The sequence below is a fragment of the Neolamprologus brichardi genome, chromosome 12, assembly GCF_056152115.1.
Source record: "Neolamprologus brichardi isolate AB-2024 chromosome 12, ASM5615211v1, whole genome shotgun sequence".
In the NCBI taxonomy this organism is placed as follows: domain Eukaryota; kingdom Metazoa; phylum Chordata; class Actinopteri; order Cichliformes; family Cichlidae; genus Neolamprologus; species Neolamprologus brichardi.
In genome coordinates, this window is record NC_142115.1 from 3,764,536 (window position 1) to 3,835,853 (window position 71,318).

General features: G+C 40.1%; 3 protein-coding genes, 1 long non-coding RNA gene and 2 pseudogenes across 5 annotated transcripts in view; 4 read left to right on the forward strand and 2 right to left on the reverse strand.

Annotated features, from left to right (window-relative positions):
* Positions 1–372: 372 nt before the first annotated feature.
* Positions 373–35,535, forward strand: piwil2 (piwi-like RNA-mediated gene silencing 2). Its single transcript, XM_087848894.1, has 24 exons — positions 373–436; positions 6,693–7,139; positions 7,220–7,325; positions 7,510–7,624; positions 10,076–10,251; positions 10,554–10,644; positions 10,985–11,095; positions 13,205–13,322; positions 13,428–13,552; positions 13,723–13,803; positions 14,599–14,712; positions 14,961–15,149; positions 15,326–15,410; positions 18,754–18,846; positions 20,474–20,614; positions 20,939–21,052; positions 22,704–22,892; positions 25,813–25,914; positions 26,057–26,173; positions 29,476–29,564; positions 30,889–30,994; positions 31,187–31,440; positions 31,862–31,969; positions 35,029–35,535. Exons 2-24 carry the CDS (start codon positions 6,717–6,719, stop codon positions 35,183–35,185), a joined length of 3,204 nt encoding a protein of 1,067 aa, XP_087705020.1. The 5' UTR covers positions 373–436; positions 6,693–6,716; the 3' UTR covers positions 35,186–35,535.
* Positions 35,536–48,436: 12,901 nt separating this feature from the next.
* On the reverse strand, positions 48,437–49,072 carry LOC148100131 (uncharacterized; annotated as a pseudogene).
* A 1,276-nt stretch (positions 49,073–50,348) lies between these two features.
* LOC148100132 (uncharacterized) lies at positions 50,349–51,478 on the reverse strand (annotated as a pseudogene).
* A 572-nt stretch (positions 51,479–52,050) lies between these two features.
* Positions 52,051–53,038, forward strand: LOC102786616 (uncharacterized). The gene is made up of 3 exons (XR_437484.3): positions 52,051–52,691; positions 52,803–52,863; positions 52,965–53,038. It is a non-coding gene; the product is annotated as an uncharacterized LOC102786616 (long non-coding RNA).
* Positions 53,039–55,689: 2,651 nt separating this feature from the next.
* LOC102796317 (poly [ADP-ribose] polymerase tankyrase-1-like) lies at positions 55,690–69,596 on the forward strand. Of its 2 annotated transcripts, XM_087848895.1 has the most exons (28): positions 55,690–56,181; positions 56,733–56,957; positions 59,062–59,157; positions 59,288–59,324; positions 59,566–59,641; positions 61,020–61,040; positions 62,578–62,672; positions 62,754–62,820; positions 63,027–63,213; positions 63,347–63,468; positions 63,602–63,693; positions 63,982–64,060; positions 64,144–64,315; positions 64,434–64,513; positions 64,697–64,842; positions 65,010–65,175; positions 65,278–65,497; positions 65,764–65,873; positions 66,078–66,266; positions 66,404–66,650; positions 66,762–66,844; positions 66,966–67,086; positions 67,183–67,280; positions 67,423–67,497; positions 67,687–67,792; positions 67,899–68,085; positions 68,179–68,335; positions 68,421–69,596. In XM_087848895.1, exons 1-28 carry the CDS (start codon positions 55,731–55,733, stop codon positions 68,505–68,507), a joined length of 3,792 nt encoding a protein of 1,263 aa, XP_087705021.1. In that variant the 5' UTR covers positions 55,690–55,730; the 3' UTR covers positions 68,508–69,596. The 2 variants fall into 2 exon arrangements, with proteins under 2 accessions (XP_087705021.1, XP_087705022.1); XM_087848896.1 differs by lacking the exon at positions 61,020–61,040.
* Positions 69,597–69,852: 256 nt separating this feature from the next.
* The window catches only part of idua (alpha-L-iduronidase), a 10,307-nt gene continuing 8,841 nt past the window's right edge, over positions 69,853–71,318 (forward strand). The window contains exon 1 of the mRNA XM_087848651.1: positions 69,853–70,228. Within this exon, the coding sequence (XP_087704777.1) occupies positions 70,089–70,228 (140 nt within the window). The 5' untranslated portion in view covers positions 69,853–70,088. The remainder of the gene's footprint in view (positions 70,229–71,318) is intronic.

Consider the following 71,318-nt stretch of genomic DNA (forward strand, 5'->3'; position numbering starts at 1 on the left):
GCCTTTCAATAAAAGATCGACAGGATCTGTCTGTGAAGGTTCTCAGTCATCCAGGTAATCCTAGTCAAAGGAGCTTGTAAAGAAAAGATTTAAACCCAGTGGGGTTTAAATCCCCAAAGGGGGTCCTTTTGTCCCCTCTTTGGGGGGGATACCCCCACTGGGTTTAAATCTGGGACTCTCTGCCATTTGACCTTAGAACTGAAGAAGCTTCTCGGATGAGAGGTGAAACGTCTTCGAGTAACTTAAAGAAGTCCAGACGCTTTTCTTTACAAGCTTTGATCGACAGGATCAATAAACCAATACCCTGCCCCGGACAGCACTGACTATCCAATCAGGATGCTGCAGGGCGGACACCATTTGTCACTTGTTGGATTCCGTCGGACGGGTAATTAGACTGATACCTGAGGGAGGACAGGAGTATTTTCGTCAATTAAATGTAAGTTTTCCTGCTGTAAATTTAAGAGCTAACACCATATTTGCGTTTATTACGAAACTGAAATACAGCGGGGGGTTTCTGGGATAATTTTTTAAATCTTATTTAGTTTGTAGTGGTTGACAGCTGTGCACTTGTTTTAAACACGTGTTTAAGCTAGCTAGCAGTTTTTGATTTTGCTAGCTAGCAGCTGTTAGCTTATTTTTTTTATTACAATAATATTGTTGGAGCGCGTAGGAAAATGTTTATATTATGACTCTTCAAAAAAAATTATACGGTTCAAGCCACTGGCAGCTAAATTCGGTAGCAAATGAGTAGGCAGATGATATAACATATGCACCTGTGCTGCTTAAAAAACCTAGCGAGTGAAATGAGGCGCCATTATTTTTGGCTCGATAAAAGTAGCACACACCCAAAATAAATGATATTAAAGTGTTGTTACAAGTTGTCAGTCGAACATGGTCAGTAAAGACGATGTTCACGGGCAGAACAAGTACACAAATATCGCGCCTATAGTTTCTGTTAGTGTGGCGATTTCTAAATAAATCTATGGTGGACAATTGGTGTTAAAACTAACTATTTGCAACAGCCTTGCACCTTGAAAAGCGTATGAAGTACAGTATTGTATGAAGGTGTTTGCGCCATTAAGCATTATTCATCACTGAAATCTAGTGGTGTGCGGATCGATATTGAAATATCGATTCTTCCGATCCCAGTAATTTATGTTCTAGAATCGATTCTCATATTAAGATATCAATATTTTAGTACTTTGGGGTAAATTTGTAGTTTTTCATTAACAGGAACGCAGTGGAAAGAAACTATATCATTCGGATCGTCTAAATTGGAAGAAACTACTTCCTCTTACGCCTTTCATAGTCATACGCGAAATACGGCTGTCACAGCCAGTGTTGCCAACTCCTCAGTAAGGAAAATCGCTATTGGCTATGCTAAAAGTCTCTAGAAGTCGCTAAACAACGTCATCGCCTAATTTGCATAATTGGTCATGCTAATATCATTGAAACCCACCTTGTAGGAGAGAAAAAAAGAAGAGACATAAAATGAGTAAAAAAAGTCCTAAATGCATTTAGAATTTATTTAGAATTACAAATTAAATTTTTTTTAGCGATTATTGTTTTTGTTTTTATGTCACAATTCCAACCTTATTCCTTTATCTGCGCTTGGACCGGCAAAAGTGACCCGAAATAGGCACTCTGGTGGAGTTACTTTGTGTGTGTGTGTAAGTAGTTTTAAACCTTGTGATCCACAAAACAACATAACAGTAAAAGAACAACTGATTGCGTTACAGTCAGTGCGGGAGCAGAGGCTTCACTCATACGCAATTCATTTGCAGTTTGGACGCATAGGTGGGAACATCTCCTGCCCTGATAGCAGCTGGGGGAGGACTATCCTCTGCCCGTGAGCGCTTTGGCACGGGCGAGGTGCCCACAGCAGCACCCACTGCTTGTTGAGAAGAGAGATACAAAAAGTTGTCATAAATAAGTCTCCAATAACACCAGAAAAAGTCACCAGATTTGTCACTAGTCGTTTTTTTAGAATAAAAGTTGCTAAGGGGCTCTGAAAACTCGCTAAATATAGTGACAAAGCCACTAAGTTTGCAACACTGCACCTGGCATGCGCACTCACAACAATGGCTGAGCGTAAACAGAGTCATGCGTGGACATTATTTTACCTCCACAAACAGCCAAGACGCGGTTTGCGATACATGTGGCAAGACAGTGAGGTGTTGTGGCAACACCACTAACCTCGTCAAACACCTCAGAGTAAATCGTATCTAGGGATGGGTATCGTTTAGGTTTTATCCGATACCAGTACCAAACCGGTACTTTTGAAACGGTGCCGGTGCTTAAACAGTGCTCAAACCGGTGCTTAAAGAATGGAGAACACAAAATTGGTCCAAAAACCTCTCATGTTCAGCTGTTTTTTTGTAAAAAGATAACAATGTTAGCCTTTCCTGCAGCTATGGGGCATATATGGTATCATTCTTGGCTGGAAGCAGTGCTTAAACAATGGAAAAAACACAAACTTTGTCCAAAAACCTCTCATGTTTAACTGTTTTCCACTTTTTCTTTGGTCATTTTAGCCTTTTTGGCCAGGGTGAAGGGAGCATCTGCCATCAAACAAGAAGACAGCTGCATGTAGCTATGATGGTGTTTGCTAGTTCACCTTACATGCATTAATGTAATAACGTGGTTAGCCTACTCAACGTAAATTACACACGAACAACATTAAGCTACTCACGCAGAGAAGAACGGCTGCTGCTGCATCATCATCCTCATCATTTCTGCTACACTGGCAGGGCTAGGGGCCAGGACTCTCCTCTTCGGTTTTTGGGGGATGTTGCTAAGTCCGGGTCCGATAACAGGCACCACACCCGCTGTAGGTACGGTGCATTTCTCAGCTTTAAAAAACCCCCGCTATGCGTCGCAGTGTTTCATCAGATTCGAGGTGTTACCTCCTTTGCACAGTATCATCTTAAAGCACTTGTTGCAGCTGCTGAGTTTGCATCTCTTGCTGTGAAGTACAGCCAAATTTTGACCGCTTCGCCTTGGGCATTTTTAATCTGTAGCTCTGCTCTAAAAGAACGTACGTACCTGGGCCTGCCTACTATCCTTGGAAATGTAAAATGATTGGCTAGAATCTGAAGTGTACAGATTTCAGATCACATCTCAGGAAAAATAAAGCACCGAAATGTGCGCTGCTTTTTGGTCTGGTTACTACCGTTTATGTCAGAACCGGTGCCGGATACCGGTACCCATCCCTAATTATATCACAGAATATGATGAGCTTATGTTGAGGCGAACTGAAGAGGAGGAGAGGACAGGGACAGGTGCTGCTAGGGCGAGACAGACGTCTCGAAATACAATGAAACATTAAGTTTTTGAGTATCGGTATCGCATCAGTATCGTCGATACTACCCTGGATTTTACTTGGTATCGGATTGGAAAGGAAATCAGTGGTATCGCACATCACTACTGAAATCCTTCTGCAGTACAGGTGGCGGGAAATCCGATAGATCATTGTATTTTCTATGGTGACACCAATTACCTATTTTTCATAAAATAAATTAAAATACTTTGAACAAGAGTGCTGCGAGGTTCCCTGACTCTCAGAGAGATTGCCAAAGGTTTCCAAATAATTGTCAGTGTGAAGAGTCTTTGTCAATGAGATGCAAACTGTGAGAGGACGCTGCTTAACTGCCTGCCTCTTGTATTCCGGTCCTTTTGAGCAGGTTTGCTAACTGCAAATGTAACAGCTAAATGTAAATTTCAGGGTTCGTACGGGTGCTTGAAATCATTGAAAATTCTTGAATTTTAATATTGTCTTTTCAAGGTTTGAAAAGTGCTTGAATTTCAGATGTGGTGCTTAAAAGTGCTTGAAAGTGTAACTGTATTTCATTCACCACAAATAACTATCTAATTGAATAGTTTTCTTATCAGATAGAAAAATAAAATGAGTCGCAAAATTTCCCCGCCTGGGCTGCCTTGCGTCTGTTTCAACGTGTGACCCCGCCCCTCCCTCGGCCAGTCGGTGATGAGTGCACTAACATACCTGTAGGTTGCTGTTTAAATGAGTGTTTGATGGAAAACGACAGTCCTAGCAAATAATTTTCCAGTACGTGTACGTTACACATGCTATTTTTTAAAATTATGATTATTATCTTGCTATCAAACTCGCTGGAGTGTGATGCAGTGTGGCAGCGCTATTATGGAATATGCTGTGAACTTAGCTAACATTGCTTAGCAGTAATATGAGTTAATTTACTCAAGTGAAAGCTTTAAACATTAGCCCGATACATAACTAGCTAACTTAAGGCTTTCTGGTTAACCCTCTGGGGTCGACGGACCCAGAGTCTCCATTTCAATTTGGGTCGAACGTGCGGACTTCAAACTATATACCAGTTAAACTGTGTTGATAGGCCACATAAAACCGATGTTTTGTTTTCTGAATAAAACAGTGGCGTTTACTCCGGGAAGAAACGGTAAAAACAGTGTTTTCTAAGGAGAGCGCTAGCAAACACGCTTTGCTTGTGAGTGAAAAAAGAAAAAACACTCCTTCCCTATTGGTGGAAAAATTTACCATGTCGACCAATCAAAAAATGATATGGCAACATGTGGCATTTGGTTGTTTGGGAAGAGGGGGAAGTTTTAGGAGTGACCGGCGAGAGAGAGACAGTTTTGATACGTGAGAGATTTGTGACGTTTACTGTGTTTGGAGTCTCAAGTTAGTGTGTTGTCTTGTGTAGTTAGTGTGTAGTGTAGTCGTTGTTTTGTTTTGTGTGTCAGTTCTACTAGTGAATGTCACAGTTGCTGCAAAAAAGCCACCAAAGGCAGATTGCAGTGTAAACGCTGTCTCCACATGGGAAAACAGGAGTGGCACACCTGCTGTCAGACCTCCATGTTTATCCCTGTGCTGTTCTCATCCATGTTATTGTGAGCACAAACTATTTTTTGGAGTTGCATAAATAATTTGTGTGTCTTCTTCTTTGATGCAGAACACCTGATTGTTCTGTAAATAGTTTAAAATGGTTATATAAAAAACGTCTAAGCCTTGGCTGCATTTTTAGGTAAATAGTACCAAATAACTTTGTTGTTTGCAAAACTTGTGCATATTTTTTAAAAATGTAAAATTTCTATTTGCATTTCAAGTTACGAAAATGATTCGTTAAACATGCTTGTGGTTTTTACAGTCAAAATATCACTTTCTACTCGTATTTTAAATTTTGTCTGAATTTAGATAATTGTGCTGATACAGTTTGTCAAAATGAGAAAATAACAGATTGGCAAGATAAACAGTTTTTAAAGGTGAAATATAGAGGCCAAATCAAAAGTAGTCAAAAATGGCCAATTGTACCCTGGACCCCAGAGGGTTAGAGGCTAAAAGCAAAGCTGTCACCAAGTACTGTTTATATTTGTGTGTATTGCTTTGGTGCCTTTGGGTGAAATAATGGTAATATGAGTGATCCACATGGTCACAAAGAATAGCCACTTGTTTCTGTGCTACCAAAGTTCCTCGGCTTTCATTCAAAATGTGTTTATCGTCAGCACCGACACATTAAACTACTTAAACATCATAAATGTCTTCAAGCTCCCACTGAGTCCTGTGGGGCACAATCAGCCACTCAGACAGTACACACATTTATGTGTATTTGTATATGAATATTTCATATTTTAAGGCTGCTGTTTATTTAAGGGAGATGAACAAAATACATTGGAATTGTACATAATAATATCACAGATGATAAATTAAATAGATTTTAAGTAGATGCTTGTGCATCCTTAAAGTCTTATATGTTGAATTGAACTATGTGATCTGTTTAAAGCCAGTCAGTGCTGTTCTTCATGCCTGTCTCCATGATGTTATTAGCACAAACACTTTAAAGGTGATCGTTTAGGACTTCAGCAATAATACAGACAGCAATGTAGTTAGCAAAAAGCAGTTTTATTGGGAATTAACTTAAAAAACAAACAAACATCTGCCTCCTATTTTTTTGTTTCAACTGGGGGGGGGGGGGGGGGGGGGGGGGGGGTTCAACAGGAGAAGAATATCTCTAACAAGTTGATTTGTTCACATTTTCACATCTTAATTTTTAAGTGAAATGTGCATTTTGAGTTTATACACTCTGTATATAAGGCGACAGTTTCCTTTTGCAGTATTTTTGTGTGGTGCATTTTTCTATGTCTTAACAAAAGGGGAGCAAAGGTGTTTAAGTTCACCTAGGATGATTTGTTTTAATTTTCACATGGTCTTACTGAGGTGATGCGAATTAAAACATGCATTCTTTTTGGGGAGGCAGGGGTGGGGATGTGTTGGAAAAGCTTGAAAAGGGACCTTGAAAGTGCTTAAAAAGTGCTTGAATTTGACCCTGAAAAAGGCGAATGAACCCTGAAATTTCTGTGTATGCAGTAACAGATATGTGATTTTCAACAGTTGTCACAGTTCATTGCTGTATTGTCAAAAATGGATTGCATGTTATTGCCAACTTGACCCCATTCAGTCGTAGTCTGATAGAAGACTGATAACAGGGACGGTATTAATTTGCATAATAATCTAATTTTGCACCGGAAGAAAAAACCCTCCTTTGAATTAAACAGACATCACAGAGTTTAACTGAAATGCTTTTTCAGCATTCAGGAAAGTTGAAGTGTATTTGAACCTGGTCATGCATTTCCTTTATTATTGTATGATTGAAATGTGCTACAAACTTTATTATTTGTTTTTTTTCCTCTGCTCTTAACAGCTGATAGTGGTAAAAGTTGATCAGATGGATCCAGGCAAGCCTCCTGATCTCACTGAGAAGATGGGAGCCCATTGGCTGGGACGAGGAAGAGGATTACAGCTTGGGGAGTCTGCTGTAGGACGTGGTAGAGGGCTGTTGCTCTCTACAGAAGAACCTGCTGTAGGACGAGGCAGGGCTTTCCCTACTTTTAGTGACAACTCACTGGGACTAAGTGGAGCTGTCCCCATTACTGAACCTGTGGTAGGAAGAGGTAGAGCGCTGTTGGCGCAACAGGATATAGTAGTTGGCCGAGCCAGAGGGCTGCTCGTCCCAGCAGTTGAATCAAAGGTAGGAGTGGCGAGAAGTGCAGGCGTACTTAGACTGGAGCCACAGGAAGGACCCACACCTCCAAGTGAGACAACGATGCCAGCTCCAATGGGAGAAAGCCCTACTTTGACAAAAGAAGAGGTGCGAACCAGAAAATTATGTTTTAATTTTAATGGTGAAATTGCCACACAGAGTTGCACAGGTTTGCTTTCTTCTGACAGATTGGCAAGCCACCACATGTTAAAGGATCAACACTGGTCTCAATGTTTAGAGGGATGGGCATTGAACCATCAGCGACTTCACTGGGAAGAGGAGCAGCACCACTGGGTCTGTATTTATTCTGAGAAATCCAGAGATACTGAAAACAAACAGTCTCTGTGCCCCTAAGCACAACACATTGTGTGCTCATCTGCTCAAAGCTTTGTAAGCCACAGAGTGGCGTGATGTTGGTTCATTTTGGTGTTTATGTATATGAAGAAGAATCATATGGATTCATGTTATTTTGTTGCAGGTAGGGGAGCAGCTGGGGATGAGGGAGAGGTGAAGCTGCGAGATGCCCCACCAGGTGTCATCAGCACACCACAGAGTATCGGCCCATCTGGAGAAATGATGGGCAGAGGCAGCAGGTAAGCAGCACAGGAGTGACACTGTGTTGTGTTTCGACTAACAGGGTTTCTGACATATTTCCATTCAGCCTGATGTAGTTTATGAAACCTGCATAGACTAAATGAGAGCCTACTTTCTGTGCTCACTGCTGAATGCTGCTCGCTTGAATCAACTGACTTTTGACTGCTTGAAGAGGGGTCCTAATGTGATTGGTCACTTTTGATGGACAGTTTCTTTTACTTAAATTGAGTTACACCGAGGCAGCAACATAAGCGCTGTTTTTAGCCCTCTGGGGTCCAGGGTATAATTGGCCATTTTTGACTACTTTTGATTTTACCTCTATATTTCACCTTTAAAATATGTTTTTCTTGCCTTGTTTGGTATCATTATTTTCAGCACAACCTCAAATATCTAAAATTTGAGTTATTATTTCAATTTGGTATACTATATTAGCACAGTTGATCTAAATTCAGACAAAAAAATTCAAAATCCGAGTAGAAAAAGGTTATATTTCATAACTTGAAATGCAAACAGAAATTGTACATTTCTAAAAATTCTGCACAAGTTTTGCAAACAACAAAGTTATATGGTACTATTTACCTAAAAATGCAGCCAAGGCCTCAGGCATTTTTTATATAACCATTTAAATCTATTTACAGAACAATCAGGTGTTCTGCATCAAATAGGAAGGCACACCAATGATTTGTGCCAGTCCAAAAAAATGTAGTTTGTGTTCAGTATAAGACAGAGGAGAACACCACAGGCCTAAACCCTGCAGATCTGACAGCAGGAGGTGCATCAGTCCAGTTTTCCATGTGGGAACAGCGTTTACACTGGAATCTGCCTTTGACGGCTTTTTTTGGAGAAAAAAAAGCTTCCCCTTCTCCCTAAACAACCAAATGTCACATGTTGCCTTATCATTTTTTTGATTGGCTGACATGGTAAACTGTAACACCAATAGGGAAGGGGTGTTTTTTCTTTTTTCACTCGCAAGCGGAGAGTGTTTGCTAGCGCTGTCTGTAGAAAACGCCGTTTTACCGTCCTTCCCGCTGTAAACGCCACTGTTTTGTTCAGAAAAAAAACATTGAGTGTATTTTTTATCATAACTCTGGTTTTACGTGGCCCATCGACACAATTCAAAAACTGGTATGTAGTTTGAAGTCCGCACTTTCAACCCAAGTTGAAATGGAGACTGTGACGCGCTGCATCTTGTAGCTGTGTTGTCTTAATTTGGTCATGTGATTTTGACGCGCCGGCGCGTCCAGCGACCCCAGAGGGTTAAACCATATTTGTAAATTAATTCTGCAGAGTTAATTATCAGCAGCTGCTGTTTCCTGTGTAGCAGTGGAAATACTGACAGCTGTCACTAAATAACCCTACTGATGAAGAAATCTTTAAAACCAGAGCGTTCTGAAGCATCTTCACTGCTGTCCCATATTGTTGTACAATATTCCATACATTTAATAAAAAAATAAAAACAAAAAACTAACTCATGAGAATCAGGAAGTGTACGTTTATAACCAAAATACAGACGTTTAAATCTGCCAATAAAAAGTTGCTTAGTCTGCAGCAAACATGTAACTGCACATACCCTCCATTTAAAGCTGTAATCATATTTAGCAGAATTAGATTTATATGAAATATAAGTTAACTAATAAATTGTGGTGTGATTTAGCTACAGTGAATTAGTAGCTTTAATGACTTTGTGAAGCGTACACTTTAATAACTCATCAGTTCTATAGAGTTTGAAATATACCTTAATGGATAACATTTGTACTTTTATGTCAGTAAAAGTTCATTTTTACAGAATGTATATGTACAGTAGTATTATTACTTCTATATATGTATAGTATTTAGGATAGGTACTTCTTCCACAACTGTAAAAAGCTGATAATCAGATTTGTTCACTGAAACAGTAAAAACATTTTTTACTAACAATCAAAGATCAAAGTACCCCCCAGAAACAGCTCTTTAATATTGTTCTTGCTTTATGAACACTATTAAATCCTTCGTCAAAGGTCAGTTGATTGGAGCAGGTAGGATTCAGCTGTGAGCACAGAGAGCCACCTGCAACAGTGTGAAACTGCAGCAATGCCTGCAAATCAGACTCTCACACGTGTGTGGCTGCAGTTTTACACACGTAGGTTGTTGAATTTGCACGCATGGAATTTAATTCCACATGTAGCAATGAATATCTGCAGGCAGGAAATTAAATTATTTGCTGGATTATGTTTTTTGTCACACCTAACTTTTGACAATTAAAAAAAATCCATATATAAAACCTAACGGCCATGAAGTTAAATCATTGTACAGGTTAAGCACAAAGTACATGTTCTAACCTTTATGAAGGTATGACTTGATCCAGGTTGGGATGGAAAAAGTAGTGCCAGTGCCAAATTACACTTACTTACTTTATCTGCATTGAACAACCATTATATGACTTTTCCTTCTGTGGATTTTGCCTTTTTCAGTTTCCTCGGCCGAGGTTTGTCCCCTCAGAAAATGGTGGGCCTCGGAAGAGCAGCTTTGCCTCAGCTTGGAGTTGGCAGAGGCCGTGCTTTGCTTCCTTCATTTCCTGCAGGTCAAGACGTGTTTGTTTCTCCAGTGTCTGAGCCCCAAACAGAATACTCTCAACCCTCTCTGACGGGTAATTATATACAATTATTTTAAAGAGATTGAAAACTGAGAGTTTACCACCTTAATTTGTTTTTAATCCTCTTTTTAAAAGAAAAAACAAGAATTCCTGTGCAGGAATTCTAGATTTTAGATTTGGAAACTGTCTGAAAACTTGAAAGGGAAAGAAAGGTGTAGGAACCCCAAGTAAACTATTATGTGCATCCTCTTTTGCATGTGTCTAATACAATCTTAATTGTGTTTTTTATTTTAATTTGATTCATTTGTGGGGGGGAAACATGCATTTTGGGTAATGACATGCATAATACTGTACAGGAACTGTGTCGCCTGTGCACACCGTTCAAGAAGCCACAGACCTTTCCACTGGTCCGGCTGCAAAGACGGAGCTGACAATGGAGGCAGTTCGGTGAGTGCTTTTCCCTATTTCCTTTACCTTAGCGAGTCCTAACAAACCAACATGAGGTGTGTTGTGGTTTGGGGGCTTTTAACGGTCAGAGCGAGTGTTCTGGTGTTAGCTGTTCATTCTGAAACATCATTACCTCTGACTTATCCACGTCTTCTGACATTCTCATTGTCTCTTATGAGCACATAATGGTGTATTTTTATTAAAGGTCATCTAGTGGTATTGGTTCTGTATTGATCAAATCTAACGTTTTGCAAGACAGAGCTTTTATCTGGGTCAGTAACTGATCATTCGTTTTACTTTAAACTGATCTTTTTGTCCATGCATGTTCTCCACTCGTCAGTGAGCCACTGAATAAGGCTGGAACCAAAGGAGCTCCTATAAATATTGGGTCAAACCACATCCAAATTCAATGCAAGAACGACGCGGTGTATCAGTACCATGTTACATTTACGTAAGTATCATATAACATTCAAGACCACTTGTTGCGTACAAGGAAACAAAGTTTATGTCTAAAAACTGGAGGAAATGTTGGACAGCTTTAATCATAGTTTCAGGTAGGGCTGCACGATTAATCGTTAGAAAATCGCGATCTCGATTCATACTTATGTGCGATCTCATTTCCAAATGACAACGATTTAAAAAAAAAAAAAAAAAAAGACGACGATTGTACCGCATTTTGATCCGGGAGGTAATCTGCATGAAAACAAGCGCTCACTCTTCCTGCTCAACAAATGACAAGGGCGGAGCCTTATACCACGTGATACAGAAGCTGGCTGCTAAAATTAGCAGGGAAAAAACAACGGAGAGCACGTCAGGGATGACGAGAAAGTGACAGGAGAAAATCCGTCCCGGTCAACCACCCAAACATCAATAACGGGACCCTTATACAGCGCTTCCCTATACCCGTCGAACTCCTGCAGGCACAAAGAAATTACGGAGGCTATTACTTATCACCTGACCAAAGATATGGCTCCATCAACACTGTGCAAAACGAGGGATTTAGGAAAATGATCAACACCCTAGACAAACGCTACACAGTGCCGTCCCGCAACTATTTTTCTATTGTTGCACTACCTGCTCTATACACGCAGTGTCGAGCAACGGTGGAGACGGAATTACAAGCAGTACAACATTTTGCAGCAACGACAAAACGTGAGACATTTGTTGTTTTTATGTTTATTTATTGTTTTTATGTTCAGTCTCAACTGTTACGAAGTTGATGTGCAGTTAATAAGTGCAATAAATATTTATACTGGAAAAGAAAATCGTGAGAGAATCGTGATCTCAATTCTAAGCCAAAAAATCGTGATTCTCATTTTATGCAAAATCGTGCAGCCCTAGCTTCAGGTAATACAGGGACTGGTTCTAATACAAGGTAGGAACTGGTAGCTGGGTCACTGCCTACACAGATGGGCAGTAGACAGTTTTTCACAATAAATGCTCTGTTTTGTTCACCATAAAGATGGTTTACCTGCATACAAATCTGCCTCACACATACAGTAGAATTAAAATTACAGGAGCAAAAGATCATAAATACTTGATTTTCAGTTTATTGTTATTCTTGACATACAAAAAGTGCGTTGTTTCCAGTTCAACATCCAGCCTGAAAATTACACTAAAGTGATATTTGGACTAATTCTCTGTCTATGATCCTTAACAGATTTTAGTCTACTTTCAGCTCTTATTAGTCCGTTGATTATAGGGGTGGGGGAAAAATCGATACTGTGTAGTATCGTGATATTTTGTTTGCTAATAATGTATCGATACAGGGACAGCAGAAATCAATATTTTGTTACAAAAAAGGTTTTTGTGCTCTGACTTCAGAGCATGTTGATCCTTTTTCTGAGCAAGAATCCTGACATTCCTTCACTGTCCAAATGTGACAGTTTACTTATTTTAATTTAAGACATGTTTTATTTTAATTAAGTTTAAAACTTTTTTTATTTAATGTAAAATTATATTTTGTTTTAATTTACTTTCAAATTCTTCAGTTGCTGAAGGGGCTGCATAGTTTTCATAAACTGCATAGTTCAGAATAGCTATAATTGTACCAGATGGTTGATTCAGTTAAGTTGGACTAGACTGTAATACAAACCGTTCAGTTTGTCAACAATAAAACTGAAATGAGAGAAAGACTGAGTGTGAGACTTTGATATTAGAGAAAATGAATATTGATAAAGTTTACCTTTATGTACAGAATCTGAATATCGCAAAATATTTTAAAAAATTGCAATAATATCGTATCGTGCGTTAAGTATTGTGATAATATCGTATCGTGAGATGTATGGTGATTCCCACCTCTAGTTGATTATAAGTGAGCAATTAACGAAACCCAGAGAGCTCCTGTTACCAACACTATTTCCCATGTCTATAAAATTATGCAGGTATTTTGGGAAAATCTTAATGTTTACTAGGATTTAACATTTTGCCAGACAATGAAAATGTAGAATCAGCTTAAATTACACTGAAGAACCTCAGAGAAACTTGAAATTTGTTCATTCAGTATCGTTACCCGTGTTAATATCTAATCTGTATTTTGTGATGTGAATTTCTTACCCAGTCCTAATGTCGAATCAGTGGCGATGCGTTTTGGCATGATGAAAGACCACCGTCCAACCACAGGGGGAGTTGTGGCATTTGACGGTTCGATACTGTACCTTCCTGTTAAACTGAAAGACGTGAGTATCACAGTTGTTACAGTCACCATGCTAAATTTAAAACTTAATACACTCTTTTTAAAATAAATATATATATACATATATATATATACTATTTTTGCACAGGTGGTTGTTCTCAAGAGTTTGAGACGGACCGATAATCAGGAAATACAAATCAAAATTCAAATGACGAAGATTTTACCACCAAGCTCAGATTTGTGCATTCCCTTCTACAATGTGGTGCTCAGGAGGTATTTCTTATGTCAGAGACACATTATATCCTTTCTATTTTACTGCTGTTAAGAGTTCTTTGTTCATTTAGTCCTAAACAGCAATGATTGTTTTCCACCTTGTGCCTTCTCCGTTATAAAGGAAGTTCAAATTACAGGATATGACACAGTGTTCCTCTCGTTTTTTCAAGGGTGATGAAAATCATTGGACTAAAGCTGGTAGGCAGAAACCATTATGATCCAGAAAGCGCAGTCATTCTTGGAAAACACCGGTAAGTCGTGAGATTTGTTGTAGCATCAAAGGATACCTGCTAAATAGGGCTGTTCGATATAACGATATATATCGGATGACGATGTAAAAACGTCTGTTTCATTTTACGCTATCGTTTGTTTCGTGGTGTCGCAAAATAAACTGTTTACGGCAATATTTTCTCATGGTTTTGATGGTCACTGTAGTGGCTATATTAATGTATTAAAGTTCTCTCTTCCTCTTATATTTAATATAACCACACTACAGACGGACAAACGCCTGTTTTTATGCGTTGTCGTTAGCAACAACGACAGTAACAGCATCGCGTGTCCGCTTGTTTATGTTCCACATAAACCTTTCACAATAAAGCTCAAGATCCTGTTGAGACTTTTCAAAATAAACTGAATCACGTGAAAGAGCAGATTATTTATGGATGAGAAGTAAAAAAGACGCCAGGTGCTTAAAAAATAAACCTTAGACTCAAACGTTAGAACAGGCTTTTCCCCGCAGCACGCCGTGTAATAAATACTCACAAAGAAAACGGCGGCCGTTACAACTTATGTCTAAAAATGTATCGTTTCATGCATCAGTTAAAACACTCGACTCCAGCTACATGACGCGCAGCTGGAAACACTTCACGCAAGACGAGCTGCCCGAGATTCACAGAATTTACAGAAAAAGTTACATTTTTGTGATTTATATCGTTATCGGACGATAGAATTCTTATATCGGGATATGAGATTTTGGTCATATCGCACAGCCCTACTGCTAAAATCAGGCAGCGCAGTTTCATTCACTAGTCTACTGGTTTTTCTAGACTCCAGATTTGGCCAGGCTACTCAACTGGTATCAAGCGCACAGATGGAGGCCTGTACCTGTGTATTGATGTCTCTCACAAAGTCTTGCGGAATGACTCTGTGCTGGATGTCATGTGAGTTTACACAACAAAAAGCATCAGCATACAAACATGCTCGAGCTGCTGCAGATAGATTTATGTCTGTGACTGTATCTCCAGCTGCAGATGATTTTGCAACATTTCTAATGGCCTTTAGTGATTATCGAGCATTATTAACTTTGACCAAGCTTTCCCTGTTAGGCTTGAGCAGAACAGTCTAATAAAGGTGCCGTTCCATAGTGTGAAAAAAGAAAAACACGTGCTTGTGTTGGGCTGTCTGCCAGGAACACGTTGTACCAACAGAGCAAGGAAAACTTTCAAGATGAATGCACCAAAGAACTCGTCGGCAGCATTGTCATCACCCGCTACAACAACCGCACCTACCGCATTGATGCCATTGAGTGGAACAAATCACCCAAAGACACCTTCACTTTGATGGATGGCACTGTAACTACCTTTGTGGACTATTACAGGTTAGACTGCTTTTTCCTGCGCAACAAAACTACAGCAAACTGTTTTTGTGTGTGTTTGTGTAGTGAAATATCAGCAGTTCGGTGTTCATACCAACCCAACAATGAAAAGATCAGTTGGATCTGTTTTTTTTGTTTGTGATTGCGTTACATGTTTGTTTGTTTTTTTTGTTTAACAGCAAAAACTATGGCATTACAATCAAAGAGATGGACCAGCCTTTACTCCTGCATCGGCCAAAGGAGAGGTCCAGACAAGGCGGGAAGGTAAAAACGCTTCAGCATCAGTTGGCTCATATCATTTTTTAATTACATTTTCTTCTGTTATTTTAATTATCACAGCATATGTATATGTCTGTATGAACTTTGCACAAACAGTTCAGTGCAACAACACAATCTGTGTCTCCGGGAGATATTGTTAAAGTCAGTACTAAATATGGAATGATGATTTCCACATGCCTAATGCTGGTATTAATAAAAGCTCAAGACACAGACAGATTTTTATGCAGGCTCGATGAAGTAGATCAGTCATCTGACATGTTTTTCTAAGAATGCCACTTCACATTCACATTCACGTTCATTTAATTTATGTTTGTCCAAATAGTTACCAGAGGGTTAGTAGGGTTGGGTGATTGGATAAATATATTGACTATCGATGATAGGCTGAGCCCATCGGCGATCGTTTTTACAAGGGCGATTTATTTATTTATTTATTTATTTATTTGCCTATGAGTAAGTTTGCTAATAATGATGGAGATAACATAAGCAGTCAACAGGAAAAAAATAATAGTGCCTCTTTCATCTGCGAGCAAATGCACCCTCCTCAGAGTGCGCCCTAATGCTTGTTTTTTTTGTTTTGTTTTGTTTGGTTTTTGTTGTTGTTTTTTGCCTGTCCCGTTTGGTTCTTTTGCCATCAGAATTATTGTCTAAAGGCAAAGAAAGATGCCCAACGGATCTACTTTACCAAATTGACCATCCCAGACTTGTCGTAATGGTCTATTTGATTCACCTTTTATTGTTTATTTTATTTATTTTTTTATTTTCACTTGCTAGATACGGGACAGACTTGAATGAGGAAAAGAAAAGGGAGAAAGGAATACGGGGAAAAACAGCGGAGAAGAGGGACGGGGATAAAGGGCAAAATAATAAAAACCAACTAAATAAGCAGACAAAAAAAAATACATATATCAATCACCTGGATCACCTGTTGAGAAAGAAAAAAGAAAACAAGCAGAAGAAAACGAGAGCAATGCAATAAACAACATCATGATGATATATGGGAATATAACAGTAAATACTAAATATTAAACATTATTGTGCAGCACGTAAGATCAACAGCGCACAGTGTGCTTTGAGGTAGGAGCCAAAAAGGGTGTAGTTTGTGTGTGATCACCCGTGTGTACACCTGTGAGCGTGGACGCGCTTGTTTTTAGCCAAAATGCTTGTTGATGGAGCTGCAGAAGCTGGTGGTAGCCTAGCATACTCAGCCGGATGGTGGACACATACATGCTCATGCAAGTTGATCGTGTTTGAGTACTTTGCTTGCACTAGACGTCTGCACAACTGGCTTTGGTTACATCTGTAGGTTTACCTCTTTCATCTCAAATTGGCGACTATATTTTTTTTTAGTGCTGTCAGCATTAACGCGCCGTCATCATGACTAATGCAATTAATAATTAACCCATCTGGAGCGCAGACTGAGTCAAAAAACCCTGAAATGTCTCTTTCAACACATTTCGGGCAGTTTGTCCAAAGTTTGTTCAGTCTGCGCTCCAGATGGGTTGAGCACGTTAAAAAATTTTAATCGCGTTAATCGTGATGACCGCGTTAACGCTGACAGCCATAATGTTTTTTTGGAAATTACTTCGTCCATGTTTGGACTTCTTCTGTGTTGTAAACGGACAAATCAGTCCATGCATGATTACGTTGCTCCAACCATCAAAAAGCCTGCGCATGCGTGAATATTTCGCCCATCGGCGATTATTTGGCTGACGATTGTTTGTTGGAAGATTCTTGCATATTGCCCAACCCTAGAGGTTAGTCAGCCTGGATGATTAGTTATCATGTAAGACTCAACATCTGTGTGAGATGGGATGAAGCTAACTAAGTGAAAACCAATAAAAATATGAATAAAAACTAGAGATGGACCGATCCGATATTACGTATCGGTATCGGTCCGATACTGACCTAAATCACTGGATCGGATATCGGAGAGAAATAAAAAATGTAATCCGATCCATTAAATATCAGAAAAGCACCTCACAAAACTTGTGACACGGCGTAAGTCGGCTCATAACCGTAGCACGTTGGAGCAGTATGCCTCACATGATAGAGCGGGTGTGTGTATTTGTAGCGTCGCTACCAAACCAGCATTTCATCTCCGAGAAAGTTTTCCCAGAGAGAAGCAAAGCAAGTGTGTAAGTTCATCTCTGAATGTTTGTAAAGCATTCCCACGTTAAGCTTAACAAACGATATATGGAGCGACTGCCTCTTCTTGCTGCTACTTCAATCATGAAACTGATCAATGATCAGCTGATCGGCTTTTCTGTCGCGAGTCCGTCTCTCTTCTTTGTTTTTGGCCCACTTTGCACCAGAAAGAGGAAACCAGCGGCTGAACAACAGCAGCTGGTTTAAACTTGATCAGCTGTTGTTAGAATTTATTTAATATTACTTTCTACACCAGGATCTTTTTCTACGCAGCTGACGGCTGTAACTGTGCAGGGGCGGATCTAGCAAAGTTTAGCCAGGGGGGCCGATAGGGCATGAACAGGGAAAAGGGGGCACAAAGACATACTTTTCTTTCTTATTCTCATTTAAAATGTCGAGCTTTTAATAAATAATTATCTGACTCTTACACCCAAAGTTTTAATCTGATGTAAAATGTATAGAAGTCCATTACTGTATATAGCAACTGTTAAGTCTAATATACCCTAGTAAGCTATAGTACTTTTTCCTTTGGGAAGGAACCATCTGTGCAGTTCTGTTGAAGAAAGATGTTGAATCTATTTAATATTTCTTGAAAAATAATTGATTTCTGTGCATTTTTTCCCTTGCATCAAATTAAAGTTGATTAAGTCGATTAAGCATCATGAGGTGGGGGGTGGTTCCCCATTTTTTTTTTTTTTTTTTGCTGGGAGTTTGCAACCCTATTAGTTAGGTTGCTTAATATTTCTGCTAAATACTCTTTAAAACACCAGAATAGGGAGGATGGAGCAGGTTTAAGTTTATTAGATTGATCAGTATTCATGAACTATGACATATTTTGTTGTATTTTTTGCATACAGGTATAACAGAATAGCTTTAGTGTTGTTGTTTATTTAAACTTGAGTATGAACTTATACAAAATGCAGCAAGATATTAAAAAAAACAGTTTTATTGATTAAAAAACACTATATCGGATTCATATCGGTATCGGCAGATATCCAAATTTATGATATCGGTATCGGACATAAAAAAGTGGTATCGTGCCATCTTTAATAAAAACTTTATCTTAATACATGTATGTCAAGCAGAGCTGTACACAGCTGTATGCACTCTTGTGCTTTGTTGTACCGAAGATGTAAAAAAAGTTCAAAAGATTTTACAACAACTAATTGTTCATTTGTTGCAGCAAATCATCACCGGTGAGATCCTTTTAGTCCCAGAGCTTTCCTTCATGACAGGAATTCCTGAGAAAATGAGGAAGGACTTCAGAGCTATGAAAGTAAGCTTAATGTGTCAGTAAACTTTCCTTACTCGTAGGAGCTGCCCATCTAATTTAATGTTAGTGTTAATACACACTGGGTGTGTTGGTTGAAAACAGAACATAGAGCATTTTAAAAATCAGTTGTCTTAAGAGTGTTCAATATTAAAATGTTCAAATGTAGCTAGTTTAAACTTTGAGTGTAAACACTTGATTTCTACACAGCAGAGAAAGAGCCTGACCATTGTAAACATTGACAACGACACAGTAGTGCAATGCTTTGCTACTGTCAGAACAAAGATGTTTTATGATTATTGTCAGTAATGGAAATTTCCAAGAAGAAATTCTGGTCTGAAAACCTTCATGAAAGTAATTGTAATGAATAGAGCTGGGCGATAGAACGATAACGATATGTATTGCGAAATAACTTTTTCTCGATAGAAAAATGAAACTATTGCGATAGGCCTTATCTCTCTCTCTCTTCCTCTCTTATAAAAAAAAAGAATAGCCAATACAAATTAAGTAGCACAGAGCCGAACCAATCACAGCCGCAGCGTCACGTCACGTAACTTGTTACGTACAGCTCAAGTGCCAAGCCGCACATGTGTATTTGTTTGGGAAGCAGCCAGCCGCCGTGCTGCCCGGGTAATGGAGGAAATGAGTGTGCCAACTAGAGAAAAATCAACCAAGAGCGTGACCGAAGAGAAAACAGATGACTGTTGCAATGCCGGAGAGATTGTCGAACAGAAAGGCCAGAGAAGTTCCGTAGTGTGAAGGTATTTCAGCTATTTCAAGTCTGACAAAAAACAGAGTAATGCGCACTGTAAATTGTGCCGAAAGCAAGTCTGGAAATACAATAAACCTTTTTTATCACCTGAAGCAGTGCCACCCACTAGCGCTAATTCGTCATCGAAAACAACCAGGGGAATCCCTGTGAAGCAGCAACAGTCAATTGAGTCGGCTTTCTCCAGCGTCTTACCATATGACAAAAAAGCTAAGAGACATAGCAACATAACGAATGCCATAGCTTACTGTCTTGCTAAAGACGCGCTACCAATAAACACGGTCGAAAATGAAGGATTCAAGCAGCTAATTAAGGTAATGGATCCTCGTTACCAACTCCCTGGACATAAACGTTTCTCTCAGACAGCGCTTCCAAAGCAATATTAAATAAGTTAGTCAATTTTGTCTCTTCTTCTGTAAAATAAACTAAGATTTATTTTTAGAATTAATATTTTGTTTCTAAGTGGAACTGACAATTTAGTAGCCTGTTTTCTTTGTTCTATTTTGAAACTTAAACACTTTAGCGGCTACCTTTTGTGTAGTTTGTAATATTTGCCTTTATTTTGCCTAAACTGAAGCCTCATTTTAAGTACATCTGCCCTATTGAACTTATTATGGGAAATAAATATTTAAATCAAAACAAGCTGCTGATTATTTCACATTTTACTTGTGAGCAACGGCACATTTAAATCTTACATATATAGTTATTTGGTTTATATCGTGATATATATCGTTATCGCCTGAAATGAAAAAAACATATCGTGATATGAAAAATTCTCATATCGCCCAGCTCTAGTAATGAATAAAATAACTTGTGGAAACCTGACTGCTCAAAGAGAATATTGCTCCTTTTAACATGTTCTAGGACTTGACAATGCACATCAACGTGAGTGGTGAGCAGCATACTCACTCAATAAAGCAACTTCTGAAGAACATCAATACCAATCCTGAAAGTCTGAAGGAGCTTGGTGGTTGGGGACTGGAGGTTGGCACAGAAATCTTGATGGTAGGAATTTCTCTTTAGAAAACTCCTTCATTCAAAGCAGTGATGCAGAGTTCCCGTGGGCTATTTTCTCCTCAAGAGTTGTCTGAGAAATGCAGTTAAACCAGTGCCATGCCTTTCAGTATGTCGGTACTAAATTCTGACTGACTTGAGGCCATGTTTAATTTCTTTGGTTAGTAAACATAATGCGTACAAAAACAGTTCTTTTTGAAGTGGATGTAAGAGCGTGTCCTTTTGTTTTCTTTCCTTGTTTGCCCCTTTATCCTTGTGGACGTTTCTTTTTCTCTATTTTTCCCAATATAGTATGAATATTTTTCTCTTTTGCAGATCAAAGGTAGAACTCTTCCCTTTGAAACCATCTGCCTGCAGTCTTCATCCTTTGCCACTGGTGCTGATGTGTCTTGGTCCAGAGAGGTTGTGAGGGATGCTTCAATCAGCTCTGTAAGTGTTGTGAATGCTTATCTGTAGAGCTCTATATGAATGTTTCATATCCCAGATCTTGTCTGGTGGTTACCAGAGATGTGTTCAGTCAGCTAAACAACTAAACAACTGTAAACCATTAATGTTTAAGCATAATGACATGTAACTGTTTGGTTAGTTCTTGAAAATAAAAAAAGAAGCTACAATCAGTTGGGAACTGAATTTGAAACATTGGAAATCATTTTGTTATGTTTTTAAAATATGACATGAATGTCCCTCAGAATGTAAACTAAAAAAATACATTTTATCTGTAGTTCTGCCAGCTTGTTTTATGTGTGCTTGCTAAGAGTTGCGTACCCACATAATGTGTTAAGGCTAAGGGTGCCTTATAAACAATGCAATATTCTTTTTACAGTTAAACAGCGACAGTAGTTTGCTAAAGTTGATGAAGTCCTACTTCTGATTGTCCTTTGTCACTGAATGCACAACAGACAAGAGAAAGATGGGACTGTTTATACACAAACAGCTGATTGGGGGGAAATGAAGACGCTTGGGGAATAAGAAATAGATGAAAAAAATTTAAAGAGACGAAACCTCAACAACTGAAAGTAGTTAAAGAACAAAACGACATACACAAGCTGCGTCCCAAAACGTCAGCTGCATCCTTCGGAGGACCGGGTCCTTCAAAGACCGAGAAGGCCGGAAGTGCAAGGCTGTGAAATGGGACGGTCTAGCCTTCAGATTAGCGTCACCGCTGTGTCGGTGGAGTTTAATAAACTCGGCCGTCTGCTCCTTGCTATCTAAAATATAACAGGACACTGGCGTAAATTCTCGACGGTCTCACACTTCTGTTTAATCAGTTTTCTGTTTAACGTTTATTCAGCTGTGTGAAAACCCCGGAGGAACCCACCCAGGGAATTAATAATGTTTTATTTAATCTAATAATTGTATAACTTTGATCTCAGCCAAACCGATTTACTCCGGAACAAATAAAACACAGAAAAAAGGCAAACAATTACATTTTTAAGTTATCCGAGCGACTTATATCATGTTTAACCTGTCTAGCGAACGAGCGGGGGTCTGAAAACGATGAAGCCGGGAGTCCGCTGCTCTCGCCGGCTGGAGTGACCATTGAACCCCCCGGCTTGCTATTGAGCTGGTGTGTAACAGACGTCTCCGAAAACGTCGGCAAAGTTTTGCAAATATGCGATGTCTTGATAAACCGAGCAGATATTTGAAGTTTACACAGCTACTTTCTCGCCTGAAAATATGTTAAAAGTTTATTTTGTGGCCCAGAAAGATTAATAAGAGTAATTTTAAAACTTAGTAGCGGCCGCCATTGTTGGCAGCTGAAATTTGGCTGGGCCGCGCTATGAATTCTGGGGTATGGTGGGCCACGAAAGATACACCCGACCCATCCTTCAAATTCGGGGAAATGAAGGACGCATTTGAAGGAGTCGACGAATTGGGACAGCCTTCGTCGCCTGGCTGTGACGTAATCGGCCTTCAAATGCGGATCTCCGGAGGCTGCAGCCGACGTTTTGGGACACAGCTACAGTTAATAGACTGCTTCCTAAAGTGTCAGTGTGTGAACAAGTTACTTTACCATAATACAAATATGGCTGATTTACACCACTGGTTTCTTTCATTAAACAATCCATGTTACTCTTAGATTCCCTTGAAAACCTGGGCCGTCTTCTACCCTCGACGCTGTACAGCACAGGCTGAAGAGCTTGTTTCCACCTTTAACAAGGTGGCCACACCTATTGGGGTCCAGATGGGTCGACCCATTTGTGTGGAGCTGAGGGATGATCGGACCGAGACTTATGTCAAGACCATCCACTCGCACCTCACGAGTCAGGTATGACGTAGAAAATATTTAGTTTGACGAAATCTTCATAAATCTCATTTCACTGGTTTTTAGTTCACTACAGAAATATTCATTAGAATATATATGAATGACATCACAGTAATGTGAAGATTGTTTGAATGTATTTATTTAAAAGGGACAGTGCAGTTTAACATAGTTCAAGTGCAAGACATGAAACTGATGTACCGCACAGGATTATAGCTACTGCTAATTTTCAACTATTGTCCCTTGTTGGGCTTACAATCTAAATAGATACATTTTACAATAAAACATACATTTTCATAAAACCAAATTACATCATAAATACAATTACAGTTAATAAACAATAATTTAAAATAAAATTAAAATCATTAGTTAAAATGACTACAACTTTGATTTCCCTTTAACCACACTTTAACCTTCAATGTAAAGAATCTAATGTCTGTAATCAATTTGATATCGGTTGGAAGTGTGTTCCACAGATGGCAAGCCTTTATTTATTTTTTATATTTATATATATATATATATATATATATATAGATAGATATATGGATATAGATATATAGAAATAGAGATATAGATAGATATATATATATATATATATATATATATATATATATATATATATATATATAGATATATAGATATATATATATATATAGATATATATATAGATATATATATATATATATAGATATATATATAGATATATATAGATATTAGGGGTGCAACGATACACAAAATTCACGGTTCGGTTCGATACTTTGGTGTCAGGTTCGATATTTTTTCGATACAAAAAAAATGTTCATGCCTTTTTAATTTGTCATTTATTAAAATTATAAATATATATTTTAACTCAAAAGTACAGTTTTTAAATTTAATGTTGCTGAAACAACAAAGTAATAAAAAAATAAATCTATCTGATGGAGAAATCACTCATCTTTGGAAAAGAGAGTTTATTACAGAGAAATGTCTCTTTCCAAAATAAAAGCTATACTATACGCTTCTTCTGGGCTATATTCTCAGCAGCATATTAAACATATCAGGTCCCCATAAGGAGAATCATGTGCTAACGGCCGTCTAAATGACTCGGGTAAAGTTTGTAGCATGCGTGCTTGTTGTTTTTGTCTGCTTCCACTTGTCTTTGCACTAGGATGATGTCAGAGTAAATGTGCAGTCATATTCTTTGTGTTCCCACTAGTGCTGTCAGCGTTAATCTGAAATGAAGTTAACGGCACAACACGGCAAATCTCCGTTAACGAGCTACCACGGATCGCCCCGTGCGTGGGGCTGGACCGCGTCAACACGTTAACGAGCTAACTGCGCTAACGCACTAGTTCCCACCCATGTAATTGAGCATTGCGTGGCACATCCAACATACTGTTTTACTTTTGTCCATGACACGCTTACCTTCAGGGTCATACGTCACATGAAAACCAAAATAGTTCCAAACGCCAGATCTGAATGAGGGTGGGGGAGGTTCAATTTGCCATGTTGCAACGAGAGCTTAGCTTCTGTCTGCTAGCTTGCCCTGCGCTCAGTGGATCTGTGCTGGACAGTGCAGCCTAGGCGGAGTAGTCGAACGCAGAACCACTGAGCTCTCAACACAGACAGCATCGTCAGAAGAAAAGTTGATAAAATAAATTAAAAACTTTGTATTGTTCGATACATATGCGTACCGAACCGAAAGCACTGTATCAAACGGTTCAATATCAATACGAGTATCGTTGCACCCCTAAAATAAATATATACACACACACACACATACTAATGTTGGATATATTTTCATTTATAAACATATCACATTTTGTCAATAGAATAACTGACAACCCCTTATAGTTTATTCCAGTTCAAAGAAAAGGTTTGTGTATCCTTTGGCGTTACCAGAACTTGTGAAGTTATTACATATGATGGACAAATGGAGTGTAACAGACAAGCAGTTGTACTTTTCGTGTCTTTATCAAATACATCAAACACCAACTTTTTCTTGCCTAGTGCACACACTCACCAGCCACTTTGTGAAGTACCCCTGTTCAGCCTTTTGCCTTATTAATTATTTACTTTAACAATCGCATGGCAGCACCTGAGTCCATGGTCATTTCGATCATCTCTGCATACTTAAATGGCCTACTGAAGTTCACTGAGCACTAGAATGCGGAAGAAAGGTAACTTAAGGGACTTTGACCATGGTAGAGTTGTTGTTGTTGGCGCAAGACAGGCTTGTCTGAATATTTGTGAAACTGTTGATCTGTCGGGATTTTCCCACACAACCGTCTCATGTGTTTATAGAGAATAGTCTGAAGGAGAGAAAATATCTGGTGAGCAGCAGTTCTCTGGGTGAATGCCATAGTAGAATTGTCTGATAAAAATGCAGGAGTCACTTAAATAAACATTTGTTACAACCAAGCTGTGCAGAAGAGCATCTTTGAATGCACAACATTTTGAACTCTGTAGTAGATGGGCTGCATCAACCGAAGACCACATTGGGTCCCACTCCTGTCTGCTAAGAACTTGAGCTACAGTTTGCACAGCTTTGGAAAACAGAAGATTGGAAAAATGTTGCTGTTATCAGTTTCTGCTGCAACATTGAGATGGTACGGTCCAAATTTGGCAAAAGCACAGCATCCCTCATGTCTGGTGTCAGCTGTTAATAGCCATGGTGGTGTAACAGTGTGGTGGATATTTTCTTTGCACCGTTCGGACTGCTTTCCAACTGAGAATAATTTCATTCCCATCCCTTCATGACCATCCTGCACCCATCTTTTGATGACTGCTTCCACCTTAAAACATTCAAATTTATCAAAGAGAACAGTGCCTCGTCTGATGTATCTTTCCTGTATTTTTACCTCTTTGTCATTACCAGTGAATGCTGAGATGTTTGGTGGATGTTGTTTAAGATCACTATACTCAAGCTTTTCACTTCTGTGTGCAGCCCAATTTGCAGCTTGTAGTTTGCATCATTTTTGGCAACAGAGATGATCTCTACAGTGCCATCAAGAAGCTGTGCTGTGTTAAAAATCCCATCCCATCCCAGGTTTGTGCTGTTTGTGCTCTTCGTTCAGCATTAGAGGAAAGGAATGAAATGTTTAGAACTTAACAAATGCATAAATAGTAATTTTGAAAATATTTTCTTCCAAAAAAGAAAGTTTGTTTCACTCTCACCTATTTGTCATTAGGCCATCAATGTCCGCACAATTTCCCAGCAACAGAAGTTGAAGAGTGTGGCACAGAAGATACTTCTGCAGATGAACAGCAAGTTAGGAGGAGAGCTGTGGACTGTCAATGTTCCTCTGGTAAGTGTCATGACACACAAGATGACAGCTGAACAGTTTAATATCAGAAGTGGAGTCATTTGGATTGTTAGAATATTTCCTCAGATCAATTTAAAAATTATTTATAACAGAGATATAGTCCTTTACCGTGAATCACTACATCAGCGTTGTGGTGTGGCTTGGAGGCGATCAGCTCACGGGCCTGCTGAGGTGTTATTGAGGCCCAGGTTACTTTGACAGTGGTTTTCAGCTCCTCTCTATTTCTGGATTGGGTGTTTCTCATCTTCTTCTTGACAATACCCAATAGATTCCCTGTGAGGTTTCAGCCGTGTCAGCACAAAATTGAGCCTTTTTAGCAGTGACCTCCTGTGGCCTAATCTCCTTGTACAGCATGTCAGTAACATCTGAATATCAATCAGGCTTTAGGAAAAATCACAGCTGCAGTGAGTGTAGTAAATGATAAATGATATTACTGTTGCACTTGATACGAAACAACACTATGCATCCCTTTTTATTGATTTGTCAAAAGCATTTGACACTGTTTATCATTGATTTTAAAACTTAGACTCCTCCAGTCAGGACTCTCTGAGAGAGCAGTGGCATGGTTCTCAAATAGGGCTGGGTATCGTCACGATTCAATTCGATTTGATTCTGGGAAAGTCAGATATATTATAATTCAGATCAGTACATTTAGATATTTTTGTATCTATAAAAAGGAAGCTGACACACGCAAGACTTTATCAAAGGTGTGAGCGTCACAGCAGATGCCTTTGTTTCAAAGTAGCTGAAGATAAAACACAGAAAAACATGAAGGCGATTTTCCTGGCCTGGGATTTTATAAAAATATTCTGCAGTAGATCAAAAACGAAAGAAAACCATTAATCAACATATGAACATCACCTCTGAAGTTACAGCGGTTTTATTAGAGACACACCTAAGCATTTTGCATTTTGCATAATTTTAAAAAGTTTAAATTTGTTCAGTATTGAACGGCAAAAATTAGGTTGTCTTTTCGGAAGTATGTAATAGGAAAAGAAAACAGAGGCCGACAGCGCTGTAAATAACGGCAGACTTATGCGTAACAAGCAAGCAAATAATGCAAAAAACAGATTTTTAGACGAGAAACTTCTTGAAGTACAGAGAGAGAGAGAGAGAGCTGTGCATGAAGTGTGATTTCATCCTGGTGGAAGCAAAACAGTAAACGTCAGAGGGAATTCATGACTATGTTTATGTGAAGAGTAGTTTGGATCTTCTATTTATCATTTACATAAACAATCTTGGTCTAAATGTGCCAGATGCAAACATGCACTTCTATGCTGATGACACAGTTATTTACAGCTGTGGTTCAACTCTTGTCCAAGCCATTGACTCCTTGCAGAAAACCTTTTTTGCTGTCCAGCACTCATTACTTCAGCTTAAACTTGTTCTCAATGCAGACAAAGTAAAGCTCATGTTGTTTTCTAAATATGGGCCCAAACAATCCCATCAGTAACAACTCTTGAAGGTAATAAAATCTAGTTGGTTCACATGTATAAATATCTGGGTATCTTGATTGATGACTCGCTCACCTTCAAACCACATGTAGAGAATCTTGTGAAAAATCTGAAGTTAAAACTGAGATTTTATTTTCGAAGTAAGTTGTTTCTCTTTTAATACAAAGAAGCAGCTTGTTGCTGCAACATTTTTGCCTGTGCTGGATTATGGAGATATTCTATATATGTATGCCTCTGCTCAATGTCTTTGAATGGTTGATTCTGTGTATCGTGCTTCTCTGAGGTTCATCACTAACCGTAAATCTCAGACTCACCACTGTGAGTTATACTCTCAGGTAGGATGGCCTGCTTTGGAAAGTCAGAGGAACTCTCATTTATACAGTTTTGCTACCTTCTTATCTATGTTCCCTGCTTGCAATGAAGCATGCTGGTCCGCATGGTTACTTGTTGCTTTCTGTTCCATTTGCCCAAGCTGAATTTGGTAAAAGAGCTTTTGTCCATTTAGCACCCTTGGCTTGGAACAAACAACTAGAAAAAGACTAAATTCATTTCATTAAGTGCTTTCAAATCTAAACTAAGAATCCTTGAGGCCAAGTCCATAACATGTAACTGTTTCAATTATATTGATCGTCATTTTAACTGATTTTTTTTTTTTTATTATTTGAATTTTACTGAGTTTTATTTATTTATTTTTCATTTATTTTTTACTGAATTTTATTTATTTATTTTTCATTTAGTTTTTACTGAATTTTATTTATTTATTTTGCTGAATTTTATTTATTTATTTTTCATTTATTTTTGCATGTGTGTTGTTGCTGCCTGTGTTTAATTGAGTAATTGCTGCTGCCTATCTTGGCCTTGAAAAGGAGGTTTTTAATCTCAATGGGATCTTCCTGGTTAAATAAAGGTTAAAGAAAGAAAAGAACATCTGTCACATCAGCAGTCTTTCCCATGATTACTGTTGCGCGTACTCTATTAGACCAAGATATACATGCCATTTATACTGTTTGAATTCTCAGTGGGCTTAAAGTTTGGACTCTGGTGAAGTATCCATGTGTGAAATGATGTCTCGTTCAGGTGACCTCAGTTTTCAGGCAAAGAATGTTGCTAATTTGTATTTGCTGAAGTAACACCAGGTCATAATGTTTTTCTCACAGGGTTGTATGGTGGGCTTTAGTCATAATAATGGCAATATCTTAGATTCATACAATACCTGTTCAAGGGATTCAAGGTGGCTTTACCCAAAAAAGAATCAAAGGCTTCAGTGAAGCGGAGTGATGGGATCCCTTCATCTAACGTTCTTCTCACCCTGATGGGCCTATCACTATGAGCAGGTTAAATCTGAGACATGACTTTGAAAAAATTGTTCCAGAGTCCAGTTTTTATGATCCCTACAAATTGAAACTGAATGAGAACACTGATTTTTAACTGAGGCGATTGAGGCTTGCAGTTCTCTAGATGATATTCTGGGGGTTTTTGTGATCCACTGGACAGGTTGTTGATGTGCTTATGGAGTAATTTTGGGAGGCTGGCCTCTCCTGTGAAGGTTCATCACTCTTCCAATTTTTATGTATTTGTATATTGACCTATTTACACTCAGCATGTTTAATTAGAGTCCTGAAATATTAGAAATGTCCTTGTAACCCAGTCTGATCAATCTCAATGTCTATGTTTCTCACTTGTTCACTTGAGCTCCTTTAGATTGAGGCATCATGTGTTGTCTGTGGTTGCCCTGCCATATGTATTTTAACATCATTGCAGAGCTGTTTTGGTGTGTGAAAATCAGAACTTTTAACATGGGAACATGATAAACCTGTCTCCCCTGAACAGAAAAACCTGATGGTAGTTGGAGTTGATGTCCACCACGACCCCAGCAAGTCTCATCAGTCAGTTATGGGGTTTGTCGCGAGCGTGAACAGGTAAACTTCCCTTCCCATAGGGGCGATCGTGGCTCAAGAGTTGGCAGTTGGTCTTGTAATCGGAAGGTTGCCGGTTCGAGCACCAGCTCCGACAGTCTCGGTCGTTGTGTCCTTGGGCAAGACACTTCACCCGTTGCCTACTGGTGGTGGTCAGAGGGCCCGGTGGCGCCAGTGTCCGGCAGCCTCGCCTCTGTCAGTGCGCCCCAGGGCAGCTGTGGCTACAGTGTAGCTGCCATCACCAGTGTGTGAATGTGTGGATGACTGGATGTAGTGTGAAGCGCTTTGGGGTCCATAGAGACTAAGTAAAGCACTATAAATACAGGCCATTACCATTTTTCCCTCTTTTTGTCTAGTCGTTCTTTAGATTTCATATTTTCTCCATAGTTGAATTATTACATACATTTAATGTGACGCACACAAAAAGGTGTCAGTGTGCACAAAACACTGACTAAACCAGCGGTCCCCAACCCCCGGGCCTCGGACCGGTACCGGTCCGTGAGTCGTTTGGTACCGGGCCGCGAGAGTTGAGGCTCAGGTGTGAAATGTATAGTTTTCAGGGTTTTTATCGGTTTTCAGCGTTATTTTGTTATCGTTTTTATTGTTTACTCGGTTTTCCCTTCACTGTTATTCTCTTTAGGACATTTCTGGTACCGAGCGAGCTCTCTAAGTTTCTTAGACAACTCAACTGTCTTATTTTGAAGTTTAACAGTTTGTTTTCTCTGTTTTAACGCTGTACTAAGCTCACTATCAAAAGGAGGATTCTTGGACCTTTGGCTCAGTTTCTCTACTTGCTTTGCAAGCTTATCCACTCTCCTTTCAAGCTTAGATGCCTCGCTCTGTTTTTGTAGTCTGGTACTGGTCTGTGAGTCGTTTGGTACCGGGCCGCGAGAGTTGAGGCTCAGGTGTGAAATGTATAGTTTTCAGGGTTTTTATCGGTTTTCAGCGTTATTTTGTTATCGTTTTTATCGTTAACTCGGTTTTTCTGGGTCTTTTCACGTGTGTTATGAATAAATCTTCTTTTTTTCAGTACCGGTACTAGCTTTATTTTGTTGTATTTATCCGCGACACCTTAAAGGCCGGTCCATGAAAATATTGTCGGGCATAAACCGGTCCGTGGCGCAAAAAAGGTTGGAGACCGCTGGACTAAACATTACTAGACAATGCAAAGCAATGCTGTGACTCATTTTTTTCAAGCATTTTTGCATCACCTTGACAAACCTTTTCATGTCTTTGCACATGAGTGCACAAACGAGAAATTATTTGACCTTGAATTGGCGAGATGCACTATGCATGCGTCCTAACAGCAGCGTGTTGTTCCCTACAGCTCGTTGACCCGCTGGTACTCCAGAGTAATTTTCCAGACCCCCAATGAGGAACTGATCCATGGCTTCAGGGTTTGCTTACTGGCTGCACTGCAGAAGTACTATGAGGTACAAATGCACTTCAGATTCAGTACCCCTCTCTGTAAACCACCACGAATTCTCACCTATCAGTGAACGCAGTGTAATAAAAATAACAGTGTAGTTTGTTTCTGGGTGTTATCAAGTTTTGCTGGGTTTAATGCATTTTCATTTACTGTATTAAACTTGTATAACTTTACTTTGATTACGCATGTCTAACAGGTGAACCACAACTTGCCAGAAAAGATCGTGGTGTACAGAGATGGTGTCTCAGACAGCCAGCTTAAAATGGTGGAGCAGTACGAGATCCCACAGTTGATCAAATGCTTTGAGACTTTCCCCAGCTACGAGCCCAAGCTGGTCTTCATCGTGGTACAAAAGCGCATTAACACCACTCTCTACTCCTGGGCTGCAAACAGCTTCGGCACTCCCCCTCCTGGAACTGTCGTGGATCACACCCTCACTCAGAAAGACTGGTTAGTCCAGGGCGGGGGGATAACAGCAAGGGGTTTGATTCCAATTGGAAGGATAGTAGGATGTTAAAATGTGTAAATGTAAACACAGTGCTGCTGTTAAAGATGAGAGGCCTTTTTTTTAGTCTGAATCCAGCTTTAGGGCACAGGTGACCTGCTTCAGTAGTCTTCACTGGCAGCTCAGTTTAAAGGCGACGATGCTAATGTGAATCTCAGTGCTGTTCCAGAAGCTGCACTAGTAAACAGCATTTCATGAAAATATCTTGTAAAAATACACGAGAGAGAAATGTGAATTTAAACATGTGCACAGCAAAACTGCTACGACAGATGTACTGGCACCTGTAGCAGACGAGTACTTGGATGAGGAAATGTTTCGATTCTGTAAAGTTTCCCAAACCCAAGTGATTGTTTCCCCCATGCTCAGGGTGGACTTCTACCTGATGGCACATCACATTCGGCAGGGCTGCGGACTTCCGACACACTACATCTCTTTATATAACACGGCAAACCTCACACCAGACCATTTGCAAAGGTATGATCCAGTTTCCTTTCCACTAAGCAATATCTGGATTTAATATTTGATCATTACAAGATTGAGGTTGTTTTTTTAGGTCATCACTGTAGCTGTAAGAAAAAGAGCCTTTATCAAACCACTAAAGCAGAGTATTGAAAATCTTCAGGGCAGTCTTCTTTCTGTCTAAAGGGGAAAAAACACAAAAGTACTCACAAGCTTTGTAAATATATCCTCTCCCATAAGCTGCTTGTTTTTTGTTTAGTTTTTTTACATTTTCTTTAAATATATTACATTTCATGATCAAATCTCCAGTTAGTGTTTCCTGAATACGATGTAACAGTAAAGTTGACGTCTGTATGATGTAATGTCTGTTTAGTTTGAGCAGCTCATGAAGAAAAGTAAAGATACTGTGCAGAGCATCTGTCATGACAAAAGAGCCATAGGGTCTGTCATAATTCAGTACATAATCATAATCTTTATATGGTTTGCAAAATAACTCAGTGAGTCTGTGATGCTCTGTTATACAGCTGTGTACGATACACAGTTAAGAAAAATGTAGCCCTATGTATGTAAAAATCTCAAAGTATGTGTTTATTCACTGTATTATGTTGTGTACATGTCATTCAGAATTGTCTGAATTTCTAAGGCTACGTTCACACTGCAGGTCTTAATGCTCAATTGACCCTGTGCACGAGAAAATGCTAACTTCCTGGTTTGAGACCGGATGTGGGGTTGTACATTTCCGGTAGCTTTACTTTGCGGTCAATCGCTACTGCGAAGATATACTCCAAAATCATGTCCAAAACTCAAAGAGCAGAAGGTGGGAACACTCACCACTGTTGTGTCATAAATAATCTAAGGATCAATTTTGACGTTTAAAGAGTTTAGATCGATCAGTTGTTTACATCACTCAACACAAGCAGAACTGCATCACTGCAGCAGAATCGTCCACATTCAGAAGCACATCTCTGTATAGTGACTGGTCTCATGATTTAAACAGGCAAATGTTCAGCATTCAAACTACAGGTGAAGAATAATCAAACTAGATGTTTCCCCGTTATGTTGATATCAGCTCGTCAAGTACACACCTACACAGCATGTTAACAAACCGTGAAAAAAGCCACACAAAAAATGAACGATTGCTGGTAACGGTTTCTATACATTAGTATTTACGAAGGGTATGTTGTGACTTACCTTCAAAATTACAGCGGTCCCTCGTTCACCTTTCACCTCGCTGTTTCGCAGATTTTTTTTTAGTGCAAGTCTGCATGCGTATTTTTTTTACGTCACATTGTGTCCTGCGTCCTGATCGCTGCAGACGATCTCCTCCGTGACGTCTCTCATGTACAGTACAGAATCGCTGCATCGATCGCTAGCAGTGTGACTCTGAAGTGCAGTGCTGTATGTCCACGATGTCCACGAAACGTTTTGCACCGTCAAAAAATAAAATTGGCTACTTGATTTCACCTATCGCTGGTTATTTTTAGAACATAACACCCGCGATAAACGAGGGACAGCTGAGAAATATAACATTTGAATCCCTTTTCTCTTTTGCTCTGAGGCGCGGGTAAAAAATATCGACAAGTTGATGAACATCATTTACAGATATATTGGGTAAATGCCCAAGACATCTATAGAAATGTAAATCGCCGCTTGATTCATTCATTTGCTTAACTTGTTTTGGACCGTAAACAGGGCGCGAATAGGACACCGGAAACAAAGCTCCCCACAGGAGTTTCCGCACCGGAAGTAGCATATGCTAACGTGCACATAGTCAATTTTGATTTTTGATCAAAAATTTTTTTGTCTGCTCGTTCACACTACAACTAAAATGCGACAGCAAACGCGCTCTAGTGTGAACGCTCAAAGCGGCCCGCATGCGCAAAAGAAGACGTCACACACAACGCGCTCTGTTTAGACCCAGACCAACAGTATTGTTTGACTGATGGCCCTTAATATAAAGACTTCGAACTTTACGTTTCCCAATTTTTGCTTTAAGTTATTTTGTTATTTACATAATAATGTAAATAACCTAATAATGATCCTTATTGCTGTTTTAGAGGAGCGCTGCTTCAAAGGATAGTTGCAGATTTCTGTCAGAATCTGCAGATTATACAGAACAAATAAAATGTTCACGTTTCTCCAACGTTGTCTTCCCAGCAGTTTCACTGACATCTACACTGGATGGCCAGGAAGCGTTCGCGATGTCTTCTCCGGCGCTGATAATTAGCATCTATCTTGTGTCAGTGACGTAAAAGACGGATTTAATGCGACTTGACCATCAAACAACAGTCACTTTCTAAAACATCGGATATGTATCGGATTCAGTACCACATACGAAAGTGACCCAGATCGGATTTGAAAATATCAGATTTGTGCCGTTCACACTGTCACACCATGATCGGATATGGGTCGCAGAGGGTCAAAAAAATCGGATTTGATGCGCTTTCGCCTGCAGTGTGAACGTAGCCTAAGATCTCCAATAAGTTTATAGCGTCACCATGAGGTGTCATAAATAGTGACTCTGGTTTGTCAGTTCAGAGCTGATACATGTTTGAATAAAAAGATTTTTGGTGCCGATCATGTCCCAAGATGTAGCAAAATCGTGCATTTTGATATCAACATTTTGTCCAGTTGTCAGTAAGACACACAATCAGTCAAACATCAACTTCTACTGTTTAGTCTGGACCTGTATCCCCCAGCTGGTCTTGGCAGATGGCTGAGCCTCGTCCTGCCAAAAGGTTTCCTCCTGCTAAAAGGAAAAAACCTTCCTGTTGCCAGAGTATTGGACCATACATGCAAACACACAAATGGAGTAGAGCTGAGTAGAGATTGTGTGTCAGGAGTTTGAGTGCTTCTGTACACATCTATATCTTGGAACTGTACTTGGTGCAATTTCCAGTAATTAACCACCACCCCCCTTTTATTTTAAGCCTCACTGGTATTTACCTCGAGTCTATTGTTTTCCAAACTATTGCTGTGATTTATTTTTTGTGTTTCTTCCACACAAATTGGGATTTATTGTGAATGTGTGTACAGTTCAAAAACACTTCATTGTTGATTTGGTGTCTTGCCAGGTTGACTTTCAAGATGTGCCATTTGTACTGGAACTGGCCCGGCACCATTCGTGTTCCAGCACCCTGCAAATATGCCCACAAACTGGCTTTCCTGTCTGGCCAGTACCTCCACTCAGAGCCGGCCATCCAGCTCTCAGACAAGCTCTTCTTCCTTTGAGTTCTTCTTTGCCTTGATGCAGACGGCAGTTACCTGTTTTTAATGACAACTCATTTACTTTAATGAGCGATTCATTAATCACCTAGAATATCGTTGCACACATTGTAATAATTATAATCAGTGTTATTTTAAGAGTTTTTTCATTTCAAGGTCAGTTCAGTTATTTAAAAAAAGAAAGAAAGTGGTTTAAGTTTAGGAAGTTTTACATTTTTTTCTTTTAGTAATTACGTTCAATAATGCAGCAGTGTTCTTAATGTTTGCACCAATCCAGCTTTCAGCTGTACAGATTTGTAGCTTGTAGTATTTCAAATCTTTAAATAAAACACAAGCCTGTTTGTGTGGTGCTGTCATTATCATGATCGGTGTCTTTATTTTTATTTAAGCCTTTAATGCTTCACTTACAAAACTGTCTGCTGGTAGACACAAGAGCCAAATGCCCCCCATCACTCTCACACTTTAAATTCTTATCAGATAGAGAATAATTATAAAAAAAATAATTATTCAATGAAAAATATGATATGAGTATTCATAAAGGAAAGATATGGTGGATATGGTGATCCTAGCAATAGTCATGTTGACTTTACACTGTCACTTTTTTTCCATATATATGTGTAATTGGTTGGCACATGGAAAATTGTGCTAAACACTCTCCTTTAAAGATAACTGTAAAAAAAAATATAAAAAACACCTCCAAGCAAGTAGTTGAGCTGTAATTTATGGAGTGTCAAGAGTGATAAAATTAAAATAAACAATTATTAAATAATGAGTGTCAAATTCATTAAATCACATGAGTTAAATTGGAAATAAATGTATTTAGTATATAATTAAACTGTTAATTTCAAACCAACTGATTATTTCATTATTTAGAAGCAATTGATTATTAATTTTTTCCATGGTTACTGTGATGCACTGCACCATGAATCTATTTCATCTGTCAACCTCACCCATCAGAGTTAGGGGGCGGGGCTAACAATGAAATGGTTAAAACACTTAGATGGCATCTCTCAGTACCAAGTAAAGAGATCGTACATGCATACTTGATAGTTCTTATTTGGCACGTTGGCTCACGAGTCCAGACTTCTGAAGATGAGAGGACACAGCTGACAGGGAGACAGCAGCATCATCTGCCCTTCACTGCGTACTTAAACAACTACCACAGACCTGCCACGGCACAAGAAAGACTGAGTGGACTGGCAGTAATTAGTATTAACAACAAAGTTGGCCATCAGATTTCTTGCAGTGATGTAATAAATGATTTTCCTTCTAGAAAAGCTGGAAAACAAAAATGTTAAGAGGATTGAATGTTGAGGAAAACCAAAAAAGTCAAAAGTCTGGATTCCAATCATTCATTTTCCAATCTAGTTCTTCTTATTTTCACCAAAGTGTTTACACATGTTTACATTCAGAACAAATTATTCAATTTTGGATTATATTTCTAAAGCATGTTCTCTTGTGGGGTAGCATAAGATAAACATCAAGGAGGGTGATAAGTGAACAGCATCAGCATACTAAGTTCCTTTTAAGTATACTTTATTTCTGGCATCTCCATTCTACCATAAAACAACCAACCTGGTAGGCAAAATCCCACTTGCTTTATACAGGACTTTACACACACCTGAACCTCATTAGTTTCTACCATTGAAAAAAATAGGTCAGACCAAACAATACGACAGAAATAAGATTAAGCATGAAACTCATTTACACACCTAAATGGTTTGAAAAGTAAAACACTGCCCTTAAACTTGAAGCAGTCAAACGTATTCCTGGATGGAGTAGAGCTTGAATTAGCTCCAGAATTTAAATATCTTGGGGTCATTCTAGACCCAACATTATCCTTCAAGAGTCACATAAATAAAGTGTCCCAGGTACTTAAATTTAATAATCGAAATTTTAATCCTATACGTAATAATTTAAATATGAATGTTGCAAAAACGTATTTTTACTCAATGATCATCTCTCATATGGACTATTGTTTGACGTCCTGGTCACTTGCTTGTCCAACAACACTTAAAACTATTGAAAACATTTATAAAAGAAGTTTAAAACTACTTGACAAAAAACCGACTTCCCACCATCACTGTCATGTGTTAAAAAAAACATAAATTACTGAACTTCAATAACTTAGTGAAACTTTAAGAGTGTGTTTAATATATAAAGTCTTACACTCCCTTGCTCCACCACCACTAAAGCAGCTCTTTAGGCATTCGAGCTACAATACGAGGAGACTTGTTTATACCCTACAGACGGACAACATTTGGGCAGAACGTCCTCTCTGTCCAGGGTGGCCATCTGTGGAACAGTCTTCCTCAACCCATTAGAGCAGGGGTGTCAAACTCAAATACACAGTGGGCCAAAATTCAAAACTGGAACAAAGTCGCGGGCTAACATTAATATTTATTGAAAAAAAATCTTCCTCCAGATATGAGAATGAATCTTTTCTTATGGACTCAAATAAGTTTTGCTGGAAAACTGAATATGGAACAAGCAAAGCTTAATACTAAACAATATATATATTAGCTGTATAATACCAGTAGGCCAGCTCTAATAGTAATTTGGTATGGCTTCGCGGGCCAAATTTGGCCTGCGGGCCAGAGTTTGACACCTATGACTTATGGCAAAGTTACAGTCTCAATGTTATTCTTTATTTTTTCTCAGTGTCTTCTTGAGGGACAGTATGTGTATATGTGTACGTGATATTAAATGAAAGTGCAGGTTATTGTGCAGACTCAGCACAGAGCATCAAAGAGTTGATTTGTAGTGTGTCACATCAGTGTGGTGGCAGCTGTCCTGGCAGCCATGATTCATATCAGTATGTCACACATAAACACATTGTATTGAATGACACAAAAACAGAATCTTATGAGAATTATAAGATTCTGCTAACATTCTGTCCACATTTGATAACCTGCTTAGTGATGTGAAATCATCATCAATGTATGTGGGCAAAACAGAAGCAACTTTGGATTTCTAACTACAAATCCATTCTCTCTTGTTTCTTTTTGTCTTTATCCCACTCTAAAAGTTGGATGTAACAGTGAGACCAAATTCTCAACCCAATAGAAACAGATCCAGGTACATTTACAGCAATATTCAAACTGAATACAGGCTGCTGGCCATTGACATGTAGTATCCTTTTGACTTGAAGTCACCTGGAACTGTAGCTGTGCTGTAAACAAATAATGAAGCACAGTTTGACCAGAATAAGAACTAGAATCTTTAACACACTAAGATAATAAAATACACGAGCTATTTGGCTGGTAACTGGCAATAAGCCAGGGGACTAATGGCCCAGAAGGCCCAAATGAAACTAGTAATGTCCAGACATCTAGCCTATATTACTTAATATTCATTAACCTATTTAAAAAGCACTTTTGCTCTGTTTCAGGTAAAGTGTAAATCTGCACCTCTGATTTGTGTGATTACATTTTCTCTTTGTCTTTTTCTGCTGCAGCAGCCAAAGTCTGATTTATTAATGGCAAACCAGTGGTAGAAGCATCATAACATCAAGAAAACTGGACAGTTAAAGGATTTTTCTTTTTACATAAAAAAGAAAAAAAAATGTTTGATGATCTGAAATGTTTAAGTGTGACAAACATACAAATAGGAAAACGCTTTTTCACACCATTGTCATATAAAAGACTTACTTCCTTCATTCTGTTCATTGACCCCATTGTGGACCACTAAAATTTACCTTATTTACTTTATTTATTAAATTTTGGGGGTTTTTTTGTTTTTTTTGCACTACATTAGACAACATCAAAATAGCGTTGTCAAAAATGACAATAGCGTTGGCATTTTTGTTATTTGTGTTTTGTAATCTTTATAAAAACCTAGAAAAAAAACACCTCTTAATCTTTGGTATATGGCGAGGCGCTGTGGACATCCAAGTTTGTGATTGTGTAGATTTTTCAAATCAATACCATGGTTGCATCTACTGAAAATCTCTGGGAAGCTTAGATCTCAGTGACCTTGACTTCAAGGTCAGAGGTCAACTTTTCTGAAAATCGGAGGAGTTTCACATTTATAACACAGGTATGTCTACTAGGAGGCTGAAGGGCAGCACTATATATTTATAAACAATCAAAAACAACAATTTAGTTCCAATTTGTATGGAATTTATTTCTGTAAACATGGTGTTTTAGGTCGGATTAAAGGACTGATGTGATGGTAAGGTGTCCGCTGCTCTGCTTTGAATATTGGTAGGCTTTTCTTTTTTTTTAATTTTCACAAGAATTGCTAGTTCCCCTAGAGTTTTGGCCACCCCAGCAATCAGAAGATTCCCTATGAGCAAGCATTTAGCGACAGCGGGAAGGAAAAACTCCCTTTAAAAAGGAAGAAACCTTCGACAGAACCAGGCTCAGGAAGGGACAGTCATCTGCCGCGACTGGTTGGGGTGGGGGGAGTGAAAATTAAAAAAAAAAAAAAAGCCAAAGTGATAATTATTGGAGCAGCTTAATTAATGTTTCCAGTGTAATTTGCTGTTAATATCCTTTTCCAACCCCAGTTTGTATTTTTATCACTTTTATCCAGGGTGGAAGATGCCATGCTGGAGATTGACTCTGTATGGTTTTTCAATGTTGATACTTGGGAACCTGTTGGAGAGGCCAGGGTTGAAAAAGGGATGCCGTAGAACCTGAGAGGGTGTTATCCGCTGATGTGCATCCAAGGCCAACATCTCTTTAATTAGGCTGACAAATAAGCGTTGGCCATCTTCTGGTCCTCGTCTAAACATTATTTGTTCGAGGTCATCCAGACGCGTCAGTTTTATGTATCTTGTCTTCAAAGATTCATATCCTGTCTCGTATTTAAATTGTTGGGCGGTCTTAAATGTCCAGCGTTGTTGGTTGTAGTTGTAGTTGTCTTTTGTGAAATAGTCTTCAGTGTACACGCCAGGATCGAGAACATGATCTGGTGGCTGACCCTGAGTCTCTATGATGAATTTCAAAACATCATAATATTTTTTTCCAGGGTAGAGTGGCACCCCTGTAACAAGCTCAACAGCCACCAGCCCCAGAGACCACATGTCACATGCTTCGTTATAAGGAAGGCCAAGCATAACCTCAGGTGCACTATAACCAACCGTCCCCACACGGTCACCAGGCATCACTGCAGACGCAGGACATGCAAGGCCAAAGTCTATAAGTCTGACTTTGACTGGAGACTCATAGCGATTTACAACCATGATGTTTCCAGGTTTGAGGTCAGCGTGCACTATTCCCAAAGAACCCAGGTGGGACAGAGCATTTGTGAGTTGACCTAAAATTGGCCTGACTTCGCTTATGGGGAGACGCCGGTTATCCGGGTCCCCTATGTAGTCCCACAGGCATTGATCTAGGAGTTCAAATTTCAGGCAAACTCGCTCTCTGTCAAGGAAAAAGCCGTTCCATTGAACAATGTTGGCGGCATCTGGATCCAACCTTCGCAGCTGCTCCAGGATGAAAATTTCCTTTTTTGCCTGTTGCAGAATATCAGTGCGGTTCTTGTTCACCTTAATAGCCACAGCTCGGTTGGTTTTGGTATCACGGCATTCTGCTACAATACCAAAGCCCCCTTCTCCGAGGAAAGCCTCTACCTTGTAGTGGTTTCCCAAAATGCTCCCTTCAACTATTTCAAGCTCATCTGAGCTGAAGGATGAGCTGGCTGATGTGTGGACGAATACTTGCTGAGAAAATTCAACCGAGTTTTGAAAACTGCAGTTGATTTTCTCTGATCTCTTGCATTTCAACTTTGAAGGGTGCTGAAAGACCACAGGGTTTTGTGGTCTTTCAGCACTCATGTCAATGCAAGGGGAACTCTTAGGGTTGAAAAAGGGATGCCGGAGAACCTCCGACGGTGTTATGCGCTGGTTTGCATCCAAGGCCAACATCTGTTTAATTAAGCTTACAAACAAACGTTGGCCATTTTCAGGTCCTCTTCTAAACATCATTACTTGTTCGAGGTCATCCAGACGCGTCAGTTTTATGTATCTTGTCACCAGGGACTCATGTCCTGTCTCGTACTGAAATTGTTGGTCAGTCTTAAATGTCCAGCGCTGTTGGTTGTCGTTGTCTTCAATGAAATAATCTTCAGTGTACACGCCAGAGTCTAGAACATGATCTGGTGGCTGACCCTGAGTCTCTATGATGAATTTCAAAACATCATAGTCTTCATTTCCAGGGTAGAGTGGCACCCCTGTACCAAGCTCCACAGCCACCAGCCCCAGAGACCACATGTCACTTGCTTCATTGTAAGGAAGGCCAAGCATAACCTCAGGTGCACTATAACCAACCGTCCCCACACGGTCACCAGGCATCACTGCAGACGCAAGACATGCGAGGCCAAAGTCTATAAGTCTGACTTTGACTGGAGACTCATAGCGATTTACAACCATAATGTTTCCAGGTTTGAGGTCAGCGTGCACTATTCCCAAAGAACCCAGGTGGGACAGAGCATTTGTGAGTTGACCTAAAATTGGCCTGACTTCGCTTATGGGGAGACGCCGGTTATTCGGGTCCCCTATGAAGTCCCACAGGCATTGATCTAGGAGTTCAAATTTCAGGCAAACTCGCTCTCTGTCAAGGAAAAAGCCGTTCCATTGAAAACTGTTGGCGGCATCTGGATCCAACCTTCGCAGCTGCTCCAGGATGAAAATTTCCTTTTTTGCCTGTTGCAGAATATCAGGGCGGTTCTTGTTCACCTTAATAGCCACAGCTTGGTTGGTTTTGGTATCACGGCATTCTGCTACAATACCAAAGCCCCCTTCTCCGAGGAAAGCCTCTACCTTGTAGTGGTTTCCCAAAATGCTCCCTTCAACTATTTCAAGCTCATCTGAGCTGAAGGATGAGCTGGCTGATGTGTGGACGAATACTTGCTGAGAAAATTCAACCGAGTTTTGAAAACTGCAGTTGATTTTCTCTGATCTCTTGCAATTCAAGTTTGAAGGGTGCTGAAAGACCACCGGGTTTTGTGGTCTTTCAGCACTCATGTCAATGCAAGGGGAACTCTTAGGGTTGAAAAAGGGATGCCGGAGAACCTCCGACGGTGTTATGCGCTGGTTTGCATCCAAGGCCAACATCTGTTTAATTAAGCTTACAAACAAACGTTGGCCATTTTCAGGTCCTCTTCTAAACATCATTACTTGTTCGAGGTCATCCAGACGCGTCAGTTTTATGTATCTTGTCTCCAGGGACTCATATCCTGTCTCGTACTGAAATTGTTGGTCAGTCTTAAATGTCCAGCGCTGTTGGTTGTCGTTGTCTTCAATGAAATAGTCTTCAGTGTACACGCCAGAGTCTAGAACATGATCTGGTGGCTGACCCTGAGTCTCTATGATGAATTTCAAAACATCATAGTCTTCATTTCCAGGGTAGAGTGGCACCCCTGTACCAAGCTCCACAGCCACCAGCCCCAGAGACCACATGTCACTTGCTTCATTGTAAGGAAGGCCAAGCATAACTTCAGGTGCACTATAACCAACCGTCCCCACACGGTCACCAGGCATCACTGCAGACGCAAGACATGCGAGGCCAAAGTCTATAAGTTTGACTTTGATGGGAGACTCATGGCGGTTTACAACCATGATGTTTCCAGGTTTGAGGTCAGCGTGCACTATTCCCACAGAACCCAGGTGGGACAGAGCATTTGTGAGCTGACCTAAAATTGGCCTGACTTCGCTTATGGGGAGACCCTGGTTTTTCCAGTCCCCTATATAGTCCCACAGGCATTGATCAAGGAGTTCGAACTTTAAGCAAACCCGCTCTCCGTCGTGGAAAACGCCGTTCCATTTAACAATGTTGGCGGCATCTGGATCCAACCTTCTCAGCTGCTCCAGGATGAAAAGTTCCAGTTTTGCCTGTTGCAGAATATCAGAGTCGCTCTTGTTGACTTTAATAGCCATAGCTCGGTTGGTCATGGTATCACGACATTTGGCTACAATACCAAAGCCCCCTTCTCCAAGGAAAGCCTCTACCTTGTAGTGGTTTCCCAAAATGCTCCCTTTAACTATTCCAAGCTCATTTGAGCGGAAGGATGGGTTAGCTGACATGGTGAAATGTGTCGGCTTGGTCAGTGAATTGCTAAGTAATGCGAAATTCTCTCAAAACTCTCCAAAAGGGTTTGCTTACTGTCAGGTCAAGGTCCGTTGAGCAGCAAAGTTTAACAGAGCAAAGCTCCTATTTAAGGGTTTTTTTCTCTCAGCAAGATGATGACATCACAAGGGATCAAAGGCATTCTACTTTGGATCAAAGGCATTCTATTTTTTCAGTTGAAACACTGAAAAAAAATAGTGTTTCAACAGGGCAGGCTGGCGCCCTGTGGGAGGCAGAGGTGATAGGGTAAGGATGCAGAGGATAAGAAAAGATCTTATCTGTCAGCTCATCAGCGAGCAGCCGCAGAATCACAGGTGCAGCTTGGCAGGGGATGGAGAGTGAAGACAAAATCAACAATGACTTATGGCAGGGGTGTCAAACTCAAATACACAGTGGGCCAAAATTCAAAACTGGAACAAAGTTGCGTGATAACATTAATATTTATTGGAAAAAAAAACTTCCTCCAGATATAAGAATGAATCTTTTCTTATGGACTCAAATACGTTTTGCTGGAAAACTGAATATGGAACAAGCAAAGCTTAATACTAAACAATATATATATTAGCTGTATAATACCAGTAGGCCAGCTCTAATAGTAATTTGGTATGGCTTCGCGGGTCAAATGTAATTAGGCCCGCGGGCCAGAGTTTGACACCTATGCATTAGAGAATGCTCTACATTCAATTTGTTTAAGGCAAAGGTTAAAAACTGGTTATGGACAAATCAAGTGTGTGATCATGTATGAGTTGTATAGTATTAATGTTTTATTTGGGAACAGAATGGTGTGTATGTGTAAGTTTGGTGATGGAGTTTTTATTATGAATGAATGATGAATTTTTATGAATTATTATGTCTATTTTTTATGTTTAAGGACAACAGATGGAAATTAGCCCTTGGCTGCTATGTTTACATTCATGTATTTTTTTTTTACATTTATGTTCATTAACATGCACTGTCCTAAATAAATAAATAAATAACAATCTATATGTTTTTGCCTGAATCTTCCACCACAAACAGAAAGAGGACACGTGAGCTGTTGTCTGAGTATCAATGCAAATACACACCAGAAATTGTTTAGTAAAGACAAATTTAATAAATGAAAGCTGGTGAGAAGGCCTTTAATGTTTTTCTTTGGATCGTCCTTCAATCCATCTATCCATTTTCTTCTGCTTATCTAGTTCATGGTTGGAGCCATTAGGGACAACATCACCAAGAATTAGAGGAATAGTCTGAATGAGCCACAGCCTTTGACTGGCATTAAGACCGAAGCCAAAACAAGTTTTTGTTTGTTGAACGATTCTTTTTAGCCACAAAGCTAAAACTGATACACAAACACGCTGGAGTATGTTTTCAGTTGAACCTTCGGACTAAATACTTTGTCAGTAAAACACATTCTACAGTCGTAGCTTTCAGAGAACGATTCAACATAACTAAGAACTGAGTTCAAACCTCAATTATCACCAGTTACTTACTTGTGCATTGTTCAGTCAATGATACTTATTGAAACCACTGTTTTCTAATAAAGGTAAAGAACAATAACATCTTTAATTTAGATGTCAAAAAGTATTTGCGGCTCCCAGTGTTTTCTTTTCCGTGGAAACGGGGTCCAAACGGCTCTTTGGGTGTTAAAGGTTGCTGACCCCTACCCTAGGGGAATTTGATGTTTCAGTCATCATCATAAACTTAAATTTGCATTGTGCCATTTGAGAATAATGGTTAATATCTGTCATCACAAAAATCCTCACACATACAGTAGCTGGTTTATTCATGTGACGTGAAACTTCTGCATTTTTGAAAATCAAAGCTAATGTTTTAAAAAGATGTACATAAATGAAAGTGTTGTTAACTGGAGATTGCTCATATAGAGCAGATGATTCGCTTCTCTTTGAAATATATCGCACCCACAAATTAATTTAAACTGGGATCCATGTTCAGTAATATCTGACTGATGTGGATTTTGAATATTACATGTAACATGTCCAGAAGAACTATGATAAAAATTTAAATTCAATTCAATTCAATTCAATTTTATTTATATAGCGCCAAATCACAACAAATGTCGCCTCAAGGCGCTTAAATGCATTCTAAAACTTGCACACGCATGGTCACGTAAACGTAAACTGCAGTGAACATTCGTCTTAGGATCAAACGAGAACACATTTTTTTTGCCTGCAGGGTGTAATCAATGAAAAAACCTAAAATGCTGGATTAACGCACTAGGTGTACTGTCCAAGGATCTACAAATGTAACCACTGTGCATTTTTTAAGTATTTATCTTTTAGCTTGCTTTGAAGAAAACAGCTTTTTACCATAAGGCTCACTACTGATGTGTAAAGAAAATTTAAGTGCAAATGTAACCCGGGTAATTTTCCGAAGTATGAAATTTGTGATAATTTGGCAGTCATTGAACGCATCACAGTGCCGTGAGCAAAGGCCTAGTCCAACTGCAGAATTTCTTTTTTCCTCCCGTCGATCTGGTGAGATGCATGCTGTTCTGGTGCCCTCTGCGATCTGGAAACCTGGGTACATTTAACACCAGTCACTGTAGATAGGTTTACAAAACATTTGTACTTAAAACTGATGCTTTAATTTGTTGTTAGAGAGAGAAATCATGAAGCGGTACGCGCTGAGCCGAATCCGACAAGCATTCGCCATTACACCAACTCTGGTGAGTTAGCTTGGAGCTCATGTTTACATTGAATATTATGTCCCTTTTTATGCTGCAGCCAGGTGTCAAGTTAACTGCTGGGATAGGGGGTGTTTTTTGTTGAGGAAGAAAGCTAAATGTTATAGAATGTGTGAATGAGCTTAGCTGAATGTTAGCAAGCTAGCGGCTAAGCAAGCCTGGTTACCGTCCTAAAATGGCGGCCGATACAAGGTCAATTACCGAGTTGATGTGTTTATGCCTAAGAAATTTTGGTTAACAACATTTACATTCTTTTTTGCATATATATATATATATATATACATATATATATATATGAGCTAGTTAGTGACATTGACACTGAGTTAGTGATACTGGAAGTCATGAATATGCTTTGGTTAATTCTCCAGCATCCGGGTGTGTGTAGGCTGGTTTTTCCTTTGGTATCCTGTTCCTACTGGATGATGTTCCTCATCTGATGACTCCACTGAAACATCCTACCTGGTAGATGGTCGTTGCTGCAAGTAAATGCTTCTGCTTTCTGGATGCTGTTACTGGATACTACACCGTTCCAACAGGGCGGTAGGAACAAATTGGAGGGCCCCAACGTTGCACTTTACCTTTCCCTGAGCTCAGGTGTTTGGGTTTTTTTGTTTGTTTTTTGGCCAAAGGACCTTGAAAAGTGTTTTGTTTTGTTTTTTGGGAACACTGAGTGGAAAGACAGTGAAAGAAAAGGGTTATTGTTTAAATTGTGTTTTAATAAATGTGTCTATGTTAAGTGAGTGTGGTGTTCGTTGTGTGCTGGGGGTCTTACTGTTCCTATGGTGGAGCAGCTACTACCAAACTCCTTTACAAAACTAGCCTCTGATGGGTTACAGATATTTGGGACACATTTCAATTCTTGTAACCTCTCTCTATAGAAATTGTGATTCTTTCTTTTTTTGGGGGGGGGGGATAAAACATTGTGGTGAAATTGATGATACAAACAGTCCTGATTTCCAAGCATTAAAGCTTTGGTGTAAGTACAGATTGAGTTACAAGTGGAGAGCCAGCCAGGAGATTGGACGATAGTAGCACCTTGACTTTCCAGCTCACAACACCCACCTTTTCATTTTTCTCAACCGCATTGAGTTGGACATTGTATGTTTGCAGATGCTTTAATGTAGACCAGCGGTCCCCAACCTTTTTTGCGCCACGGACCAGTTTATGCCCGACAATATTTTCACAGACCGGCCTTTAAGGTGTCGCGGATAAATACAACAAAATAAAACTAGTACCAGTACCGAAAAAAAAGATTTATTCATAACACACGTGAAAAGACCCAGGAACACAGAGTTAACGATAAAAACGATAACAAAATAACGGTGAAAACCGATAAAAACCCTGAAAACCTTACATTTCACACCTGAGCCTCAACTCTCACGGCCCGGTACCAAACGACTCACAGACCAGTACCAGACTACAAAAACAGAGCGAGGCATCTAAGCTTGAAAGGAGAGTGGATAAGCTTGCAAAGCAAGTAGAGAAACTGAGCCAAAGGCCCATGAATCCTCCTTTTGACAGTGAGCTTAGTGCAGCGTTAAAACAGAGAAAACAAACTGTTAAACTTCAAAATAAGACAGATGAGTTGTCTAAGAAACTTAGAGAGCTCGCTCGGTACCAGAAATGTCCTAAAGAAAATAACAGTGATGGCAAAGATTACTTAATGGCAAGAAACAGCAGTGGCAGGAGACCTGTTAAGGTTCCCTGTCTGACAAAAGCGTGGTTCAGCTTTAGATGTGGTGAAGATGATCATACTGCTGCTCGACGTCTGAATGAAGCTAACCAGACACTAGTCTGTCAGAAAAATGCTAAGTTAAAGGCAAAGCAAGAAAGGTTCCAAGCCCAACAGGTTACTGAGCCTTTTACTTTAAACTTGTAGCAGCTCTTGTTGTGGGAGAGAGAGGGCCTTTAATGTTTCTCTTTGGATCATCCATCCATCCATTTCTTCTGCTTATCCGGTTCAAGGTTGGAGCCATCCCAGCTGTTATGGGGCTAGAGGCGGGCAAAACCTGGACAGGTGGCCAGTCTAACACAGAGAAACACGCAACCATTCACACTCACATTCAACCTAACTGCATCGCTCTGGACTGTGGGAAGAAGCCGGAGTACCTGGAGGGATCCACAAAGGCACGAGGACTCTCTTTCAGGTCACTGCCGTTCACGTTGCTCTGAACACTCTCAGTTGTCTTTGGAACAAATAACACCAAAAGAGTGAATCACTTCAGAACAACAGGAACACTCCTGGTTATTGTGAGCAAACATCATAACAAGATGAATATATTTACCATTTTAATGAGGGAGAATCTTTTGTGTGGAGTTTCTTCTCAGCGTGACTCTTTTTCCTGACTTTTAGAAACAAGAGGCAGAAAAGAGAATAAAAGTTAAAACCTCCACAATTTTCAAATATTTTAGGACAGAATTTTAGAAACAACCTTAAGCACTATTTACTACTTACCACTTTGTTCAGGCTTGCTGGTGTTCGACATGCTTCACTTTATATTAAATCCTGAAGCACTTCCTCAGTGGAGTCGGGCTCTGGATGCTGTTCTCTTCCTCTTAGCACCCTTTGCCGACGTCTTCAGAAAACGGCAGAGAACCGACATGAGAACTCTGTCGTCTGCGCTGTAGTCTGTTACTCTCCAGCAGTTCGTCATCTCAGTGTCCTCTGTTCGGTAAACGGTGGAGATGACTCTGGTGACGGGGAGGCCGTCGACAGTCAGGGTGCAGACGCAGTTCCTCCGGTCTGCCTTCAGCACAGCAAGATCCGCTTTCTCGGGAAGAACTGGAGTCAGGAAGCGTGGATGAGAACTGGAGCCCGCAGGCGGCAGCATCATCCCAGCTGGTGAGTCCGTAGGAGGAGAAAGAGTGGTGTTCTCTCTCTGGCTCAGCCTCACATGGACAAATGGAGTCGTCACCTGGTCCAGGTGGAACAATCCTTTAAACACTGTGAGGAAAGTCCTTGGACCCCGTCACCAGGTTATGGTATAGAGTGAGGACCAGGTGGGACATGGAGTCCAGATTGCTGTTGGTCAGTTGACGGTTCCTCAAGTTAATGACGACCATCTGACGTGAAATGGTTGGAAACCTCACAGCAGTCTGACATATTATATTATACCTTTTAGCCTGCTGCACCATAGCATTGCTCTTTCTCACGCTCAATGAAAAGGGATAGCAGGTGCATCTAGCGATCTAAGTCGGTAGAAATCATTTTGCAATTCCTTCGTTTCTTGAAGAGTTCGGAAAATCCGAGTTTTCACAGCACTAGTAGGAAAAAGTTCCTGTTTGCACTGAAATGTGAAACCGAATTCCAATTTTTCCTTCTGCTTTTATATCCGTAGCTCAAACACGCCATCCTCATCACCATGACTCCCAGTGTCACCTAAAACCAATTTCATTTATTCAAAAGAAATTTTTTTAAAAAAAAATATTTTTCTCATTTAATTTTACTATTTCATGTTCTTTTTTTTGCCAATCTTTGTGGTTTTCTATGCTGCAAAAAAAATAAATCACCACTTTATAAAAAAATAACTGAAATTCATAACGACTATTCAGACTATTCATAATGGACTTTTTGCATTAAAGAATAGTTTTTCCATGTGCTTACACTGCTATCAGAGCCGATGTTGTGCCAAAAAGTAATCGGTGTCCAAGAAGTAATTAACGGTATTTAAAGCTATCAAGTATTTGCTTGCTCTGAAGAACACAGGTCTTTACCATTACTGTTGTGTAAGCAAAAATGCTGAGTGTAACTCAGGTTTTCCAAAGATTGAGATTTCTGATCATTTGGCAGTCATTGAATGCATCACAGCACGTCATTAGCCATTCCCGGGCATCCATGAAAACAGAATTTATTAAATTTAAGTTAGCAGGGAGTTCGCTAGTTTTCACCCAAACATAATATAGCATGTTCTGACTGAGAGATATCTGAAAAAATTAAAAATTAAAAAGTTGAAGCGAGGGTTCCCGATGGTTAGGGACAAATGCAGTTGCTTGGCAGGATCCTGCAAAGAACCAAACTTCAGTCAGGAGAACAACTGAGATAATCTGTCCACAATACGAGGTTAGTCATTATTTACTCCTGCATGAGCTAGGTTGTAGTTAAATCATAAGGTTTTAAAAACTGAGCTTTAAAATCGAAAGTGGTGATAAAAACCCAAGAGATTTCCACAGTGATCACTGACTTTTTTTAGGGCCTTGTTAAGATTAGATAGAACAAGATACAAAGCATTACAACATGTTAAAAACACAACAGCTTTAATAAACAGAGTAGTCTGAACCCAGGAGCAGGATTCATCACGTTATTTAAAGACCGGATAGGCAAATAACACCAAATGAGAGTGAATCATTTCAAAACAACAGGAACACTCCTGGTTATTGTGAGCAAATGTCATAACAAGATGAATATATTTACCATTTTAATGAAGGAGAATCTTCTGTGTGGAGTTTCTTCTCAGCGTGACTCTTTTTCCTGACTTTTAGAAACAAGAGGCAGAAAAGAAAGAATAAAAGTTAAAACCTCGACAATTTTCAAATATTTTAGGACAGAATTTTAGAAACGACCTTAAACACCATTTACTACTTACCACTTTGTTCAGGCTTGCTGGTGTTCGACATGCTTCGCTTTATATTAAATCCTGAAGCGCTTCCTCAGTGGAGTCGGGCTCTGGATGCTGTTCTCTTCCTCTTAGCACCCTTTGCCGACGTCTTCAGAAAACGGCAGAGAACCGACATGAGAACTCTGCCGTCTGCGCTGTAGTCTGTTACTCTCCAGCGGTTCGTCATCTCAGTGTCCTCTGTTCGGTAAACGGTGGAGATGACTCTGGTGACGGGGAGGCCGTCGACAGTCAGGGTGCAGACGCAGTTCCTCCGGTCTGCCTTCAGCACAGCAAGATCCGCTTTCTCGGGAAGAACTGGAGTCAGGAAGCGTGGATGAGAACTGGAGCCCGCAGGCGGCAGCATCATCCCAGCTGGTGAGTCCGTAGGAGGAGAAGGAGTGGTGTTCTCTCTCTGGCTCAGCCTCACATGGACAAATGGAGTCGTCACCTGGTCCCGGTGGAACAATCCTTTAAACACTGTGAGGAAAGTCCTTGGACCCCGTCACCAGGTTATGGTATAGAGTAAGGACCAGGTGGGACATGGAGTCCAGATTGCTGTTGGTCAGTTGATGGTTCCTCAAGTTAATGACGACCATCTGACGTGAAATGGTTGGACTCACCAGCTCAGCTACGAGGAAACAAAGTGTGCGTCTACTAGGCCTAGACCTAGTCCAGGTCCAGGTGTAGGCCTTGATGTTTTCATACCTAAAAAAGTTGAACAGTGTTTGTTTTCTTTTTCTTTCTTTCTTTTTTTTTTTTTTTTTTACATGAACAAGCCTGTATTTTTTATGATGTTGAGACTGCTAGATGAGCCGTTAGTGATACTGGAAGTCATGAATATGCTTTGGTTAATTCTCCAGCATCCGGGTGTGTGTAGGCTGGTTTTTCCTTTGGTATCCTGTTCCTACTGGATGATGTTCCTCATCTGATGACTCCACTGAAACATCCTACCTGGTAGATGGTCGTTGCTGCAAGTGGATGCTTCTGCTTTCTGGATGCTGTTACTGGATACTACACCATTCCAACAGGGCGGTAGAAGCAAATTGGAGGGCCCCAACGTTGCACTTTACCTTTCCCTGAGCTCAGGTGTTTTTTGTTTGTTTTTTGGCCAAAGGACCTTGAAAAGTGTTGTTGGTTTTTTTGGGGGTTTTTTTTGGGAACACTGAGTGGAAAGACAGTAAAAGAAAAGGGTTATTGTTTAAAATTGTGTTTTAATAAATGTGTCTATGTTAAGTGAGTGTGGTGTTCGTTGTGTGCTGGAGGTCTTATGGTGGAGCAGCTACTACCAAACTCCTTTACAAAACTAGCCTCTGATGGGTTACAGAGTTTTGGGACACATTTCAATTCTTGTAACCTCTTTCTATTCTATTCTATTCTGTCTATGCAGACACTTAGTGAATTGCCCAACGTCAACAGTCCTGATTTCCAAGCATTAAAGCTTTGGTGTAAGTACAGATTGCATTACACAAGGATTCTTTAGCCATAAATGACTCATAACAAAAGTCAAAACCACACAAAGTGCACGCTGCAATGACCTCAATGGGCAGTAACACTGCATATTAATTTGGGTCTTAGTTGCTGTTCTTGAATTTAATTTAAGAATTTATTTTTAACAATTATTTTCATTCACTTTAAAACTTTCTTTAGTGGCGTTAACTTCAACTAAAAGTTTGTTGGAGCATCATCTGTTTTCATAAACTGAAAACAGTAATGTTTAAAGCGTTCATCGATGGCTACCAGTGATGTGGTTTCCTGGAAGGGGATGAGCTTCTTATCCATCACAAGGTAGTATATGTTAATGGCCTCCCTGCTGGTTCCAGATGCAAGGAGGTACGGCTTGCAATGTCTTTCCTGGCGCTCCAAGTGTTCATCTAAGATGATCTGTGACTAAAGTGAGAAACAAAAATAAAGCAACTGGAAACTCTTTTGTCTTCACTGCATTCCCCACCAGAGTCATCGCCACCGTTTACCGAACAGATGACACTGAGATGACGAACCGCTGGAGAGTAACAGACTACAGACTAACCGTTTTCTGAAGACGTCGGCAAAGGGTGCTAAGAGGAAGAGAACAGCATCCAGAGCCCGACTCCACTGAGGAAGCGCTTCAGGATTTAATATAAAGCGAAGCATGTCGAACACCAGCAAGCCTGAACAAAGTGGTAAGTAGTAAATAGTGTTTAAGGTTGTTTCTAAAATTCTGTCCTAAGATATTTAAAAATTGTCGAGGTTTTAACTTTTACTCTTTCTTTTCTGCCTCTTGTTTCTAAAAGTCAGGAAAAAGAGTCACGCTGAGAAGAAACTCCACACAGAAGATTCTCCCTCATTAAAATGGTAAATATATTCATCTTGTTATGATGTTTGCTCACAATAACCAGGAGTGTTCCTGTTGTTTTGAAGTGATTCACTCTCATTTGGTGTTATTTGTTCCAAAGACAACTGAGAGTGTTCAGAGCAGCGTGAACGGCAGTGACCTGAAAGAGAGTCCTCGTGCCTTTGTGGATCCCTCCAGGTACTCCGGCTTCTTCCCACAGTCCAGAGTGATGCAGTTAGGTTGAATGTGAGTGTGAATGGTTGTGTGTTTCTGTGTTAGACTGGCCACCTGTCCAGGTTTTGCCCCTTTCTCTAGCCCCATAACAGCTGGGATGGCTCCAACCTTGAACCGGATAAGCAGAAGAAATGAATGGATGGATGCACTGAAGGCCCTCTCACCAGCTTTCATTTATTAAATTTTTCTTTACTAAACAATTTCTGGTGTGTATTTGCATTGTTACTCAGACAGCAGCTCACATGTCCTCTTTCTGTTTGTGGTGGAAGATTCAGGCAAACACATATTACATATATAGATTGTTATGATATGACTCAGTTTCACATTAATAGCTATATGATAGTGATGAGGTCCAATTTAATAGTATTGCTAGTATCTATTGAAATGAATTGAACACATGTGATTTTGGGGTCCAGCAAAGTGAATAGTTTTCACTGTGGATAAAATACATGGGAAGGTTTAATGAGTCATATTTCACTACAAAGATGACGTGATTAAAGGTTCTCATAGATGTAGGTCAGAAGTTTTGCTCCATCCTGGATGTTAAATGTTGATCAATGTTTACACACATCTGCACATTTCTAACAGTTCATTTCACAGGTCATCAGTCTCCTGACTGCATATGTAGAGTTTTATCATCATCATGAATTCTTGCTTTAGTTCCAGTCACTCAACATCAGGTGTCTGCTTGTCCTGAGCTGTGAGAACTACAGTGAGTTCCTTTCTTCTTTAGCTTAGTATTAATAAACCAGCTCGTAGGTGGGCACCTGCATCCCTGTCTATGGGACAGATCATTTCTGACCAATTGCATAACTGCCTGGTTTTCCACAGAGAAATCACTTGTTGTCAGGAGTGATGAAAGTGTTGAAGCACTCTGTGTCACAGGAGACGTCATTCATGATGACAACTGTGGATGACAAATCACATGATTGGATCCTAGTTCAAAGTATGCTTTCTTGAGTCCTACATGAACATAAGGTACAATTAAAATTAAAAAATTGGAAAATAATTCAGATTTTAAGTCTGAAAATATCTTTACTTCTTTTAGCATGCAGTTAGCAAAGGTGAAACTTTTCCACACGGGGATGGAGATTTTTTTAAAAGTTTGAAATAACTGGGATGCTGGCTGTCGTTTTAATTTGTTTATTAAAAAAGTCAAGAAGAATATTTTAATGTTTAACGGTGAAAATAATGGACTGTTGTTCATGTGTTTGGAAAGGAAAAATGGAAATGGAAAGACTGAAAGTGGGGCCTGGTGTTGACTTATTCAAAGTGATGAAGTACCATCAGACATTAAAAGTTACAGGCTTAAACACATCAACTGCTTTATTATTTCTAGTTTTAAATAAAGTGTAAGAGCAGTGTGCAACAACAAAGTGCCATAAAAAATAGAAATACAATTAAAATCCCTTCAATTAAACAGTCCCTAGTTAATGTTTTAAGTTCTAACTACTAAATATAATAAAAAATATATCAGAGAAATACTTCAGTATTGTAAATTCATAGACGTAGGTGAAACAAGGGAACAAGATGTATAAATTTGTTCTGAAAACTATGTAAACATGTGTAAACACTACAGAAGAACTACATTTGAAAATGAATGATTGGAATCCAGACTTTTGACTTTTTTGGTTTTCCTCAACACTCCATCCTCTTAGCATTTTTGTTTTCCAGCTTTTCTAGAAGGAAAATCATTTATTACATCACTGCAAGAAATCTGATGGCCAACTTTATTGTTAATACTAATTACTGCCAGTCCACTCAGTCTTTCTTGTGCCGTGGAAGGTCTATGGTAGTTTTTCTTATTGATCCTTTTTTGGAAAAGCTCACAGTGCACTTACTTACTTCAGGTTTTTTGCGGTTTATTGTACGGAAAAGAAGTCTGCCAGTGGAACAATTGAAAATTACTTGAATTTTTTTAATTATCTGGTTTCTTGTCATGTGGTTATATGGTCTTTAAGTCAATCTTGATTCAACCTGCTCTTTACATGGCCATTTTGTACTGCACACAGAGAGGCAGTATGAGTCACTGCACCAACAATGATGTGTTCACATAATATTGTGGGCTTTTTTAAATAAACCTTTTATAATATAAGAATTATCTCTAACACTGTCAAAAATTATTATTATTGTTGTTGTTGTTATCATAAATTTAAAAAAAAGTAAAATGTCTTTTGCTCTTGGAGGCCCCAGTGGTGACAGCTCCGATCCCTCTGCCGCCCCAGGCATAAGTAAGTGTCTGCTTAGGGCTCCCGTCACCACCGGGGGCCCCCCCAAAGCAATTAATTTTTTTTTTAAAGTTCGTTTATTATTTTTTATTATTAATTGTTTATTGCACTGTGAAATATAAAATATATATTTCACATAAAAAACTATTTAAAAAATTCTCCCCCCAAATCTCACAAACCTCTTTTCAGTCTTTTAGTACGTGTTTTTTAATTAATTAATTAATCAATTTTAAATAAGGTAGAACATAAAGCAATAGAGACGATATTTTTAAATGTGTTTTGCAATGCATTATAGTAAGTTTAAGTCGGGGAGGGGGAGGGGGTCCACTGCCAGGCTCCACTAAGAAAACAGCTGACAGGAAACACGACCACTTTCACCGGAAAGAAGGAGGAACTGCTTTTATTATCGCCTGAGAGCTGCTGTAATGGCGGTGTCTCGACGCTCATCGCAGCAGCAACAACAGCAAAATACTTTACAGTCTCCGCCGAGAAACATCTCTCTTTCTGGCGCTCCTCCGGGCTCTCCGCCGATGGCTTTGCTGACCTCGGCCGTCGGACCTTCGGAGAATGAGAGGGAGTGCAGCGGAGGGATTGAAATGGCTTTGGCCTCCCCAGACCTACCAGCCCCGGCCTTAGCGAGCAGTGCGAGCTCCACCACGACAACCTCTGGCGGAGGTAGCAGCAGCGTTTCGAGCCCAGGCTCTGGAGCTGCCAGTCCCACCGACGGCAGCAGCGGCATCGGTGGGGCGTTCAGGGAGTTGTTCGAGGCCTGTCGTAATGGAGACGTATCCAGAGTAAAGAGACTTGTGGATTCGGTGAATGTAAACGCGAAGGACATGGCTGGTCGAAAATCAACCCCCCTTCATTTCGCTGCGGGTAACGAGCTAATGAAGTAGCAACAGCATCTTGTTATTAGCTAACATACTGCGGGCGGCTAGCTAGATAATGTGTTTTGCTTGACTTGTTTAGTGCTAGCGCTAACCTTTTATTTACATTTATCTTTCTTATAGATTCCTTAAAAGGTAACTATAATTTTGAGCTGTCGTTTTATAGCTATTTTATAAGATGTGCCGCTAATAGCATTTAGCTAGGAAACGCAAACCGTCGTCTCTTTTAGTTAGGATAACCGTACGTTAGCATGAACTGCAACAAAAACTAACAGTATGCTACTACGTGTATGTTGTTTGCTAAGTTCCCAAGCCCTAAATTAAATACAACACCTCTGCAATTATTATAGGTAAGAAGTTTGTGTATCTATATGGATGCTTAAGCGTATAAAGAGTATTTATATTATAATATAGTTAAAGTGTTGTTTTTGTTGGGATATTTCTTGTGAATGGCTAAAAGCTATTAATGTTAGCAGGATACTTGTGCAAAACGCTTAATGTAATATAGATGGAAAAACGTAACGCACGTGCTTCTTTCAGGCTTTGGTAGAAAAGATGTTGTGGAGCACCTTCTGCAGACTGGGGCCAATGTTCACGCTAGGGATGATGGAGGTCTCATCCCCCTGCATAATGCCTGCTCTTTTGGACACGCAGAAGTCGTTAGCCTCCTCTTGTGTCAAGGCGCAGATCCAAATGCCAGAGACAACTGGAACTACACTCCGTTACACGAGGCTGCCATCAAGGGAAAGATAGATGTGTGCATTGGTAAGGATGCTAGCCGTTTATATCTACGGTTAGGCAAATACGGAAATGTGTTTGTGTGTGTATGTGTGGGAGTGAAAAACTTAATAAATATATGTGTGAGACAGAAAAACAGCCAGAGCAGGCTGAAAACATTACTTACACTGGGGTGACACACAAACAAATGCCTTAATGTTTTTTCCCCTATCAAATTGCTGTAGCCTATATAACCTAGGGCTGCTCAATTATGGCAAAAATGATAATCACGATTATTTTCACTGAAATTGAGATCTCGATTATTTGACGATATTTATTTAACAATAACAATGTATTAAATAATGACTTTAAAGATTGTCAAAAAATAATATAAAATAGTGTGCAAATACTGATAACAGTGCAAATGTTTGCAATATAAAAAATAAATGAAAAATGTAAACATCTATGTTTAGTGAACTTTGCAGTGTTGCTCTGTGGTGCAGCTACGACACTGTAGCAAAGTTTACACACTGTGTCTACTTGATCCACGTCTGACTCCGCGAACCCATAATGTTTCCACACCACTGAAGTTTTTTTTTTTTTTTTACCTCTCTTTTCAACCAACAGCAGTCACTCTCCTCTCCAAATAACTTCTGCTTAGCTTTCCGAGCTTCCCCCGGGTCCTCTTAATCAGCGGTCCGGTCCGTGAGTCGTTTGGTACCGGGCCGCGAGACTTGAGGCTCAGGTGTGAAATGTATAGTTTTTCAGGGTTTTTATCGGTTTTCAGCGTTATTATCGTTTTTATCGTTTACTCTGTTTTCCTGGGTCTTTTCACGTGTGTTATGAATAAATGTTATTTTTTTCGGTACCGGTACTAGTTTTATTTTGTTGTATTTATCCGCGACACCTTAAAGGCCGGTCCGTGAAAATATTGTCGGGCATAAACCGGTCCGTGGCGCAAAAAAGGTTGGAGACCGCTGCTCTTAATTGTTGTGACACGTGTTCGAAATGCAGAGAGGTGCGCTCGATTTGCCACACGGAGCAGCGCGAGAGTAAAGCACGAGGGAGGGGCTAATAATCGGCTCAGTCATTTTTAATGATCGTTGAAAGCCCAGATCGTAGACTTTTGTTGTCATTTGGCGCTATATAAATAAAATTGAATCGTAATCGTGATTAAAATTCGATTAATTGAGCAGCCCTAATATAACCCTTTTATTTGTTAATTTACATAAACATTTGCCTATGCAGGGGATGGCTGCCATGTAGAAGTACATCTTGTGGACTTATTTTTAACTAGCTTTTTTCCTTTTTTTCAGTTGAACCCTCTATTAATAATATCTGGATTGATGGTTTAAAGGGACCTATTATGCTGATTTTCATCCCACTAATTTTATAGATTGCAGAATTCAGGTTAAATAAATCCATATTTATCTTTTACTGGGCCTTGATGCAGCTTCTCAGTTCATCTGCTTTCTGAAGTTGTTTTAGCTCCTCCCCCTTTAAGACAGATTTCTTCTGATTGTCTGTCCTTTGCAAACAAAAGATTTGAAAAGCAGCTGGGTTGGCCTGAGATAAACTTATTAAGGATTTTTTTTCTCTGTTTGACATCAGAAGAGTACAGAAACAGTTTGAACTGGCATTATGAGCCATCCTAAGCCTCAGCCTTTGACTCATACTGATTATTTGTATAAATAAAATGTGCCTGTATGGAAATAACTGAGGTTCTACTTGATAAATCAGCCGGATTCGTTCTCAGCACTTAACTTGTCAAACAAACAGAGACTGTAATTGCCCATGGAAAGTTATATCCACTGCAAACATTTATGTGAAGTGTTTTGCATGCCAGGCTCTAATCTAAGCGCTCATTTTCATCCAGATGAATACAAGACTGATGTCATTCTAGTTCTTTGAGTGTATGTGCAAACGCCTGATGAGCTTGAGCATTCATTGTGCGAGGTGGCGGTCTCCCCTGGGGCTCTTTAAAATATAGAGGTGGTGCCAGCTTGAACACTGTTTTCAACTTTGTGTCTTCTATTATTATCTATGCCGTTTAACCAGCCTTCCTCTTTATTAATATGCACAGCATTCTGGGTAACACAAAAAAGGAACGTTTAAATGCAAGTTTTTGTTTATTTCATCTTATCTTTTGCAGTGTTACTGCAACACGGAGCTGATCCTAACATCCGCAACACCGATGGCAAGTCTGCTCTGGATCTGGCTGACCCTTCAGCTAAGGCGGTTCTCACTGGTCAGTCACTCACGGTTAATGTGCCAAACAAACATAAGCAATAAATGCTGTGTAAAGTTAAGTCACATGCCAATATTTATGTCTAAGTGTTTCACACGTTTCTCTAATCTGAGAGTTTTTCTTGTTCCAGGTGAATACAAGAAGGATGAACTTTTGGAAGCAGCAAGGTGAGTGTGTCAGTAGTTGATGACATGAAGTTCTTGGGTAAACTGCAGTTATAGAAACGATGCTGGTGTGTCCTGTGATTCTGTAAGCACATTTAAGAGTTAAAACATATGAAGGAGGAGAAAAATGATTGCATGTGATATCCTTTTAATCTGACTTTAATTGACCTCGTCTTAGTTGCTAGTTTCCATCAACTTATTTTGATTTAACGACATCTGAGTCTTTTCAACCATCTAATTACAGGAGTGGAAATGAAGAAAAACTGATGGCACTGCTGACTCCATTAAATGTCAACTGTCACGCCAGCGATGGTCGCAAGGTAAATGAGCCACAAGTAGCACATTACACCAAATACATACACGTTTACTAGTGTGTTTCCAAAACTTCACATTTTGAGGGGGAAAATGCACGTTGTGTTTTTGTTTTTTTTAAATTCAGTCAGCATGTGTGTAAAGGAGTCTGAATTAGTTTGAATGGCGTTTCTATAGAGGATTTATGTTGGGGCCACCTTAATTTAGAAATACCTGTTTTAGACATTTCTTATTCTCTAATCATGCATGCGTGACTCTCATCAGACCATCCACAAAATCCATTTGCTGCTGTGAAATCATCCTCATTTTAACAGCATCAGTTTTCTTCAACTCGGCTTTTAATTGTCCAGCCTTTTTCAAGGAAACCACTAAAAAGCACTATTTCAACCCAGTTAATCAGGCTAGTTCTGTATACATTCTCTTGAAGCTAAAGTAGACAGAAATTTACAAAACGATATTTTTCCAGCATGTTGGGTCAGTTGTGAAATCTATTTTCTGTGGAAGCACATCTGGTCAGATCAAAGAACTAGACCTAATGTATTCTGCACAGTTTATTTCTGTGTAATTTTCAGTTCTTAGTCTTTGTTAGTGCGACGTGATTACACTGTAAGCAGTGTTTAGATCACCATGCAGGTTTCCTCGTTAATTTTGTTTGTTTTGTTTTTTGTCTTCCTCTTTGTGGTTGAGGGAACTACATGTGTAATGGTACAAACACAGCTGGCACTCCTCTTTTAGACTTTACACACTGTTTATCATGGCTGATTTAGGTGAGGGATCTTGTTTCCATTGCATCCCTATGAACAGGAGCATTTAGTCCTACTGTTTGTGTGTGTGCGTTTCTTTTTTCTTTTCTTTGGGAGGGGGGTGGGGTTGGTCTCTCATGCATTATTTGCAAATTATTGAATGATTAGCTTTCTTATCCTGAATAAATGTGTTTATTTCTGTAACCAGCTTAAAACTAACATAACTACTACCTTCATTATTCCATGAAAACTCGTTGTTGCTAACAGTTTTTCAGCACATGTCATTCACTTCTAACCATATTTTTTTTCATCAGAAATTAAAGTGTTACCTCTTTGCAGTAGAATTGATGTTTGCATGATCTAGGTCTGTAAGCCACTTTGGAGATGTGGTCTGGAATTTAAGCAGACCTAAGAAGAGGAGGAGCAGTCTCCACTGCATCCTCCAGCTGCTTACCCTCTCTGGCCCCGTGTCACATTTAATCTCACACCGTCTTTGACAGATCAAACGTTATTGTCTTACTGCGCTTTATGTTTCACTGACTTTAAGGGAAAGAGAGAGAAATTGCTGTGAAAAGACACTGTCATTTTGTAATTTTTGTTTCATTTTGTTTTCCGTGTGACTCTGGCAACATTTGTCGATCAGTCAACATCACAAAAAATGCTGGTAAGTTGACCTTGATAACGGCCACTTAATTGATGCACTGTTGTGATCTTTTTTTGTTTGTTTGTTTTTATTCTTTTATTTTTAATCCATCGTTTTTATTTGACCAATAAGCTGGCTGTCACTTGTTAATTGCACATCATGGACCTGGGTGTACGGGTCACTCATTTATCCTACCCTGATGCTCCTCTGTTGTGTGTGCGTGAATGTGAGTGAGCGACTGAACTGGGTTGGTGTCATGGTGACGACTCATCTTTTTGGATTTGGAGAGGAGCACAAAATGCCCACTGCCTGCCTACTTCAGCGTCTGTCCTCTCTCCTCTGCACACTCACCCACACTTCTCCAGCTTTCGATCACTTCACATAAATCAGTGTCTGATTTATCTTTTCATTAATTTTGTTTTTGATGATGGTGATAATTCATGCATGCCTGAAGGCCTGCCCCTCTGCACTTTTTTTGTCAATCGAATCTTGAATTTGTGTCATTGTAACTTGTGTATACTTCACATGTCCCTGTTGGATTAGTTGGTATGCAGTAATGAATGGTCTAAACTTAACCTGCCATTCTAGTGCTATGCTCTTCCCTCCATATTGATTGCTTCTAAATTGCTTGTGTCATCCCAAACTGAATGAAGCCTCCATGATTCAACTCTCATTATTCAGAGTTGTTTTTTCACTGTGACTTAATAATCTTACATTTCTGCATTTTTATATTAACATCACTGCATGGATTGAAATGAAACGATGTCCCTTCTTTTCATTGTAAGCTTGACCTGAGCCAGATTTTTGAACAGTGAACAAATGCAATTGAAATGGGATTTGCAGCTTTGCTTATACTAATTCTCATTTTTCTTGGCTGAAATTAGGCTATTTGATTTTTTTTTTTTTCTCAGCCTGCTTATTGTAGCTTTACTGCATCCTATTATGGTTGGGATTCAATAGAGTTTTATTTACTCAACAGCTAGTATTGAATGATTATGTTTTTATACACAGGTAATTGAAAAATTAATAGAAATTCTTAAGAATTAAAAAAACATTAGAAGCATTTTTGTATGTTTCTATTTTTTTTTTTTTTCTCTTTTTATTTATTTGTTAAAAAATTTTTATAACTGGAATTGGAAAGTAAGTCAGATATTGTATCCTAACCATAATTCACAAGCAGCCTTTTGGACTTTACTACTCCTACTCCTCAGCTTACTGCATCAAACCTATTTTTGACGTACTAAGACCTAAAAGATTAATTTTTTTGTGATCTCATCAATTGGAAATCGAGTTAGATGACTAGTGAGGTTAAAGTTGCTCGTCGTCGCTCAGGTCAGACATAGTAACAACAGCAACTGAATTTTGTTGTTGAATTTCCCCCACAAACTCATTGACTCTGCATCATGATGTCCGCCATTCATCTGCAACTCACCGAGCATAGCCTGCTCTAGCACAAATGCTTTTGGCCTTAATCAGCCGCTCGCTCATGTGGCCGTCAAAGGCAGTATGCACCAACCCGGCCCACGAACGATGTTAACGGGCTTTCTTTCTCTTGCAGTCTACACCGCTGCACCTGGCTGCTGGGTACAACCGGGTCCGCATCGTCCAGCTCCTCCTTCAGCATGGGGCTGATGTTCACGCCAAGGACAAAGGGTGAGGCTTTTTTTTTTCTCTTCTCTCTTTTGTCCTTTTAAGTGTAAGTCACGACACTAACCAGAGTGTGTTGTCCGGCAGTGGTCTGGTTCCTCTTCACAACGCCTGCTCCTACGGTCACTACGAGGTCACCGAGCTTCTGCTTAAAGTAAGACACATGATTTCTTATTTGATGAGCTTGTGCTTTTAGGACTCTGTGGGTTGGTTGAAATGGTTAAGTGTAACTCGTTTCGCTTTGTAAAATCATGTCATGAGTTATAACTAGGAAATAATGTAGTGCTAGGAATTATCTATAATGTCAGATACTGATGTGATGAAACAAATGTTTGTTCCTTGTGCTGTTTCTCTCTGCAGCATGGAGCCTGTGTGAACGCCATGGACCTGTGGCAGTTCACTCCCCTCCACGAGGCAGCATCCAAGAACCGAGTGGAGGTTTGTTCCTTGCTGCTAAGCCACGGGGCTGACCCCACCCTCCTAAACTGCCACAGCAAGAGTGCTGTGGACATGGCTCCGACTCCAGAGCTGAAAGAAAGGCTTACCTGTGAGTTCTCGCTAAGCCACCTAAAAGGCTTCATCAGCAGGCATTTTTTTTCCCACAAAGATTAGCTTTCATGTACTTAGGTATGGTCTAATGATTTGGGTTTCTAATTTGTCATTTCCACATCTCTTTTTAGATGAGTTCAAAGGTCACTCATTGCTGCAGGCAGCCAGGGAGGCGGATGTGGCCAAAGTGAAGAAGACACTGGCTCTGGAAATTATCAGCTTCAAACATCCTCAGACCAACGAAACAGCTCTGGTCAGAATCAAGTCTATGGAGCTTGCCAGTAGTTTCTCTTAACCTGCCTGTCTCTCTCTCATTGTGCTACCAGCAGTTCTTTGCATAATGAAGATGAAGCTCGACACTAATATAATGTTAATGTGTATTTCAGCACTGTGCTGTGGCTTCACCCCACCCTAAGAGAAAGCAGGTGACCGAGTTGTTGCTGCGTAAAGGTGCCAACATCAATGAGAAGAACAAAGAGTAAGTTAACAAAAAGTTTTTAGATTGTATTTTTAAAAGTAAGAAGCAAATAAACTAGGAGTTCATCTTAAAGGTAATGAATGTAGCTGATATAATAATAAGCATTTTATTCCAAATTAAGCAACTTAATCTCTGTGGTCTAAAATGTGACGACATAATTGCAAAAACACATTAAAGTGCCACAAAGACGTGAGACCGTGATGTAAAACATTTAAAAAACCGAAAAGCTGCTGATTCAGCACTAAAGAGTGATAATAGTGACATGTTCTCATCTGTGACGTCTTTTAGCTTCATGACTCCGTTGCACGTCGCTGCCGAGAGAGCTCACAATGATATCCTTGAGGTGCTGCAGAAACATGGAGCAAAGGTTTGCTTTTGCATTTTAGAAAAAACGTGGTCTTTGGGAGAGTTGTTGGTGTGAAACTTAAACCTCTTTCGCTCTGACTCCAGGTCAATGCCGTGGACACTCTGGGTCAGACAGCTCTTCATAGAGCGGCGCTGGCTGGTCACATCCAGACCTGCAAGCTGCTGCTGAGTTACGGGGCCGACCCCTCCATTGTGTCTCTGCAGGGCTTCACCGCTGCTCAGATGGGCAACGAGGCTGTGCAACAGATCCTCAACGGTGATTACCGCAGTTCTAACTTTCAAGAAAATGAAAAAACACTCTATTTTTCTTGATCATCACATGGTGTATGTGAGTCCTCCTTTGACAGCTTTTTTTCTTTCTTTCTCTTTTCCAGAAAATGTTCCCACACGTAACTCTGATGTGGACTACAGGTTTCTGGAGGCGGCCAAAGCAGGAGATCTGGATACAGTGCAAGTAAGTTCACTGACTCGTCTGCCTGATCATTCATGAGTTTCACAGAGACTTATTACTGTGATAAAATCTTTATTGTACACTTGTAAAATTTGTAGCACATCAGTTCCACATGCTCACTAGTAACAGTGATATAAAATGTAATGTCTTGTAAACTTGGCTAATTAGAAAATGTACGTTTGGCAGCAACTTTGCACCCCCCAGAATGTAAACTGTCGGGACTTGGAGGGGCGCCACTCCACTCCTCTGCACTTTGCGGCCGGTTACAATCGAGTGGCTGTCGTTGAATACCTGCTACACCATGGAGCTGACGTTCACGCCAAAGACAAGGGGTGAGTTCTTAAACTAGCATCTTACAGTCTTAGTTCACTAAAAATGTCATAAAAGAAATCAAAGGTTATCATGTTTAAAGCCTTTTAAGCCGTAATTATCAGTACTTTAAACACATTTTCTTCCCTCTTAAATGTGATCATTTTTTCTGCCGGTTTTCCTCCTTCAGTGGTCTTGTTCCCCTCCACAATGCATGCTCCTATGGTCACTATGAAGTGGCCGAGTTGCTGGTCAGACATGGAGCTTCAGTGAACGTGGCCGACCTTTGGAAGTTCACCCCTCTTCACGAGGCTGCGGCCAAAGGAAAATATGAAATCTGCAAACTGCTACTCAAAGTAAGCGCCCACCTTCATGAATCACTTTGGGCTGGAAAGTCACTCAGTGTCATGTGCAAGAAATATTTTTATAAAATCGATCAACTAAACTTTTCTGTTCAGCATGGAGCCGACCCAAGCAAGAAGAACCGCGATGGCAACATGCCGCTGGACATGGTGAAAGATGGGGACACGGACATCCAGGACCTGCTGAGGGGCGATGCCGCCCTGCTGGATGCTGCCAAGAAGGGCTGCCTGGCCCGGGTCCAGAAGCTCTGCTCCCCGGAGAATATCAACTGCAGAGACACACAGGGGCGCAACTCCACACCGCTTCACCTCGCAGGTACAAGCTCTTCTGATGTGTTTGTATACTTTTGTACTGAGTAAAAATACTAACTCACACACTGTTTGACATAAAAACTTGGAACATAATGTGTCCTGTTATGTATTTACACAGTATTTCTTTTGCATTTCATTCATGTCGAGCTGTAAAAAGAGTGGAGCTCAATGAGACTAATCTCATCTAATTAAATATGTATTAAAAAAGACTTTTCAAAGTGTGTTCATATGAAGGAAGTTGCACTGACTCTTTTTTTCTTCTTCTCTCAGCTGGCTACAACAACCTTGAAGTGGCGGAGTATCTATTAGAACACGGGGCCGACGTCAACGCACAGGACAAAGGAGGCCTTATCCCTCTTCATAATGCTGCCTCTTACGGGGTCAGTCTCAGCTACATAAACAGAAACATCTTTGTGGGTTTTGTAGCTGTAGATTCATGAAAGTGTAAACATTTTAGATGAAAAGATACTTGAGCTGATGACCTCACCATCAGCTCTTGAAAACTCTGTCAGTAACTGTGTTATTTTATTTAACTTAAAGTTCAGGGTTTAACTTGTGATCTGTTCCCTCTCTCTTCCTCGCAGCATGTGGATATTGCAGCCCTTCTGATCAAATACAACACGTGTGTGAATGCCACAGACAAATGGGCGTTCACACCCCTCCATGAAGCAGCTCAGAAGGGTCGCACACAGCTCTGTGCGTTGCTGCTGGCTCATGGAGCCGACCCCACCATGAAGAACCAGGAGGGACAGACTGCTCTGGATCTGGCTACGGTAATGGCTCCTGTCTGAAGAATAACTGTGATACTAAACGCACCATAAAGTGAAACTCTGTACTTTAATATGTTTGCTCGTTGAAAGGCTCAAACTGTTTCCTTTGCTGAATTTTTTAAACTTATATATTCCTGCAGGCTGATGACATCCGAGCCCTGCTGATGGATGCCATGCCACCGGATGCCCTGCCCAGCTGCTTTAAGCCTCAGGCCACAGTGGTCAGCGCCTCTGTCATCTCCCCTGCCTCCACGCCTTCTTGTCTCTCAGCTGCCAGCAGCATAGACAACCTCGCTGGGCCCCTCACTGACCTGGCTGCTGGCGCTGCCACAGGGTCCTCCGGGGTGGCAGATGGAGCCACTGGCACTGACCGCAAGGAAGGGGAAAGTAAGTTTGTTGCGGTCCTTATATCAAACACTGCTCAGTTTATAAAATCTTGTTAAGCAGACAAATTGATCTGCTGGGTTTTTTGTTTTGTTGTTTTATTTTTTTTCATAGTGGCAATGCTGGACATGAACATAAGTCAATTCCTGAAGAGTCTGGGCCTGGAGCACCTCAGGGACATCTTTGAGAGAGAGCAGGTCATAACGGCTTTTTCTAGCAAGCACACCTTTTACGCTGGACCTGTAACCCGCTGGTTATTTGTTTGACCAAATTAAATTATTAAAGGTCTCAATTTGTTGTGGGGTTCCTTTTTCTCAGATCACACTGGATGTGCTGGCTGACATGGGCCACGAGGAGCTGAAGGAGATCGGGATTAATGCATATGGCCACCGACACAAGCTCATCAAGGGAGTTGAGAGGCTGCTGGGCGGCCAACAAGGTGAGGTGTAACCCAGTGGCTTTTGGGGGATTTTTTTTGGTACTACTTTAATAGAGAATGTGCATCTTTACACTTTGAATCTTGATCACTTCTCAGGTGGCAACCCATACCTGACATTCCACTGTGCCAGCCAGGGAACCATTCTTATAGACCTCGCCCCAGACGACAAGGAGTACCAGTCAGTGGAGGAGGAGGTGAGCTGAGAAGCTGCATTTACCCACAAATAGTGTCTCTTTTTTTAATGCAGCTGCTCTAAATACCTGGTAAATTATTATATAAGCGATAGCTGGACAAAGTGCCTTATAACAAATCTTGTTGTTCATGTGTGTCACACAGATGCAGAGCACCATCAGAGAGCACAGAGATGGAGGCAATGCTGGTGGTGTCTTCAGCAGATACAACATCATTAAGGTCTGAACGCTGACTCTTTACTTGACTGTTTTGATTATCTATTAGCTATTTTTAAAATCTTTATTTAGTATGTTTTTGGGGTTACAAACCTCAATATTACAGCAGTTTGGGAGGAGTCATTAGTTTATGGTGTAAAACAAACACAACTCCCTGCATCCTGTTTGAAATGTACCCTACTGTATCACACAGATTCAAAAGGTGGTAAACAAGAAGCTGAGGGAACGTTACACCCACAGGCAGAAGGAGATCGCAGATGAGAACCACAACCATCACAATGAGCGGATGTTGTTTCACGGTAACCACACCCACTGTCACACCATCTATGTGCTCTGTGTGTCTGCAGCAGACATAACAGAAAACCTGACTACTGTGTAACCTCATCCTGCCACAATTTCTTACAGGCTCCCCGTTTATCAATGCCATCATTCACAAAGGCTTTGATGAGCGTCACGCCTACATAGGAGGGATGTTTGGAGCGGGTATCTATTTTGCAGAGAACTCCTCAAAAAGCAATCAATACGTCTACGGCATCGGTGGAGGCACTGGCTGCCCAACACACAAAGACCGATCCTGCTACCTGTGCCACAGGTAACTTTTGGCTGTCACCCATTAAACTGCAGCACAAAGATGTCGTAGCAAAGTTTTGTTCCTGTACTCAGTTCATATGTTGTGACTTCTCAGGCAAATGCTTTTCTGCCGAGTGACTTTGGGGAAGTCATTCCTACAGTTCAGTGCCATGAAGATGGCTCACGCTCCCCCAGGACATCATTCAGTAATCGGGCGGCCCAGCGTTAACGGCCTAGCTTACGCCGAGTACGTCATCTACAGAGGAGAGCAGGTAATTAAGAACTCGGGCCATAGCGTTAGCAAAAAGCAACACGTGCTGTGTAATATTGGCTGACACCCTGCTTTGTTTTCTTTAGGCCTACCCAGAGTACCTCATCACCTACCAGATCCTTAAGCCTGAGAGCGCAGCGCAGTCTGCAGCAGGAGCCGAGCAGAAGTCGTAGTTACTTCATGTTACACAAACTCACACAAAGACTCGATGCTTGCTTCTTTTTCCCCCCATTTGTATTGCAAATGCCTAAACACCGTTTTTATTTACCAAACACATTTCCAGTTTTCTGTCCAGTAGAGCCCATGGTGACCAGTGCTTCATGAGCAGATATGCTGTAATACTCCTCATGGTGATTTTCTTTTAGTTTTTTTCCTTTTTTCTGTTTTGGACTCGGCTGCATGATTTTACAGAAGCATGTAAAGCCCAATAGCGTGTGTGGGTTAGTTTTTTTCCAATATGTCTCCCCTCCTCACCAGTGAGAAGGGATGCCTGTAGAGACTTTGAAGTTTCAGCATTAACAGTTTGCCACTCTCTGTCGCTTCATACCTTGTGACTGTGGAGAATCAGCAGCAGCCGCCTTCGCCTCACCTCTACTCACACTTGCTGTCGAAACCTGAAACCTGTGGACTACTACAACCCTGTCGTGTTTGGGGTTCAAGACTGTATAGACTGGTCTGTGGTTAACTGTGACGTTAATGCTAACCTATAACACTACCATACATGTAACAGGTTGTCATTGCTATGCTGTAATGCTGACGTTCCAAACTTTGAACCCGAGAACACTACAAAGACTGAACTGCTTAACGGTGGCTTTATTTAGGGTTGGGCACGATCCGTTGAGAAAGGGCGTCACAGAGTTTGGGACTGTTTGGGATATTTCAGTACTGATTTGCTGGTCAGTGCAAGGCATCATAACTACGCAGCTAAATGTGTTTGTGTTGCTTACAAGTGGACATCCTACAGCCAGTGAGCTCAAAGCACCCTTTCTGTCGCCATGGTTTTACTCACAGACATCACACCCATATGGATTTGCACTTTTACGTAGAAAACTATTTAAGTTATTTTGAAATTTAACTTGCAAGTTTGCGGAGGAAAAATATTTGTACAGGTTGTGTAAATGTTTGTGTATAACTGTTGCTGTTTAACAATTTTTGAGTTAAACTGTAAATGACATCTGTATTTTTCCTTTAATGCCTTCTGATTCTCCTATACGGTTTATGTTTTGTTTTGTTTTTTTTTAATAAATGTCCCATTAACAGCTCCTTGTGTTTTGAGCGTCTGATTTATTATCCGTTTCTTTTATATGATATGTAAAGTCGAAGTTTAGGGATTTAATGTAGCTTGATGCACAACTAAACCAGTATGATTGAAATTGCAGTCAAATAACTGGCATCTAATCGATAATATAATAAGAAGCTACATCATTGATACTCTGCTGAATGTTGTGTTTAATTAATTGAATGTGCAGCGGTTTTGTATCCATGCAACTGATGCACCGCTCACTTCCCTAAAAGACTACAACACTGTCGCACGTAATCTACGTTGTTGTGTTCACGTGACTGTAGTCGCACTTTGCTAGTTTGTTAGAAACACTTGTTGGTGTCTTAAGTGTGTTTAGTTGAGCTATGGCAGAGCTTTCTCTCGTATTTACTCACCGACGACGTTTAAGTCACACTTCCCCACTCTCTTTATAACACACCGTGTTTGTTTTTGTTTTTTTTATTGTAGCCGTTTAAGCTAGCGGGTCGCAAACATGATGGTGTGGAAAACGTTTACATTTCTAGCTTTGCTCCTTTGCGTTTCCGAAACTTCAAGCGCTTCCTATGTTATCACAGCTGACGTGCAAAGGCCGACAGGAGATCTTAAACACTTCTGGAGAAGCACTGGTTTCTGGTAGGTCCAGTTTTAACTTTTCCCGTGTGAGCGCCGAGCAGTAAGTGTCAGCCAGAAAGCAGAGATTCACTGAAACGGGACACTGACTGTGGGTTTATTTTTATATTCACTGTAGCAGAATACTTCAGAGGAAGAGGAAGTGTTTAAAAAACGATGCACTTACTAGAAACACGTAGGACTTTCTCTGAGCGTAAAGGGAGAAAGGTAGAACTCTGGCCCGCGGGCCAAATTTGGCCCGCAGCCTAATTACATTTGGCCCGCGAAGCCATACCAAATTGCTATTAGAGCTGGCCTACTGGTATTATACAGCTAATATATATATTGTTTAGTATTAAGCTTTGCTTGTTCCATATTCAGTTTTTCAGAAAAATGTGTTTGAGTCCATAAGAAGAGATTCATTCTTATATCTGGAGGAAGATTTTTTTTTTTCAATAAATATTAATGTTAGCCCACGACTTTGTTCCAGTTTTGAATTTTGGCCCACTGTGTATTTCAGTTTGACACCCCTGCTATAGAGTAACTCACTGCCAAGGTATGCAGAAGAGCATCTCTGAGCACACAAGACATCAAACCTGGAAGTGGATGGGCTACAGCAGCAGACCAAATTTCTGACAACTAAGAACACATTAATGATGCATGCTCTGATGAGTCTCAGTATCTGCCACTCATTCAGGGTTTGGCATGAACCACATGAGGGCCCTGCCTGCTGCTGGTGGTGTCATGGTGTGGGAGATATTTTCTTGGCACGCTTCGGGTCCCTTACTAAAAGTTAAGAATCATTTGAACGACACAGCCTACCTGAGTATTGTTGCTGGCAATGTTCATCCTTTTTTGATCACATCTGTCAGCACCAGCGTCACACACAGTGCCACAAAGCTCAAATCATCCTAAACCGGTGTCTTGAAAATCCACTGTACTCAAATAGCCTCCATATTCACCAGCCCACTGACAAATCTGCAGCAGCTATGTTATGGTCATGTCACTACAGACCAAAGTCTCTGAAGATGGTTTCCAGTACATTGTTGAATCTGTGTCATGAAGAACTAAGTGAGTTCAGGGAAAAAGGGGGTCCAATCTGGTGTACCTAATA

What these genes read in the sequence shown, in the direction of transcription:
- piwil2 (XM_087848894.1), top strand. Translation starts at nt 6,717, where the DNA reads ATGGATCCAGGCAAGCCTCCTGATCTCACTGAGAAGATGGGAGCCCAT. An exon ending in CTACTTTGACAAAAGAAGAG is followed by an intron (nt 7,140 to 7,219) that starts GTGCGAACCAGA and finishes TTCTTCTGACAG; the next exon opens with ATTGGCAAGCCACCACATGT. An exon ending in GGTCCAGACAAGGCGGGAAG is followed by an intron (nt 15,411 to 18,753) that starts GTAAAAACGCTT and finishes CATTTGTTGCAG; the next exon opens with CAAATCATCACCGGTGAGAT.
- LOC102796317 (XM_087848895.1), top strand. Translation starts at nt 55,731, where the DNA reads ATGGCGGTGTCTCGACGCTCATCGCAGCAGCAACAACAGCAAAATACT. An exon ending in AAAGATAGATGTGTGCATTG is followed by an intron (nt 56,958 to 59,061) that starts GTAAGGATGCTA and finishes TATCTTTTGCAG; the next exon opens with TGTTACTGCAACACGGAGCT. An exon ending in ACATCTTTGAGAGAGAGCAG is followed by an intron (nt 66,845 to 66,965) that starts GTCATAACGGCT and finishes CCTTTTTCTCAG; the next exon opens with ATCACACTGGATGTGCTGGC.